Source organism: Beta vulgaris, chromosome 8 (genome assembly GCF_026745355.1).
Source record: "Beta vulgaris subsp. vulgaris cultivar EL10 chromosome 8, EL10.2, whole genome shotgun sequence".
NCBI classification, from domain to species: Eukaryota; Viridiplantae; Streptophyta; class Magnoliopsida; order Caryophyllales; family Amaranthaceae; genus Beta; species Beta vulgaris.
This window is the reverse complement of record NC_079209.1, coordinates 17,634,770-17,706,858: the sequence shown is the minus strand read 5'-3', so window position 1 is coordinate 17,706,858 and position 72,089 is coordinate 17,634,770. Positions and strand designations below refer to the sequence as shown.

Below are 72,089 nucleotides of genomic sequence, written 5' to 3'. Positions count from 1 at the left end.
GAGTACATTTCGATAGGAAAACAAAAACAATCGACCTTCATATTTGAAGCTTTTTTCGTCCATCTCAGAGTTTATCTTTATCGAGGATGAATCTCTGTGAGTTCATCGTTATTTTTGGAAAATTTCAGAGACGAATTTGGACCGTCTTGGTAGGAACCATAGTGGCTAGTAGTTGGTGGACCAGATTGAGGTGGTTTTGGTTCCGGGAGAACCACTTGATGGCCACTGAGAGCTGAGACAATTGGAACCATGGTTGGCCTTTTATTTGCGTCTTCTTGGATGCAAAGCAAAGCAATATGTACGCATCTTGTCACTTCGTCCCTTAAGAAGTTTCCATCAAGTCTTGGATCCACCAAGTCTAAAATTGCACCGTCTCTCCATAGCCTCCAGGCCTGCATCATTGACGACATCCCAATAAGTACTTGTGTTGTAAATGTTCTTCATCCTTAATATTTTTTATTCAAGATCAAAAATATAAATTTGAAAATTTGACTTCTAAAATAGCATATATATACTACATGATTATCTATAAATAGAGAATACTTGCTTCGAAACATTGACTTACTCGTAAGCATAGACTTTCATCCTCATAGGGGAAAGTAGTCGAGCTACACATATGGCCACTTACAATCTCGAGAGCAATTACTCCAAAACTATAGACGTCAGACATAATCGAGAATCGCCCCGTCAACGCATACTCAGGAGCCATATATCCGCTGTCGTAGGCAAAGTCATTTGTAAGAAACTCTAGTTCTACGACATGAGTTGATTAGTTTCATAGAAACCAATATAAAGAAGGCAGCTAAAGACTAAAGTAGTTGTAGGTTCTATCTTATGGACTTCATATATATAAGAGGGTTTGCATAACAAACAACCCTATCTTGTTATCTTTACTTGATAGCATAGAACTTTTACTTGTTCATCAAAAAAGTAATTTTTTCGTTCTATAATAATTACAACATATCCTATTGGCATAGTTTTAAAAAAAAAATCCATATGAAGAGGAGAGACATATAAATAGATAAAAGTTCCATGTGATATGGGAGAGAAGATATTACCAAAGAAGAAAATATTCTAATTAATATGAAACTTACAAATTAAGAAAACATTATAATTAAATAGGACCGGATGAAGTATTAGAGATAAAATAAGTGATTAAACTTTATATATAATATTCTTCAAAGAGTGTAAGAAATAAAAATTACAACATATAATAGACGAAAGAGAGTTTGAAAATTATAATAGAGTATAAATGTAGGAGCAAAAAGGGACACATTACCCTACTCGTGCATTACATACATACTAAGCCGCCAGTGGTGGCGTGCAAGGTTTTCCATCTCTAGCATAATGCTCCATAGTGGTAGCACTTCAAAGAAATCATGGAGTGCTCACTGTTAAATATGGGCCTGGGCCGCACCCATCACAAGGAGAGAGAGTCCACTTCACAACACAAAGGAGGTTCCACCTTAAAACCATATGGCAATAAGGGGAGTAACCCCTTTGCATTATAAAGTGAACTCATCTCTCTTATTTAATCAATGTGGGACACTCACATGTGGTGTGCACTATACATCATAGCTTCAACACTCCCCCTCACATGTGAGGTCCCTTTTTCAATTGGCCCAGAATAAATTAACGGACCCTCTGTGGGCCTGGCTCTGATACCATGACAAATCTCGGTGGGCTCAGCACAAGAGAAGAGTATGACCACACACAAGCTCAATGGGGTTCCATCCTAAAACCATATGGTGATAGGTGGAGTAACCCATAGCTTATATACTAGTCATATACTTTCAATTCTTTCAATGTGGGACACATGTGGATTACACTCTCAACATTCCCCCTCACATGTGTGCCACCTTTAAACTTGCAATTGGATAGGTCACATACACCTCGTTGGCCCTACTTGGGCTTCCAACATGAGGTCAACAACAAGCCCCTACTTGGGACACAATTCTGTTGGGCAACGTGCTCCAAACAGATCAAACCTTCCATCTTGCATTCAATTGGCCAAATACCCTGGGCCGAGATCGTCGGCTCTGATACCATGTTAAATATGGGTCTGGGCCGCACCCATCACAAGGAGAGAGAGTCCACTTCACAACACAAAGGAGGTTCCACCTTAAAACCATATGGCAATAAGGGGAGTAACCCCTTTGCATTATAAAGTGAACTCATCTCTCTTATTTAATCAATATGGGACACTCACATGTGGTGTGCGCTATACATCATAGCTTCAACACTCACACTAATGAACGAAGTCAAATTACTTGTATTCTTTCAACGAGGGAGATTTGACTTTTCACTTCGCACATGAGTAAAAGAGACTAAAGAGTACGACGCATATGTATCCTTCATTTAAACAGTCTCCTTTACATTAATCCAACAAGAAGTCAAGCAGTCCCATAAGATGAAAAAATTATACTTACTATGTGCCAGCAATCTTACTGGTGTCCGCCTGGATCTGATCCCTTGCAACTAGTCGTGCCAATCCAAAATCTGCTATCTTCGGATTCATATATTCATCTAACAATATGTTGCTCAATTTCAAATCTCGGTGGATAATTTTCAATCTTGAATCTTCATGAAAATATAAGAGTCCCCTTGCGGTTCCTAGTAATATCTTGTATCGAGTCTCCCAATCTAGTGTTGGTTTTCTATATCGATCTGCAATTTGTATTTCATATATATGTAAAATAATATTGCGCTAACTTGCAATTTTGTAACTAGGTACCTATGTATGTATTTATTACTTTTGTGATGCAAAAGAAGAAAGTATAACAATGGTATCATAAAACTATACCTATCAGGACTTTGTCAAGGCTTGCATTAGCCAAGAGTTCATAGACAAGTAACTTCTCTTCTCCATGTAAGCAAAATCCTAAGAGTTTGACTAAATTATTGTGTTGGAGCTTTTCAACAAATAGAACCTCTGTCTTGAACTCTTCAATTCCTTGCCTTGAGTTCGTTGACAGCCTTTTTACCGCTATTTCTTGTCCATTCTGAAGCTTTCCCTAAAGATGCATATGTTTCGTAGGTTAATATCAAATTATATTGTATATTAAAGGCAAAATTGGCCTCAGGAGCACAAACTACGGAGCAGGTACACCGAGCACCACCAACATTGACTAGTAGCAAAACACCCTAAACTTTGAGCTTGGATGTAGCAAGTGTCGTAAATGACGGCACATCTAACTTTTCTTGCCAGCGACAAGGAATCCGTGTTAATTCTTTTCCCCTTTTCCTCTTTTTCTTACATTTATTCTATTTTTTCATTAACTAGAAGCTTAACTCATGTGAACCTGTGTACAGAGAAGTTAGCTCTGGCGTCATGTATGACACTCTTTGCACCTAGGCCAATAGTTTAGGATGTTTTGACTACTAGTCAAAGTTGGTGGTGCTTTGCACCTGGTCCATAGTTGCTAGTGTTAAGGCCAATCTTGCCTGTATTAAATGAGCTAATTTTTTTATGAGCGCAACTACCATGTTCCACGTTCAAAGATAGATTATAAAACCAATTTTGAGCCTCCAACCATCAACTTAGCCTTTTGGTTACGTTGGTACTCTAACATGGTATCAAAATGGATTTAACATTGATTGCAAGATTGTACCTTGTAAACACCACCAAATCCACCTTGGCCTAGTTTGTTTCGTTGGGAGAAAGAGTCCGTTGCATTTCTTATTGTCTTGAAGTCAAACTTTAATGCTTCTACAGCAATGAATTCTTCGAGATCTATAATGATAGGCATATAATATAATAATTGAATTATGAAAGTAACTTGATATAATTCGTTTGGCTTACTGATGATAATAAAAATATACATCTTCAATATAAATTAAAAACTAGCTAAACTACCTGGGGAGCCTTTTGTGCCCTTGTGACGGTAGAGACAAAAACAGGCACCAACTATTAGGAGTAAGATTGCAATTATAATCGGAACACCTGTAACTAAAACTTGTGATGACTTTTTATCATTTTTGATATAATTCGTTTTGGAAAAGTATGTTAAGTTCTTCAATGGAATAAGAAGAGTTGTGGAAGGTTGGGTGTCAGAGGCCTGCGGAGACAATCCATTGGCTATGAGCGTTTGTCGAACATCGGCTCCATATTTATTTGCAATATCAGCAATTGTACTGTTGTCTTCTTGGACCACAACGGTCATAAGGTACAAAATGCCATCGTCAACTTGGATCCATGAAGGACACGCACACCTTAGAGGTATAGTAAGGCTTTCATTGATGGTTAAATTGATAACCGATTTCTGATCTCGGATAGCATTGCAGGTAGTCAAACCTTGAAATATGTCGTTCACTATCAAGTAGTAATTTTCAGTAGCTTGAACAACATGAGTAGTGTTGGCTTGGTAGAACATACCTGTACAAGAGCACATCACAGGGACGATCACCTCGTGGTTTGTTTCCAAGGTCATGTTCCCTGAGGTATTGTTGTTGATTGCCGATATCTGAGATGCGTTGGCGGATAAAAGGGAAGCAATCAGAGAGATGGTGTTGTAGTAAGGTTGTGTTCTGTAAATTAGAAAAGATTGACAACTTCTATTCAGGCCGTTGCAATTGTACCCAAGAGTAGAAGGGGCATCGTCCATTGGAGGGTGAGAATTAAGCAATCTCAATACTCATTATAGAGAGAGAAAGAGGAGAAATGTTTATTTCGGTAGAAAAGAAATAAACTCATCAAGTCATTACAAAGCTAAGCAATGACTATTTATAGTAGAGTTAGTTAGAGTTGGTTATAACAACTATAACAGAAAAGTAAGACATCAGCTTATTACTAATTACAGAAGGATAATCTTCATATCCTCCCTTCAAGCTGGACTTGTGAACAATCAACAAGACCAAGCTTGGAAGCTAACAAAACATGCTGAGGACCAGAGAGAGGCTTTTTAAGCAGATATGCCAATTGTAAGGAACTAGGGACATGAGCTGTTTGTATAAAACCAGATGCAACTTGTTCTCTCACATAATGACAGTCTCTTTTGAGGTGCTTTGTTCTTTCATGGAAGACTGGATTCTGCGCAATATGTTGAGCAGTTGTGTTATCACAATGCATAATAATAGGAAGAGGAACATTAACATTTAAATCCTGAAGTAGACCTTCCACCCAAACAAGTTCAGAAGCAGTGCTAGACATGCTTCTGTACCCAGCCTCAGCAGATAACTTGCTGACTGTTTTCTGTTTCTTGGTTTTCCATGATACCAAGTGTGATCCAAGAAAAACACAATAAGCACTTAATGATCTACTGCTGAACAAACAGGAACTCCAATCTGCATCACTATATGCTGTTAATCTCAAATCACTAACAGTAGGATAGAATAAACCCATGTTTATTGTACTCTTCAAATATCTAACAACATATAAGGCAGCTTGAAGGTGAGGCTTCCTTGGACAACTCAAAAACTGGCTTAGATGTTGTGTAGCGTAGGACAAATCAGGCCTTGTTATATTTAAATATAACAATCTGCCTGTGAGCTTTCTGTAAACTTCTGGTTCTTCTAACACTTCACCAATATCAGTAGATAAACCAAGACCCTTAGGAAGAGGAGAAGAAACAACTCTTGTGTTTTCAAGGTTAAAATCCTTGATAATATCTGTGATGTATTTCCTTTGACTTAACAAAAGACCAGACTCATTCCTGATGATTTCTATACCCAAGAAATATGTCAAATTACCCAGGTCTTTGATGGTGAATGCTTTGTACAAAGCAAGTTTAATGGCACTAATCTGAGAAGAGCTAGTTCCAGTCAAGACCATGTCATCAACATAGACTAAAATCGCAATAAATTCTCCATCAAGACTTCTTGTGAACAAAGAATAATCTTGCTTAGAATGTACAAAACCAAGATTAAACAGAAACTTACTTAACTCCTTATTCCACTGCCTTGAGGCTTTCTTTAAGCCATATAAAGATCTTTTCAATCTACAAACTTCACCATGTTTAGCCTTAGAATATCCAAGAGGTGGTTTCATAAACACTTCCTCATCTAAGTAGCCATGTAAGAAAGCATTATTTATGTCTAATTGACATAAAGGCCACTGTTTAGTTACTGCAAGAGAAATGATTATTCTCACAGTAGCCAGCTTGGCTACAGGAGAAAAAGTGTGAGTAAAGTCCTCACCAGCAACCTGTTGATAACCAGTAGCCACCAACCCACTTTGATCCAATTGCTTTCTTACCCTTAGGTAAAGCTTGTAATTCCCATGTGTCATTAGCTTCAAGTGCATCAAGTTCTCTTTTCATAGCTTGTTGCCATTCAGGATATTTACTAGCTTGATGATAAGTAGTAGGTTCAACAACTTGAGAATGATTTGTGACATTAAAGGACATAGAGGAAGAAGAGACTGGAATAGTGGGACAAATGAAATCTTGAAGCTTTGTGGGAGGTTTAACAATCCTAGCAGAATGTCTGATAGGTAGGTGAAGGTTAGGAGGAATAACTGAAATCTCAGAAGATTGATTAATAGGTATGGTAGAAACAGGAGCTGAAACATCAGCTATAGAAGCATCAGTAGGTAATGAGATAGTGTCAGTATTTTGATTAATAGGAGAAGATAAAGAACTATCATCAGCAACATGTGGACTAGAACCATGAGAAGTAGTATGATGTATAAGGTGAGGAGAAGAGTGGTTATCAGGAAGATTAATAGAAGAAGATTGATTATTAGAAGCTTCAGAATTGTGAGTAGAAACAGAATGAGTAGGACTATGATGAGAAGCTGAAGGAATAGGACTATGTGGATGGAAATGAATAGGAGAATCATTGAAAGAAACAGTAGGCATGTCTATGCGAGTATTTGGATTAGAATCAGATTGAGATGTATGAAAAGGAAACACATCTTCCCTAAAGATGACATCTCTAGACACAAAAACTTTGTGAGTATCAAGATTATACAATTTGTATCCCTTTTGACCAAATGAATATCCAATAAACACACAATTAACAACCCTAGGTTGAAATTTATCTTTAGTATTAGTATGTGCAAAGCATAAACATCCAAAGACTTTGAGTAATGAATAGTCAGGAGGCTTGTTATGTAATATTTCAAAGGGTGTTTTCCAAGATAAGACAGATGAAGGAAGATGATTAATGAGATATGTAGATGTTAAGATACATTCTCCCCAGAATTTATTGGGCATAGAAGCATGGAATTCAAGAGCTCTAGCAACTTCTAAAAGATGTTTGTGTTTGCGTTCCACCCTACCATTTTGCTGTGCAACACCTGCTAGACTTCTTTGATGAATGACACCTTGAGAAAGGAAGAAATTAGCACATTGTTCTTGAATTATTTCTGTGCCATTATCAGATCTAATGGATTTAATTTTAGTGTTGAATTGAGTAAGAATTTGAGAGAAGAAAGATTCAATGGTCTTGAATACTTGCATTTTATTTTGCAACAAAAATGTCCAAGTACACCTACTGTGGTCATCTAATATAGTGAGAAAATATGATGCTCCAAGAAGAGTTTTAACTTTATAGGGTCCCCAAAGATCAAGATGAATAAGATCAAAACATTGGAGAGCTCTACTCATACTTCTAGGAAAGGGAGATTTATGATGTTTAGCATATACACATACTTCACAAAAATATTCACTGAGATGTGAACATTGACATTCTGGAATATGTTTCATTTTAGAGAGAGAGACATGACCAAGTCGAGCATGCATGATATGAAGGTTAGAAGTAGAAATATGAGAAGCAAAAGAGTTGTGAAAAGAAGGTTTTACAGAAGAACTAAGGGCAGTAGAGATCAAGAAATATAAACCTCTAAGTTTCTGTCCTTTATCAAGAATTTGATGAGAGTTAGGATGAGAGAAAAGGCATTCTGTAGGTGTGAATTCTACATGAACTTTACCATCAACAAGTAACTGTCCTATGGAAAGCAAGTTATATGTAAAAGTAGGAAAAGTAACACATTTGTAAGCATAATACCACATTTAAGCATCACATCCCCAACTTCATGAACATAACTACAATTACCATCAGGTAAACCAACCTCAAGAACCTTATTAAGTCTTCTTTTTCTATAAAATATACTAGCATCATGTGTCATGTGATCAGTAGCCCCTGAATCTATAATCCAACTACTAGAATCAGGTATGGGAGTAGAAATTTTACCTGCATTATGAGCATAAGAACTGTGATTATTGGAAGATTCTCCAATAATCATCTGATCACATCTATTAACCCTGGCAGAGTGAGCATAGGCAGATGCAGATGAATCTCCAGAACTTTGTTGCTTGCCTTTCAGACTTCTCATTACCTCTTACATAATGGTGCTCACCATTCCAGAATCCATAGCAGCACCAGAATTACCAGCATAAGATTCACCAGGGCCAGCAGACATAAACTCCAAAGGAGTATCTTCATACTCACAATCTGTAACAGCAGTGACATTTGCAGCTACTTTCCCACCAACTTTGTTGTTTTTCTTAGGATTATACCAATCAGGATATCCTATTATCTTGAAACACTGATCTTTTGTGTGTCCTTTACCCTTATAGAAGTCACACTTATGTTCATATTTGTCCTTCTTCCAGTCTTTCTTAACATAATTCTGTGATCTTTGAACAGCAAGAGCATTAATCTCATGATTAACATGATTAAAACCACTGATCTCCTTTTGTTTTTCATTCTGTTGGACAATATAATAAGCTCTATTGATGGAAGGTAATGGATCTGTAGCAAGAATGTTGCTAATGACATTCTCAAAACTACTATTGAGACCTAATAGAAACTGCATTAACTTTTCCTCAGCATCAAAATCATTCAATTTCTTCATAAAATTGCAGCTACATTTAACAAGTATTCCACAAGAACATGTAGGAAAATTGCGTAAGTTCTGTAATTCATTCCAACATTTCTTCATTTTTCCAAAATACACAACAATAGACATATTCTCTTGTCGCAAATTATCAAGTTCCTTTTTCAGTTGATATATTTGCGGTCCATTTGTCTGACCAAATCTTTCACAAACTTCAGACCACAATTGTTCAGAATTATCAACATATGTGAAATTATCTGCTATATCAGCGTCCATAGAATTCATCAACCAACAAGTAACTAGATAATCACTCCTCATCCACCGTGAAATATCTTTATCAGTAACATCAGGTTTCTTGATTGAACCATCAAGAAATCCTAATTTATTTTTCGCCATTAAAGCTCTTCTAACATTTCGCTTCCAACTTAAGAAATTATTTCCATTCAAATTTATAGGAACAATTTTACTAACAGTGTTGTCTGAACTAGAAATGTAATAAGGATCATTATAGAACAAACTCACATTGTTATTTGACTGAGAATTATTGTTGTTCGAAGATTCTTCATTTGCTGCCATTATCAACTCTTCAATTTCAAACTAGAATTGCGGAAACAAGTCAAGAAACAAGAAGAATTTTGACAGAATTCAAATGAATTTTATGAAATCTTGAAGAATTTTTCTTCAGATTGATAATATTGAAGAAACAGATTCGAAATGGAACGTAATCTGCTCTGATACCATGAGAATTAAGCAATCTCAATACTCATTATAGAGAGAGAAAGAGGAGAAATGTTTATTTCAGTAGAACGCAAGTAGAATTCTCATTTACATTCAAAGGGATACCAAATCTAGAATGAGCTGTTCTTCCACGTGGAAGGAGGAGAGAAGCAATTCCACTCGAAGCTACTGGCAATACAATTTCGCCCTTCTTTCTTATTGCAGCACATAATGTTTTCCAAACATATTTTTACCCGTCCTCCATAGCCGTAAACGAAAAATAGACCTCCTTCTTCACTCGAGACAGCATCCAATACTTCTCGATAAATCATCGACTGCTCATCAGTTAAACCTTTATACAATTTGTCGTGTTCCACGGTCATTTCCTCAATGTCATATGAAAGCTCATCTGCTATAAGCTTGTTTTGTCCTTCAAACATGATTAGTTCATCAGGAAACGGCATTTCACTGAATCTACGCAAGCTGCTACCATTACTTTGGAGCATGGTTTCAATCTCAGCCAATGCAAAAGATTCGATTTGATCATCGGTTAAATGCAGGTCTGTGAAACATATAAACAAAACAGTAACCTATATTAAGAATGCAAATTGCTAAAAGTATATATTTTTTACTAAAAAATATTTTCGTAGTTATTTACCTTTATTTTTTTGAAGACAACGCTGTTGTAAAGTATGTCATCAGATAATAACTGCCATGTCTTATGCCAAACTTCCTCCGGCTTCGACATGCTACCAGATAATAGTAACATAGAGAACAAATGTCTTAGATAATACCCTGATTCTCTAAAACTTGCTTCTGTTATTGCATCGACATATTCCTTGTCATCATCAAGTAAACCCCTTGCATAGCAAGCTTCCTTGAATGTAGGAACACTACACCATCAACCGTTCTAATGTCTTCGTAGCATGTCGCGCCTTTTACAAAATTTAATAAAGTTCTAAGGTAGAACTTCTCTCCAGATCCAGGTGAGACATGGTAGATTCGTCCTATTGTGACACCTCTAGATCTTGGGTCCATCTCTCTGTGCCTGTTTCCAAACAAATTTTGTAGGGAACTCCACATAAGTAAGCTCCCTAGCTTCTTCATATTTTTGGTTACATTGCATCCAAGTAGGAATTTCGTATTGTCAATATGAGGTCTGTCTAGTACGATTCCACATCCGCATGGTCGTTAAACAAAACGGTTTGTTCTCCCGGTAGATGAAAACTTAATCTTTCAACAGCAGGGGTTCGATAATGTATGTTGAATCCAAAAATCCTCCAAATTGCTTCACACGCCAAATATATCGGCAATCATAGTACATCTTTATTTCATCTATTTCTTTACTTCACCTTCTTTCTGTTTATCTTGATAAGCCGCAGCCGTAACCCTATCATATCCCTTGTTTATATATTTGAACAAATATTTAATTGATCTAGATTGATTACACCATTCAACGTTTATGTGTCCTTGATATTTACGAAGCAATTCAGCATTATACAAAACAACATACCGATTATCAAGGTGAACCCCACTCTTCTCAACTGTAGATCCATTATCTCTTCGTCTGTACACTGGATATCCTTCATCATCTACCTTAGTTGCCTCAATAAACCTCTTGGGAAAATGCTTACTGCATTGCTTGTCAATCATACACGGAGCATTTGTATTTGCTGAGCCACATGGACCGTGCATCATGTACTCGCTTACTGCTTGATATAGTTCTGGATCTTCAGATTTATCAGGCAACTCAGCACAAATAATCTTATCAATATCTGAAGCAACAGGGTATTTGTCTCCCTGATGCATGAACAACAAAATATGAGCGTGCGGCAAACCACGCTTTTGGAATTCAACTGTATAGACCACTGAAAATAAGCAGACAACAAAATAGTTTTGATATTCAAGTTAAATAGATATAAACGATAGCAATCCAATTAAAAATAACATATAATAAAATAATAATAAAATAAGGACGATGTCTAACATACCAGCCCTAACCCTGCCAAATATTTTGCCATCTTTCAGATCTTTCACCAACTGGTCTAGTTTCATCTTAAAAACTCGACATATGATGTCTGGCCTATCCTCTGGCCTTAGGCCTCTTTTTTTTACAAATCTAGTAATCTCAGGCCACTTAGGATTACACGTAAATGTTATGAATAAATCTGGATAACCATACCATCTGCAAATAGCCATCGCATCTTGATAGTTTTCTCTCATATAACTATGTCCTCCTGTGAAGGAAGATGGCAATACTATACGACTTCCAGTCGAAGATCCCTCGTTTCACCTCTTCGACAGCACCTCTTAAATTCTTGACATTGCAGCTCTCAAGCTTTGTTGGTTGTGTCTAAGAAAAGACAACCTTTCAGCTTCAATCATTGTGTAAGCATCTCTATGAATTGTTGTAACAACCTTCGAGATAATAGTATTGTTGCCGCCTCCAGAGCTCGGTCTTGTATTCTGTATGCAAAAAACTCACGCATTGTGAGTTTAAACCTCTTTCCTGTTGAACCGTCTGATGGAGTCTTATCCCTGTGCATAATATCTGTTCTAAATCCATCTTCTCCGTATGGAAATAATAGTGGATATTGCATAGCGAGGTAAGAAGGATGAAGTTCGGAAATTTGTTGTAGCTTTCCACCCTTCCTTCGATAATTATATCTCTTTTGTCGGCACTATCAATATCTCCTACGATAAGTGCAGCTACTTCTGTTGTTGGCAAATTGTAAGTTCTTCATCAGACTCTCTTTTGCCGATAAGTTTTAATTTCAAATTCTCACACGTGTTAGATGCAAACCTATCCCTAGCCATTCTAAAATTATGAGCTAAAGGTATTATGTATCTAACATATCTTTAATTGTGCGACTAAGCGATCTTCAAACTTGTCTGGGTTTGACGTACTGGTAAGACATAATGAAAATAAGTTAGAATTTGAAACGGAATATGTAAATAAAACAATTAAAGTTACAATGATACTTAAATCCATTTACTATGTTGTACCTTGCAGCTGTTTTCCTGTTCTTTATTTCATCCTCAGTATCATATATGTAAAGTTGAGAAAACTTTGGTCGTGCACCATCAGCAGAATAAAGTACCTATTAAGTGATGATTTTGACCACCAATTTTGTAATTTTATGCACCTCGATCTTTAGTTGTAGGGCAATAATCCTTCCACCCATTGATGTAAACAGATACATCATATTATATCCTCTTTATTCAAGAAAGTGGTTGCTTCTATTATGTTTCTTCTTCAATAGATCATAAATAATTTGAGGTGGATGTTTTAGCAGAGGTAACTGAACCTTCCCTTGCATGCAACACAACGAAAACTTTGACTTGATTTATTTGATTTTCTTGTTGACTCTCTCATCAAACCACATTTTCGCGCCACAAAACTCACAGACATATGTTGGGTCTCCTAAATCAGAGTAGCTCTCTGTGAAAAAACAAAATCAATAATAAATATGCGATATAAACATAAATAATAAGAAATACAACAAATTATAATAATAAGTACGACGTTTCGCATGATTTGCAATAGTTATTAAAAATTATATGCCAACCTGTAACGATATCCATATAATTGACGTCGTTGTCACTATCGTATTCTGTAACACACTCATCTTGAACGGTAGTATTGATTGTCATGAGAACTTGATTCAATATTTTCATCTTTATATAACAGTCATAAAAAAATAATACATTTTAGATATGATGTGAAAAGTACTTCAAATATTACATACTTATATTAAATAAGTAAATAATAAATTAATACCATTTATAGTTCTCCGTGTAACTGATTTAAGGATATTTGAACTTCGAACCACATGTCTCTTAGATCGAACATTACTATGAGATTGTGCCAATTCCAACATGTCTCCAGAAACCATAGAGCTACCTATTAATTATTGCATTTTAGTTAATATAAATAAACAAATCGATGTAATTATCGAATACAATCAGTTCATTGAAAAGTAGAGAATGCATACCTCGAGCTCTTTTTTCTAACATAATCAGCTTTATGTTACTTCTGGCAATATCAGAAGGAGATTGTGTGGCTAAAGTAAATGTCAAATAAATAAGAAAAATTGATAAAAACAGTCCCAACTATTGGACATCTTCTTTAATCAGTCCCAACTTTTGATTATTTTTAGTTGGACCTAACTATTGCATGACTTTGCCAAAAATGGTTCTGGTGACCTGATAACCTAGTATATCAGGTTAAACCCATTACACACGTGACTTGCACATGACTTTTACAACTTTTATTTTTGTTTTCCCTTTATTTTTTTGATTTTTTTGCTTTCCCAAATCCACCCCGTCCTCTCCCCAACCCAGAACATAAAAAAAAATCAGATTTCTTTGGTTCGAAATATGTACGGAAGACCATAATATGGAAATGCTACATATTTCCATTTTTTGGAAGTTTCAATTCGGAAATTTAGTAAATGTTGATTAGTTATGGAGGAATTACTTGGAAAATATAGTTGCATGTCATCATCTCAACATATTCAAGATGGAAATTAAAGATTTTTGGTAAGTTTTAACATTCTTTTTTTTTCGTTTATGTTTATATAGTTTGTGTTATATGGATATGTAGTTTTATAGTTTTTTTTGCTTTTGCTTATAAAAATATGAATGAATACAATAATGAATATTCGAAATTTGATTTGCATGTAAAAATTTTGATGAATAATGGGTGAATTTAAGCTACATAAGTTTAATAGGAAGTGACAAAAAATATTTCGTTTACAATTTTTTTCTTCCGATAATATTATACATGATGAATCTATAATTACAAATTTTCTTTCATTATAATTATTCATATTATTGGTTATTAATACAAACATGATTGAGTATTTTGATTGCATGTTAATATTTTTTGAAAATTAAATTTTTATCTTCAATATAATGAAAGTAAGAAACAAATATTTTTGGTATATATGCAGTTTTTTATATTTCTGGATATTACTTAAAAAGATATGAATAACTACAATAAATTATATTGGTATATTGATTTGCATGTAAAAATTTTGTGAATTATGGGTCAATTTAAGCTACATAAGTTTAATAGGAAGTGAAAAAAATATTCTTTTAACAATTTTTTTCGTCCGATCTTATTATACATGATGAATTTATAATTACAAAAAATTTTCGTTATAATTATTAATATTATTGGTTATTATTACAAATGTGATTGAGTATTTAGATTGCATGTTAATATTTCTTTAAAATCAAAATTTTATCTTCAACATAATGAAAATAAGAAATAAAGTCCTAATATTTTTTAATTATAATTTAAATTTAAAACAGTGTACTATTGAATAATAATATGATTTTATTGGTTTTAAAATTATAGATCTTGGTGGAATATCAACAATAAGTTGGTATATTTTATATTCGGTTCACTTGAATTGAATTTCAGGTAAAATTTTATATTTAATGTTTTTTATTTCTGTCCATAAATATATATTTAACCAAGGTTGATTATAATATTTATTTATACGAATTTTGCAATTATGTAGTTAAAATTAAAAACTGGGTTGCATGTCAGTATGTTGCAAAGGAGATTTAGTAGACTTCAAGAAAATACATGTAAGGTATTAATTTTTTATTTTTGTATTTTTATGCACAATATGTATACTTTCTTGAGTAAATAAAATTGGAAAAACTTAAATATGCACAATAAATCAACATAAACATATTTTAATTTGAAGAAACAGATATTAGTGCAATACAAATAAAATCTAGATTTTTATGAACGTTTCAAATTTCTGTGCTGTTTTTTGTAATTAGATTAACTTTAATTTTCCAATGCAAGTTTAAATTATTTGAATCAATTGTTAAGGATATGTATTATAATGTGATTCCATATGACTAAACGAATATATGAAGAAAAATTAATTTTTTTATTTACAATAAATGGATAAAAATGTTGTTTTTATTAGTTTTCAAACTAACGATAGATAAAACAGAATAAATATGACATCTATTATTACTATAACATATTGTATGTCATGTATAATTACAAATAGAGTAGTATAAAAAAAATAACATAATTCATGAGCTTTTAACTATTTTAACATTATAATGGGAATATTATGCAATAGAAATACCATTAGATATGTCGCATAAAGGACTTCTTCGAGCAATACAACTTATGTGACTTCTTTGAGAATGAAAATGTAGTTCTTGTTCTTGACTAACATTATCTGCAAAAAATCAAAAAAATGTTATATTTCACATAACCACAAATATTAAATGATATATTAAAAGCAAATATGTATAGACAAATACAATGAACAATACATACCATGTAACATGTTATGATTTTGTTACTTGTGTTTTTTATATATATATATATCCTGTTTTCCCTTGCTAATTTGTACCTCTCTCTTTGCCTATTGCCCCTTGCATATATAATTGGTGAATATGGATTTCATTTGATTGCACTTGTGTTTCAAAGCTTGTCACAACTATATATTTTAAAATTATCAAATATGTCACAACTATACACATATTCGAAAATGATGAAATTTAATTATAAAATAATGATAAATATATTACCATTTGAAATATTGCTTAAATGAGAGCTTGACTTGTAAAATCCTCTTCTATTCTTGGCGACAAAGTATGGGATTGGATTTCGAGTAAGTCTGCTAATCAAACATATATTTAGTAGAAGAATACTTGTATAAATAATAAAGTACATATTGCCATGGAATAAAATACATATACATTAGATAGTGTTGCTATTTCCTGAAATTAAACTTCATCAATTGTAATTAATAGTCTTAAATATAATTTTTATTGAAATAATTTTTATTTTTTTGTTATTTTCATGTAGATATGCATTCGAATAACATGAGTATAATCAACCACTTTATAACACATTGCACAAGATATATGAAGAATTTAGGTGAGAATCCTATATATATATTATTTTTCTTTGCTTTAAAAAATAATTACTAAATTGTTTATAATTAGTTTTTATAAGAAATATTTGATATTCCATCAATATCGTGAAATGTTAAATGTAATAATTAGTTTTAATTATTATAGTTTAATTAGTATTTAATAATTAGTTATATTGTATTTATTGGGAAGAAGATGGAATATCATATATTCATATATAAAACCTAACTATAAACGGTTAGATGAATACATACCTGTATGATATGCATGTCGTTTTGAACCCCTTCCCTTCTTAACATGACGATATTGTTTTGATGCACTTGGATCATCATTTTCATTATTCATTTCAAATTGGTGAATGAATTTAAATATTAAAAATGAATAATCATACGCTATCTTAATATATTATTTGAATGAATATTATAACCTATGAGAATTGATAGACATACATAATATTTATTATGTAATAGGAATACATATTTATTTATAGTTGGCAAATATTTCAATCCTGATTTTAGCCTTAATTTTAGTTATCAAATATTACCTAGCTACAATTAGGTTAAATTATCATGTAATATATATAGAAGGTTAATTTCGAAAAAAAAAAATTTATTTGTCAACATCAGAATCATAATGGATATAATAAGATAATATTACCTTAAATTTGACATACTTCCTATTAATACACACCAATTATAATTTTAAAATTTATTAAATAGATAATACTACTAACGAATATATATATTAAGGTTGAAATAAATGAAATTAGTCCTCAATATATTATATTAGTCGACTTTAAACATTATTTTATGATTAGTTCAAAGTTATATTGAAATAAGGGGTGAGAGGATAAAACGTAAACTATGTAAAAATGTTTAAAATAACAAGCATACTTCCGGTATAATACATTTTGGAGACACAAATTATTAATGTATTAAATCATTATATTAGAACTAAGAACATATAATTATACTTAATACATAATTGATAAGAAGAACATAAGTTCTCGATTACAATTGCAAGAATCACATACTATTCTATGATCATCTGAAACTTCGTAGTAGCATTAATGATCTTCAAAAAGATTTCTATCCAGATTACATGCTTCTTCTCTATCACATAAATAAAATCCTGATTCAATAGACATCTTATTTTCTATCCATACTCCCGAAAAATTAGAACGAATTTTCTTCCTACATTCTACAATCTCTTTCAAATCCATTTTCATTAACGTACTTGGTATCATTTTGAAACCAAGTTCTTTGTAACTCGCTTCTTGACTACAAAGATATATAAGTCCCAACAAATAAGTTGCCACTAAATATCCTTTATTTGATGCTTTCTCGAAAAATGCAATACCATCTTCTATCCTCGATTCAGTAAAAAAGTATGCCTATAAAAAAAAACATGTAGATATATGAATAAACCAATATAAAATATACTTGCAAAAACATCAATTAACATCTATTTGATAATGTGAATGTGAAGGCCTATCAACTTATAAATATTATGAAAAAATTATTGTAAAAAAATTACCATTCCAACTCGAACAATAGCCTCAATGTTGTTGCACTCTAAACATCGTGTAAATAAAAAATCCATCTTATCAATGTAATCCCAAGATACGCTTAGCAAGCTTTCTATTGATAACTTTTGTAGAACTTTGTCATCTTCACAAATAATATTGAATGTCTTGCAACTATATCAAAAGAATGATTATCTGTAGACATTATTTATAAATAATTTAAAAACGTATGAATAATTTGTTGAACATGGTTCGTACCTTACTTTGCACCTAAATAAATCTCTGATAGAATTAGCTCCAACACGTGAAATAATATCAAAAACAATTTCTGTGGGAAGGCGAACTATTATAAATATATTTTCAGACTTCATACTAAGAAATAGTTTATACTATTTGGCTTTATAAAATTTTAAATCATATAAGTTGTATAAATAACTTATTTTTAAGTACAATACATTTAGGCATCGAGAACACATTATATATATGTTGCTTTTTACGAATCTTAATAAACGTATATTACACGATATTTTCTGCAATAAATACATTGTCATAAGATTTGATTTTGTGAATCTTGATTTTTCCTATATAAAATATATCCTAACATTGTGAAATTATAAAAATGTGCAATTATACTTATGTTAACTAAATATATGACTTATTCAAAATCAATTTGAAAAAGGAAATTTGTAATTGACAGATGTTTTTTACATTTACTTACTTGTTTTGGACATGGAAAAAATCGGATACTAATCAAATCAAATATTAAACAATTTTAATACTTTTTTACTAACTAATAAATTTAATTGAAAGTTACGTTATTATTAATGACACAATATGGAGACAATACGTAAACAATATAATAATAAACTTTATTAAAAAATAAATATCTAAATATTATTATGACATACTCCCTTCCGTTTCCTAAAGATCTTCCCTTTTTCCGTTTAAGGGTGTTTCCAAAAGATCTTCCCTCTTTTGCTTTATTTCTTATTTGGCAAAACAAATTTCCCTATTTACCCTCTCATGTCACTATCATATGGTCCACCATTACATTATTAATTCAATTTTACTCCCTTTCTCTCTCCTACTTTAACCCCTTTTTATTTGTTTATTTATCTTAACCTCTTTCTCTCTCCTACTTTACTCACACCATGCCCCACACAACTTGATTTTCCTTGGTATCTGTAGGAACAGTAAGTGGGAAGATCTTTAGGAAACGGAGGGAGTAAATGATAGGAAGAAGATAAGTTCTCGATCACATTTGCAAGCATTACATAGTATGATAGGTTCATATGAAACTTCATAGTTGTAATTATCACCTTCCCAAAGGTTCCTTTTCACCTCATATTTTATATTGTTATAGCATACAAATGAATCTGACTGAATAGTAATTTTATTTTCTGTCCATATTGTAGAAAAATGATAGCGAATTTTCTGCCGACACTGGACAATCCTTTCCACTCCCATCTTAATTAGTGTATCTGGTATCATTTTAAAACCAACTTCCTTAAAATTCACATCTTCACTGCATAGATTTATTAGGCCCAGTAATTAGGTTGCAACTAAATAGCCTTCATTTGATGCTTTTTTAAAACTTGCAATACCCTCTTTTATCTTCATTTGAGTAAAATATTGTACCTGGAAGAATTAATAAAAAAAATTAATTATCAACATAATGTATACAAATCATTTAACTGATGTATATAATTAATTTACCAAAAAACAGTTACCATTCCAACTCGTACAATAGCCTCAAGATTTTTACACTCCAAACATCGTGTAAACAAATAATCAATCTTATCGATGTAATCCCATGATAAGTTTAGCAAGCTTTCAATAGATACTTTTTGTAGAACTTTTTCATCGTCACAAATATCATTAAGTGTCTTGCAACTACATTTAGAAATAAAGAATAATAATTATATAGATGTTATATATATGTAATTTAACAAAATCTCAATCAATCGTTGAACATATAACATACCTTATCTTGCACCTAAACAAATCAGCAATAGAAATAGCTGTAAGACGTGAAATTATGTCTATAAGAATTTCTTGGGGAAGACATTTTAGTAGACATTTTTTTTCTAACTTACGCTTCATAATAATAATAATGAGTTTATTGTACACCTAAAGTGATGAGGTAATTTTGAATCTATTAAATTGTTTAATGAACTGATTTATATACTCCCTCCGTTTCCTAAAGATCTTCCCTCTTTCCGTTTAAGTGCGTTTCCAAAAGATTTTCCCTCTTTTACTTTATTCCTTATTTGGAAAATATTTTCTCCTTTTTACCCTCTCATGTTCCTATCATATGGTCCACCATTACATTATTAATTCAATTTTACTCTCTTTCTCTCTCCTACTTTAACCCCTTTATATTTGTTTATTTATCTTAACCCCTTTCTCTCTCCTACTTTACCCACCCACACCCCACACAAATGGATTCTCCTTGGTATCTGTAGGAACAGTAACAAGGAAGATCTTTAGGAAACGGAGGGAGTATAACTCAAAGTATATTGGTCATGATTTTAGTGTAGAAATTTTCGGAATAATGAATATTCGAAAAAATATACTTTCCTAACAATATTTGATAATAATATATGATCTAATACAATATATATATATATATATATATATATATATATATATATAATATATATATATATATATATATATATATATATATATATGTAATTATAGTTATTTACTTAAGGCCTAAAGTTAAACGTATACTTTTTTTTACCAAAATTAAACTTATTCTAATAACTATTATAAGGAAAGTATTATCTATATATTATTTAAAATGAAATTCGGATAACCAATAATATTTTTGTTAGTTATATGTTCCTCTATAGTATATATTGATTCATATTTTCCCCATATATATGATTTATTACAAATCAGAAAAACATATCTCACATAATCATTTATTTAAATACACTTATTCAATTAATAGTAATCATGTCCTACAATTCTATAAGAAACCTATCAAAGTTGTAAAAATTATATATTAAAATTATTATTTTAATTATATATCTAAATTGATTATGTTTTCGTATACATAATTTATTATCAGACGATTATATAAGAAGACTAATGAGTATGTATGTATTTTTACTGAAAATATTTAAAATAGTTAGTTAGACAATCAATGAATACAAAAAAAAAAATATGAATATAGCATCCAAGTAAACCATAATATGAAATATTATAAATTATTTTTTAACCAACCACAATAATATAGTTCTTTATGAACGGAGCAGTTATTGAAAAAAGATTTGAAATAAATAATCCACAATCGGAATTTTTCTTTAAATACTACGAAATAGTCTCATCCACTACTCTTGAATGGCCTTAAGCTTCTTTGTAGTAGATTCTTGCATATCAAGTGGAGACTTGTCATTATCATTCTCTCCATTTTTTTCCAACTTGATAAGTCGTTTTTGTGGTGTTATTTGAGAAGCCGATGATTCACCTTCAGAATTTATAAATTCCTGTAAGTTCGAAATTAATATGTTAGTAAAATTTACATATTACAATATGAAACGTTCATTGGTTAATTAGAGAAGGAGATGTAAAAAAAAAAGTAACCAAACTTATTTAAATATTATAATTAAAACTATATTCATTAAAATTTACAAATTTGAATTTCAAAATACCTTCTCTTCTCCACCATCTTTGACACTTTCGGCCTCATTTTGCTTCTTCATATAAAGTCATGCTATGAAAAAGAAAATACGTAAACAACAAAAATTAATATAAGAATATACCTTATTAAATTCATTCAATTTAATTCTTCTAATAATTTGTTCATGTTGTAATTACCTCAATCTTTATGTAAAGTCCATCACTTGTCAATCACACTTATATCATCAGTTGTGCTTACAACGGTGTAGGTAGAATTCTCATCTATGGCATTGTTATGTGGAACCTTAACTTTAAACAAAAATCTTTTACCAAGCAAAAACTTGAAATCCTCGGAAAATGTTGTTTCTCAGCATCCTTAAGATAAATAATGTAATATATATATAAGTAAATTTAATAATTAATTGAATTAAATAAATATAAAAAACTGTTAATGAATTAAAGTAATTCATAATAACCTTGTCTTGCAAGTCTAGTATCTCTTTGGCCGTCTTACCAACCAATTGCATACTTCTTTATCAAACATTAAGAAAGAAGCGTCGGCAGTCTTGTCTGATACGATGAACTTGATCTTGAACCTATTATATTAAATATTCGTGGAAAATATATAACAACCAAACGAAATTTTATATTATTATTTTCGTTTATTATAAAACTAATATAAAATATTTATTAAATTATGTAATACATACTACCTTGGGACGGTTGATTTCAACATGATTTCCTTCCTACATCGAGTTACATCTCCTTCTCTAACCAATCCACTATTACATCTTTTGCAAGCATCATAGTACCAACTATATTGAATATCAATATCTTCAATAGTTGCCAAGCTAACACATATTCCAGCCTATAATAAACAAATATAAGGATACATTTTTATGAGTTCATAAATAATACTAAATAAACTTATTTAAAAGATAAGAAAAGTACACATTCAATAACCTTATTATCTCAAGTAGATCAGATATATCCTTGATTGATTACTCCTTTAGAAAGTATTTGTGTCATTAGATAATTGTGTCAATTGTCCACTCTTTTGTTCACCACTTGAAGGAAAGCTACAGAATTTTTATTATATATATTAACATAGCAATATAAATATAAAATTAATATATATATATATATATATATATATATATATATAATATATATATATATATATATATTGACAATTGAATATTAAAAATATATATATATATAATCGAAATCCAACCAATTCTTGAAGTTGCTAATTTCAGGAATATCGTCATTAATGAACAATCTTGAAGCATAGCGGGAAGTGCAAACACGTAGCACTCCTAAAAAATTCAATATATTTACAAGAAACATAATATAATCAATTTAATACATATTAATATATAGAGAAATGAATTATAAAATAAATGGATAAAATTTAAACAAACCATGAAAGTTAGCTATTTTTCCGAACTGTATGATGGCAATAATAACGCCATCACTTCCTTCGATTTTGAGAAATTGAGTCATCTCGTCAGCATGGGTTGTCAAAGCACACAAGTCAAACTTGTATTACTAAACATAACATCCATACAAATAACAATATATATTAATACACATATGTACAAAATATTCTTTAAAATATTATTATTTAAATAACAATTAAAATGTTTACCATATAACTTACTATGTATCAACCAACTCAATAGTCATCATTCGGGATTCAGTAGTTTCAGTTATTCCACTGTACCTCGTCAGTTGTCCAATGATATCTATTAAATCATATATTAAGCTTTACATATGACTCAATTTCCTTAAAAAAATACGGTGAACATAAAAAATTATAACCTATAACCTATGTTGTTTTGAAAGTGTTGCATATGTTCTATGAAGTGAAGTATTTTCCCTTAAAAAATTAAGTATGTTTCTATAAAAAAAACAGTTACATATGTTCTAAGAAAACATTACATATGTTTTAAACATAAATCTATTCTCGTATATATCTAATAGATGTTCTCAAATAATGACTCATTGTCACATAATTTCACCCCTATGTCTGTAGCTTTTGTTATCAAATTATCATCATTCGCATATTAAAGCGGCTACATTTATTATAAGATGGAGTAGTACTATTACACAAATTTTAAACATTTTATCTAAAGATACTTCTTTAAACAAAATTTAAATACTTCATCTTGCATCAGTAGAAAAAAAGGATAGTAACTTATATTTATACAAAAACTCACTCATTCACATTTTATAAGTATTAGATTGTTTTTTATGTTCAATCCTAAACCTAGTTTTTCTCTTTAACCATCCCTTTTTTCCCCTTTCCATTCATTAGTTAGGGGCTAAAAAGGATAGTAACTTATATTTAAACTAAAACTCACTCATTCACATTTTATAAGTCCATTTTCCTCTCTTAGCTTGTTTTCTCTTTCTAGTTTGTCCTTTTATTTTGTTGATAAGTTAGTCTCTTTTTATGAGAGTTCTTGTAACCTTCTATAGGAAGTCGAGTCTTCTATGTTGTGGCGATCTCCTTCTCCTCTGTGCGAGTTGTGAGTCCAGTTTGTTTATTTGTAAGTATAGAAAATTGTTCTCATTGGTAGAAGTTCAAGACTATCAACATGAATATATTGGAAGCTCAGATGTGGTCAATATGGGTAGATCAATAATATTCTTCTCCAAACTATGTCAACGTGATAGACGGTTCCATTAATAGTTGCTTCAGACAACAAATACAAGGGACTTGCGCCACAATATTGGATATGGTCCATTGTAGTTTCATCGAAGACAAATGTGATTTGATTTTGTTTGATTGTATCTTGTTTTTCTTTAATACCTATTGTAGATGTCGTTTGGCCTCCAATTAATGAAATTTATCTTTCAAAAAAACTAAAACTAACTCATTAGTTTGAAGTCATATGTCACCTACAATAATAGTCAACAAGTACATATTTTCTCCATTTCTAAATAAGTGTTACATTCAGTTTTCATGTAACCCAATGCATTTCTTAGAGCATTAATATCTTGAATTGCTCGAAATTTAAAATTACAAAAATTTTATAATTTGAAAGTATGCATTAAGACGAATTATTTGACTATGCTTTTCTTTATATAATACAGAAAAAAATAAGTCAAACTTGGTTGATAAATGGTGTCAATTTACTCAGCATAAGACTTAGTTGGGAACGAAGGAAACATTAAGTTAGATCAAACAAAATTTACTATGAAAATAGCAATATGAAAGAACGTGAGAACGTATGTTGATATATGCCTTGAATGATCTGGCACTAGGATTAACCAAGTTAAATACTTGTGTCAATTGTTCGGTATAGGTCCATTTTTTTTAGGTCAATTAGGTACTATATAAATCGTATAATTAAATTTTGTCTCTATATAATTATGTAATTTGTATTCACTCTTCTAAACCTAATAAAATCAGTTTCCCTATTTTATGGACGTAACTAACACATTATTAGTGAACCATGTTAAATCTTTGTCTCAATTGTTCTTTAATTTTTTGCAGCTTTATTGCGTTCGTTGCAACACATACAACAAAGACCAAGAGAAAAGATGAGGAAGCAAGGAAAAGAAAAGTGTGTAGTATATGTAAGACAACCGTAAATGATACATGTCATCTGGAATCGTAATTTTTTTTACTGGTTTGCTAAACGCCGCCCTATTATTTTTTACTAACGCCCTGTATTTATACTATTTTACTTTCTCTCACCCTCCCACTCCCATACCTCACCCCCTCTCTCTCTCATCACTCCCATACCTCACCCCCTCTCTCTCTCATCACTCCCATACCTCACCCCCTCTCTCTCCTTCTTCCAGCGACACTCATTTCCGGCAACACTCATTTCCGACAGCAAATGATTTCTCCATAACCCCTTTTTTCTGAATTTTTTTTAAAATGAAAGGAAGGCGTCCACCAAGGACGCCCCACCACCGGTGGAGGCGTCCTTGGCAGACGCCTCACCATGTGGTGGAGCGCCTGCCAAGGACGCCTCCACTGGTGGTGGGGCGTCCTTGGTGGACGCCTCCCTTTTTTCTTAAAAAAAAAATCAGATAAATGCAGAAAAAACAGAGAGAAGAAACCCATAAATTGAATTTTTTTTTTAAAAAATATGGTAGGCGTCCATGGTGGACGCCCCATCATAGGCACAACCGTCCATGGTGGGCGCCTGTACTTGTGGTGGGGCGTCCACCATGGACGCTTACGGCTATGGTGGGGCGTCCACCATGGACGCTTACGCCTGTGGTGGGGCGTCCACCATGGACACTCACCATAAAAAAAATTTCAATTTTTGTTTCTCATAAATTCAGATCTTTTATTTTTTGTTTGTTGGATTCATGTTTGTGGATGTGAATTTTGTTTTGTGGGTTGTGGGCGCGGTGGACTAGTGGTGGTGAACAAAGTGGAAGAAAAATTTGGTGTGAGATTTACTTTGCAGATTAATTACTTTCATTTGGAAGTATTTGACAAGAAGAAAGGTAGAAGAAGAAAGTTGACAATGACAAGAAGAAAGTTGTTCAATTTCTGGGTGGGGCGTCCATGGTGGTATGAAAGTGGGTGAAAGGCATGAAAATGAAGGAAGAAGGAGAAGTATTAAAAAAGTATAAAATACAGTATAAAAATACATGTTTAGGGCATTAATAAGAAATTTTAGGGCTTCAAATAGCAAACCTCTTTTTTTAAAGACTAAGTAGATAAATATTTAGGTTCTAAAAAAATTGACTATGAATGAAGGAAAGCAGGGTATGTATTAAAAAAGTTAGGAGTCTATTCTTTTTTTGGCCCCCACTGGGATTTTATGGGAAAATAAAGGGCCTTGTCAGACTGTAACCTTTCGCAGGTTAACCCGACCTAGGTTTGTGGGCAAATACGTTGAGTGTGGGGGTGGTAAGAGGAAACACTCTCCCAAAATTTCCCTAGTGCACTCGCAGATTCAGAAGAGGATGTACTACATTACCCCCAAAGTGGAACAAAATGTGAATATTATATCAGAATAAGGTTGAGGAAGAAGGAAACAATAATGACAAAGCAATTAAAAATGAGGAGAGAGAAAAAGTATGAAACCTCGAAGAAATGAAACCAAGTAAAAGGAGTGTAATATTTAAGTATAGTATTTATTTGTACTCAAAAGTCATAAATCACACCAACAAACAAAAAATAGAAGAATAGGATTTAAATTGCTGAACATTTCTAAATAGACGCATATTTTTGGAAGAGAATGCAACTGTATATGGAATATTTATTTATTTTCATATTTTGGTATTTATGACCTTAAATTTTGAATAATATAATATTTGTAAATATGATCCTGCTAACGTGTGTCCCGGGGAGCTGGATAAGAATAATATATTAATATAAGTTTTTATCCACCGTCCTAGGAACACCCATAGCTAGCATTTGCCTTTAAAAAATCGTGACCAAGTTTATTTACACTACCCCTTATTTGAAAATTCTTGATCCGCTACTGCACTAGTGGGGATCGAACAACCAATTTTAAGGTTAGAAGATTATTTCCTTACTACTAGGTCAAGCTTAGCTTGATTAATTAGTAGTCGATTCGTGGCCTACACTTTTATAACATCTTGCAACTTTGTATGTGTCCATTTTTCTTCCAAAAAAAAAAACAATAGAAGAGGGTTGTCTATATCTTAGAGGATGTCCAATTGATGATCCCAAATTAGAGATCATCAATTATTTTATTACTTTCTTACTCTTCCAGATCATTCATGATCCACTATCGATTTTACCATCATTTGCTTACCCCAATGGATGATATATATTGTTGATCATCACATTCTATCTCCTATATTTTACCATACCCCATTATATATTTTCTATCCTTAATTTTATCTGTATAAGAAAATATATTTTTGTAAGATTGGATAAATGTTAAAAGGAAATAATATAATTTTCGGTAACAAAATTAACTGAATATAAGATTTGTGGAAGTACCTTAATATTGGTCTATATTTGTAGACAAAAAATATATAAACATTGATATATTTTTTATTTTTTAAAAAAGAAATTAACAGCTCAAAAAAGTTGTTGCAAAAATTTGCAACAATACAAAATTCTGAATATATGTGAATCGTGAGATTGGAGTTATATTAGCCTGGATGGATAAAGTGTGACAGCGGTGTGGAGCCAATAATATTTTTTTTACTCCCATTGTGGCATGTGTCATATACTTTGCTTTTCCTTTTTTTTTACCTCCAGCTTTTTTTTTGCTTTGATCTACCTTTGATCAGATCGTTACAAGTTACAACGATCTGACCATACCCTCCTCTCTCCTCTTTTTTATTATATTTTTCTTCCTTTTTCCTTATGATCTAGGCAGGCCCAGTCCTGATAATTTCTAGGCCCGGGACAGTTTGATAAATGTGGGCCCTTAATATATATTCTAGTATAACTCAGGGATCAACAATAGTAATCTAGTAGTTACAAAACTCAAAAAGATGTATAACAATTTCATGTAAAACACTTCATCCACTTTGAAGCTTTCATCCATAATTGATATAATCATGTCCAAGCCAAAATATAAGCACCTAAAACCTACACATTAAACCCACGCCAAATTGCCAAATTGCCAAAGTCTTCCGTAATAATAAGTCTTGAGTCTTATATATATATATGTTTATATGTATGCTCTGTATATTAAAATTGGTTAAAAAAAAATAAGATACCATAGACTTTTAAAAAAATTACTTCATAATTTAATGAATAAAAAATCAACGACATCAATCATACAATATAAGAATTAAGAATTTAAGGTGAACACATGTTACATTACTGACTTAATAATACAAGGAAGTAAGAGCACCATTACTCATGAGTGAAAAACTCAATCATCCCACTCTCTTTCTAACTTTCTCTCTCTAAAAAATAGCATCCTACAATCTTTCCCCACTCATCTCCTTAACCATGAACCATTTTTCAATCATCCCAACTACTTTTACCTACTCAACTACTTTTTTATCCCACCCAACTACTTTTTCTCTCTCATCACCCCATCACCATTATATAATATTTTTATTATTTACGTTTTAATAATATTAAATATTCATTACTAATTGATAAAAAAATTAATTTATAAATACATAAATAGCGTTTTTAGCATTAACTAAATCAAATGTACAAAAATATTATTTATTTTTTTTAAAGTGTAAAAGTGGGACATATTTCATATAAAATAAGCAAAATTATAGAAAATTAGTAAATAGCTAGAAAAAAATTTATCTAAAATATTACAAAATGGGTCTCTAATTGTAGATCTCTGAAAAATAGAGCCATTGGTATTTTTTTATTTTTTTCGCTTTGCATTTTTTAAGATATTGCATTTTTAATATTTATAATTGTATTATTTCTCTCACCTGTCAGAATTTGACAAGTGTCAAATACTGACGCGCGCGTCAGAAAATCTGATACACGCGTCAGAATTCTGACAAAGTCAAATTTATTTGGCTTTCCCCAAGCTAAAACGGCGCGTTTTGGCTAATTTTCAGCCAAAACGTGTCGTTTTGGCTGGGGGAAAGCCAAAAAAATTGATTTTCGTCAGATCAGGCAGTGGGTCCCACTCCCACTCCTGATCACCATTTCACTCACCCCATCCCATTTTTTTGCCCCAATCACTCCCATTCAACACATGATCTTTTTTTCAATCATGATTAAGACCCTTTTTTTCTCAATTATCTCATGATTCTTGTTTTTCGCTCATGGTTAATGATGCTCTAAGGAAGTAAGGAAATAGAAGTAAGAAACTCATCGTTAAGGAAGATTCAAGATTGGCAGATTGAAATTGAAAATTATCGACAAAGGACAATGATTCATCACAAAGTCCAAAGCCCCAAAATCAATTTCGACCATCCAATGGCTTGCGTAGACGTTGACTCATCTCCAAAATAAGAATAAAAATAAATTGACCTTGTAGCCTACACATTTCACTCCTACCAAGTTTCAAGCAGTAGCTTTATTTGAGAGTAGCACCCCAAAGAAGAAAAAAATTGTTGCAAAATCACCATATTCATTTTCTGTATGTATTAGTAAGAGAATTGTATTGAGCTTCCAAAATCCAAAATACTTTACAACCTTTTTATTTTTTGGCAACAAATATCAAGAGAATAGAGGAACTTTTTAGGTATCCCTACATCTCAAAAGGTTTCCGATCAAACTCTTGTTTATTCTACTGTACTTTTCCTCAAAAATAAGACCTAATCTAGTCTTCACTATAAACCAACATCTTCCTAGAAGGCTAAAAGAGTTTCGGTAAACAAGAATGTGGGAGGGGGGAATTGGAGAAATGAGGCAAGATACGGAGGACATCCTAGTCCAGGAAGGTGCACTTTCACATCAACTTGGATCTCTACCTCTACCGCTACCATCAACGGTCATTGGAGCTCCACCTCAATATATTTTACCTGAACCAGGTAAGCGCCTTTGCTTCTTTAACTTGTATGCTTTATAATTCATATTCTAGTAAAATTCACGTCATAACTTGTGTGGTATTATATCATAGCTTATATATATATAGTGTCATGACTATGTTGAAGATTCTTAAACTCAACCAAACAGGTCTCCCTCGTAATATTCCACTCAGAAAGGAGGGGTGGAGAAGATTCGAACCCGTGATCTTTTTGTCATGCTGGCTCTTGATACCATGTCAAAGGACCAACTGAACCAAAAGCTTAAGCTGATGGTTGAGGCCCCAAGAATAGATTTATACTCTATCAAAAAGCACATCAAACTTTTTTTTAAAAAAGTAAGGAGAAGGCGTCCTAATCGAACCAGAAAATTACCGAGGTTAACCCGACCCGCATTTGTAGGCAAGGTCCTTTAGGAGTAAGAGGAATGGTAAGGGGAAATCCCCACCCCCAAAGTGCTTCTAGTGAGATACAAACCAAACCACTAGACCAAGTACTATTTGGTAAAAGCATAGCAACGTAGATTGACAACTAAGTGATTAAGGATTATTTGATACTTCCTTCGTAACGAAATAGATGTTACCCTTTTCAAAAAACGGAATTCTAGGCAAAATTTCTTAGTGGGAGATTAATTGGACTAGAGGATATATAATTAAATTAATTATGAAAAATTTCACCAATATGGCCCCACATACCCACGACCACCACCACTAAAATAACCACCACTAGCATCAAACAATCACCGTCACCATCACAACGCGGACATACTCGCAGCAGCACCAAAACCCACTCCCAAATCATCGCCAAAACACCAACCACGCACCAAACCGTAAACCCACTCCTAAATCACCACCAAACACCAATCATCAAAAGGAGAAGAAGATCTGGTGAAGAAGTAGAAGAGGATCTGGCTGGAATTGGTGGAAGAGGAGATGGGTTGTTATTAGCGATTTAATTAATGATTAAGTATATATAGGTTAGTTTCATTAAGTATGTTTACATTTATATAGTAAGGGTGGTTTTGTAGTTTCATCACTTAAAACTTACCAAACTAATAAAGAAAAAAAATGTATCTATTTTGTTACTATCTAATATGAAAAGTGTAACATTTTTTTTATTACTGTCTAAAATCGAAAGTGTAACATTTATTATGGATAAAGTATCTATTTTCTACCTATTAGGATTTAAGAGTATTAATTAGACAAAGATACACCACCCTATCTGTGGAATCTAGGAGTCAACTCTCAAGTCTCACATTACCACAAGTTGGATTAGTTTGTTTACAAATTCTCTCTCCTCCCCATTCGGTAGTCGGTAAATCGCTGACCACATTTTTCAGAGGCCAAAATGAAGGAGAGAAGGAAAAAAAAGGCCGTCCATGAGCTTTGACTTATTGAAACATCGTAGATCTCATTCAACCTTTATTCATTTTTGAATTTTTTCGGGAAGTGACCAGCAAGGAAATGCTATTAAATAAATAAATAATTAAAACAAAAAACAAGGCAATTCATGCCGCCTATGGAAATTACAAAGAAAGAGCATCCAACTAGTAAAGGGAAGTCTTCTCAGGATCGTCTTGACTATTATGAGGAGCCTGTGTTGACTTAAAATTAAGCCCTTAAAATGAAAAAAAAGGTAGGAGTACGGGAAAACTACAATTGCATAATACATTATTATTATGATGAGATTTTTTGTTTATAATATGAGGAATAACAAATCTAAAAGTTAGTAAGATACAACAACTAGATCCATTATTACAGTTTTTCAATCCATTTAGTGACTATTTAACCCTTTTTGTAAGACTATCGAGTTAATTTTTAATATTGCATGCTCTAATTCGAAATTCAAAGCGAAACAAAGGAAAGAGAAGTGAAGGAAAGACTAGATTTGTGTGAGATGTCTAGGGATAGCGTTAGTTTAGAGTGAGATTGAATGGACTTGTTAGGAGAATGTATGCTTGAGTATGTCTAATTTTATGTTTAAATTAGACCGCCTGATCTACTATTTTTGTAAAAATCGATTATGTTCCATGTATTCAATAAAGAGTTTAGATAATTTAGATCTTAATTTATAAATGAGTTTGAACATCAATACAACAATAATAGTTTATTAGTATTTGAACAATCTCTTTTTTCCCCAAAGTAAAACTCAATTATCTTCAATATGATGTATGGATAGTTTTCGGAATTGTTAAACATCACCCAAAAATTACTTAATATTGCCCCGGGATCACTTTTATTTGACTATTTTACCTTTCTCTTTTTTTCACCACCCACTATCCGCGAGCACCTACCTCCTCCTGCCACTCGCCACCTCCACCACCACCCATCTCCTAATAAAATCAAAATTCTTTTGGGACCATGCATGGGGGCGAACGTCCCACCTAGACGTTCCACCCATAACCTGAAGGTCTAGCTTGGATGTTCGAGCCATGTGTGAAATGTCCAGGCGGGACGTTCGCCCCCATGGTCCCAATTTTTTTTGATTTTGTCCTGGAATCTCTCCGCAAAGAAGAGAAGAAGTTATAATCTGGCCATGGTGAGAGATGACAACTTCGAAGAAACGATCAACGATGGTGGTGAGAGAAAGGCCAGCGAATATAGTGATGGTGGGTAGCTTCGTTGAGTTGAGTTGGATTGGCAATGGTGCTAAGAGAAAGGCCGACGAACTCTGCAATTTGAGTTGAGAGAGGGGCTGCTGGTGGGGGTGGGGGCTGCTAGTTTGGGCAATGTGGGTGGTGGTGGCAGCCTGGCAAGAAGCGGATGGTGGTGGTGGCAACTTGGCAGGAGGTGGATGGTGGTGATGGTTTGGGGAAAAAAAGAAATGATTATAAATGTAATTTCTAACTTTTTGTAAAAGTGATTTTAAATAACTTTCGGACGATAAGTAGAAGTTCAATTAGTTTTCTCTTTACGATAATGAATAGTTCTTACATTAATTGATTATATAAACCACTTTAATTAATCTTATGTGTATTGATATATGTATATGAATTTAATTCTTTACACTTACCTTTTACCTTCTGACTAAATTATCTATGAAAGCACAACAAACTCGTTTATAAACAAAAGCATATTTATAAATTCGACTCAATTAATAAACGAGCCACACAAACCGAGCTTGTAATAGATAAATTTCTATTTTCGAAATGAATCAAGCTTAAACAAATTTGTGAGCTACACAAATAGATGGAGCTTAACTATAGTAAAGTACTAAACTATACTTCCTCTGTTTTTTTTTATATGTTAACATTTATTTTTCGAGTGAATGTATTAATAATCAAGTGTTACATCAAAAAAACAGAGAGGGTAAGAACGTGAACATAAACACAACCCACAGTGATATTGCAATTTGCAAATACTTGATGATGCATTTCCCTTTCAATATAATCAATAGATACAAGAAGCATGGAATTCTTGCTATATGGCGTAAGACTTTATCAGGCAGCCATGAGAGGTGATTGGTCGACTGTCAACATGATCAATGTTCAATCTCCTTCTTGGATTGACCAAAAGATCACAAAAGGCGGAGAAACAGCGCTACATATTGCAGCGGCAGCAAAACATGTTGAGTTTGTTACGAAGCTAGTTCACATTATGTCAACCAATTCTCTAGCTCTGACTAACAATGTCGGAAATACAGCACTTTGTTTCGCTGCCGTTTCTGGTGTTGTTGAGATTGCTAAAGTTATGGTGGAGAAAAACCAAGAATTGCCAAATATCAGAGGAACTCAAGGGATGACTCCACTTTACATGGCTGTATTGCTAGGCCACCGCCAAATGGTATGGTATCTACTTGATGTTACTGATGAACAGCAATTGACAGACCAAGATCGCGTTGGATTACTTACCAGTTCAATCAACACTGATATGTTTGGTAATTAAGCCAATTCCTTTACTTGCTCTTCTTCATCTCACTTGTGGCCCGTTTGGTTAGTGGTCATAAAGATGGATGTCCAAAGTATAGTGTTGTGGCGTTCAGATATAGACCATATGGTAGGCGGTAATAAGTCATAGTAATGATAATAATTTTGGAATAACTTGTAAACTTGGTAGAAAAATCTCATGTCAATGTTCATGGTAATGCTTGTTCACCCAAAACATCTATTTTGTTCATATACTTTAATCATCGGCCGTTAACACATACTCCCTCTGTTTCAAATTATAAGGCATTTAAGCTAAAAAAATTTGTTTCAAAATATAAGGCGTTTTACATTACCAATGTAAAATTAAATGCAACATTATACTATCAAGATAAGATTATAGGTTATTTTCTATTATAAATACAATATTTAATGTCAATTCTTATTACCTATGCAAATCTAACTAAAACTAACTAAATTCTTAATATGCGTAAAAGTGATTTACATGCCTTATAATTTGAAACGTGGGGAGTATATGATTAAGGAATATACTTAAATGTTGGGGATGGGATTCTTTATTATGTAATATCAACATGTGGTTTCCTTACCGAATTCATTGCCATTATTATTCAAGTTGTATAGTGTATATCTTCTCATATCGTTCATGATTGATGTTCCATTGAAACAGATGTGGCATTGTTTATTCTAAGCAAGGATTCCAAGCTAGCCTATTTACGAGATGCAAAGAAAGAGACTGCGTTGCATGCGTTGGCTCGTAAACCTCTTAAACCTGTGGCCGACCATCAACTGAGCATTTGGAAGAGCTTCTCTATGAAATGTACATTTGCTAAATGAGTAAATGATAATGTAACATTGATAGTCAAACTTGGTTAACTAAATGTCATATAAATTCATTATAGTCCATTCTTTTCAGGCGGTAGCATAAATGAAGAAAAAAGGTTGGAGCCACAACTTGCAATTCAACTCACACATTGCCTTTGGAACGAAGTCATCAAACTGAAAGAAGAGGATATATCTAACTTGATAGGCTATCCTTGGAGGTTGCTGTTTGTTGCAGCAAAATTGGGGAAGGTTGAATTCTTAACAACTTTGATCCGATCTTATCCTGATCTGATATGGAAGGTAGACGAAAACAGGCGTACTATATTCCACATTGCTATCATGCATCGTCATGAGGAAATTTTTCAACTCATATATGAGATTGGAGCAATCAAGGACTTAGTAGCTACTTTTAAAGATGATCATGGAAATAACATGCTACATTTGGCTAGCAAGTTAGCACCACCCCATCGGCTTAACTCTATTTCAGGAGCGGCTTTGCAAATGCAACGCGAAATATTATGGTTCAAGGTGAGGATAGCACTTTGCCAATCCATGTGATGTGAACCCTTCTTTTCTATTTTCAATATAAAAGCCACTGTTTGATTGACTTGGCAAATTGCCATGAGAAGATACTTCCCTATCCTAGGAAGTTGCCTAATCATATTCGGCTGACATGATTTGCACTTCCAAGGAATTGACATGAGAAGTGTAACTTATATACCAAAAGAGGAGGATTGGTCTAAGCCACTTCTCATGCTCCACGAGAATTTCGACTTCTCAAGGAAGTCTCACTTCCCCCATCTCATCCATTTGAAAAACAAGTGAATAATCCAATCCTAGGAAGTCTCACGTCCCCTTGAAGTGGTTGTAACCAAACAAGTAGTAATCACAAAGGAAGTTAATTTGCTTCTGACCGAAAATGAGAAGTTGCTTATTCTTCATGTGAAATTTAGAATTTTGAACCAAACAAATTTTAGCACTCCTTGGAAAGAGGAAGTTCCTAAGAAGTAAAACTTTGTACGCCAAACCAAAGGATTACTAATTTACAATGTATTACTTGCTTGGTTGTAGGCAGTGAGAAAGGTTGTGCGACCGGAGTATGCTGAAGCTGAAAATGAGAACCAAAAAACTCCTCATGCCTTATTCAGTGAAGAACATGAAGGATTAAGGGTCAAAGGAGAAGAATGGATGAAGAAGACTGCTGAATCATGTGCGTTAGTCGGTACCCTTATAGCTACAGTGGTATTTTCATCTGCCTTCCAACTACCTGGAGGTGTTAATGACAAAGGTAGTACTGTCTTACTAAGGGAACCATCGTTTGTAGTATTTGCCACATCGAATGCAGTATCGTTGTTCACCTCTACAGCTTCCGTACTGATGTTTCTGTCTATCCTCACCTCACGTTATGCAGAGAGTGACTTTGTCATCTCGCTTCCCACGAAGCTCGTACTGGGGCTCACCTTACTGTTTGTCTCCATAGCAACTATGATAATAGCTTTCACTGCTACGTTCTTCATAACATTCCGTGAAGGTATTATTTGGGCTCCTGTTCCTATTGCCTTGATCGCTTTTGTTCCGGTTGCCCTTTTTGTCCTCCAGCAATACCCGCTTTTGGTAGACATATATCGCTCAACCAACAAATCTCATCGGTTCCTAGTAGAGTCAAGCAAAACAAAGCTTTTCAATATCTCTACCCAGTATGATTTTTCTCCTCCTGAGCATTCTCCAGCTAAGATCCACCCAATACCCTCATTTAGCTTTTTCATCCCTCGACGCAACTCTTCACATCGTCCTACGCCTTCACAGATAGTAGCGCCTTGTGCAACAGAACAAAATACTCCTAGATTTTATCCCCTGGATGAATTGTCTTCAGAAACAGTCCCCTGAACTCTTGAAACATTGGCGGGCCATATAATGATATCAACTTGATGCACAATCAGAAAAGTTCTACTCATTTCGTTTAGTCATTCTTTATATTTATCAATTGAACTATTCTTAACCCTGAAAAATTAGTGTCATAACTCAATAAATATTGTATAATTCTGTTCTGATTAGGCAAACAGGTAATTGTGTTGCTATGCTAAAGATCTAGGATATTTGTCATTTGATTATGTATGCATCAAGTATCCATGTCACGTGATTAGAAATGTATGCTGCTAAATTCCTTTTACAGATAATCATCCTCTTCCCATTGCATGGCTGGACTGTCTTGGCTTGATACTTTACGATTGTCTATGAACTTGGGTTGGGTGTATCGGTATCTACCATTAAGGTTTACCTTGCCACCAATTGAGCCATAATAATGCTGCTTCGAAACATTTGCTCATTCATTTGGGAAAAATTCACTTACGCAAATTGGAAACAAGAAAACATGCTCATTTGGAAAATTAGAAGATGGAATTAACAATTAACTATGTTGCTCTACAACATATACAGTGAGTTTTGTACCTAAGGAATAATATTGAATTGAGAAAACAAAACACATATAGTTCAAGGCTTCAAGCGCAATCCTGATGAAGTTTTTCCATATGGATGTCCAATTAGTATTCAAGTTAAGTACAAAACTGGGTACTCAACTTTGCCTCTTGTTTCAGTTTGGATACTGAACTTTAAAAAGTTCCAGTTTGGATACTAAAAGCTAACATCTGTTAGTTTGGTATTGAGTTTGATAACTTCCTGTTATCAACACCCAAAAAAAAGGAAAAAGGTGACATGGCAAACTTTTTTCTCTCTCCTTTAATTCCTCTCCCCTCTATTCTCTCTCTTCCCCTGCTAAAACTCCGCTGCCATTTCTTTTTTTTTTTGTGATTTTTTGTTTGTTTCTAAAACACCATCTTATGTTTCTTCAATCTCTAAATTTCTGTGTGTAAATCACAATTTCTAAATTTTTGGGTTTGAAACCGAAAAATTACACTTCGGGGTTGGGCAATTTTATTTTACAACTTGTGTACTCTACAAGAGTTAGTATCAAGCAATGAATGGAGTCATATCCCATAGCAAGAAAGGATCTTTAATGAGAAAATCCCGTCAAAAGGAGATGGTCAATTGAAAAATTACAATTAAAATCAAACCATGAACAAAAGGTGAACAAAATGATCTTTAACTAATCGTCTAACTTTCTCTCTCTTCTTCAATTTCATTTTGAATGTTTCACTTTGACTCAAATCACAAGAAATCAAATTCTAAAATTCTTGTTTTTACTCTATTTGTATAATAAAATTGAGCTTTCTATCAATATCACCATCATTATCACCTTTTTCTTCTTTTTTTCGTTATTTTCTTCATACTCTTTGTTTGTTGTTGCTGATTGTTTTCATGAATTTTTTTATTCTTCTTCTTGTGACTATTGTAACATTTTGTTTGATTCTCTCTCTTTCTTCCAGAAAATTCGTCAAAATCGCATGATTCTCTCGTTTTTTTTTTCAATAATTTGATGACTAAAATTTCACTTGATTTTCACACTAATTTTCATGGTAAATTGAAGAATTTGTTTTTGTACTAGATTTATAATTCATGATGATGTCTGCTTCTCTGCCTTTGTTTACTCTACCAAAAGTGAGCAGAAGATGCTCATCCTCTGCTGTGTCTACTTCCAAGGTCGCGATTTCTTCAAAGAAATGTTCCAGTGATTTGATTTTTAGGTAATCACTTGAAAATCTCTCTTTTTTTTAGTTAACAAGTAAATTTTTTATTCTTTTTTTTCTAACTTAATTTATGTTGTTTACTTTGGAATTTAGATTTTAGATTTGCTGCTATATCGGTTACTATGTTCAATTTGATGCTTTTTTTTTATTAGGAAATTAAGTCAGCCCAAAGGCTAACCCCTACAAGGCTAGCCTGTAGGAAACACCAACACATTGGCTGGTAAGGCATGCATAGCATGCTAAGGAAATACCCCAACATAATGCTGGGAGAAAGGATCGAACCCCTGACCACAGGGGCCAAGGGGGAGCGCTCTATCCACTTGAGCTAACTCCTATCCTTGTTCAATTTGATGCTTATGTGTTTTCAAAATTCCAAGAAAGTTATTTTATAAAATTAAGCAAAGAATATGTAATTTAAGCCACGTCACCTTTTTCCTTTTTTCCGGTGCTAATAACAGTAAGATATCAAAGTTCAGTACCAACTACAAATGTTAGTTTTGGGTACCTAAACTAGAACTTTTTAAAGTTCAGTACCCAAACTTAAACAAAAGGCAAAATTCAATACCCTATTGTGTACTTAACTCATTAGCATTCACATTAAGATTTTACATAGGAAATAATAACCAAAACCCGTTGCTTTGAATTCTCATCTCCGTCTACAACAAAGTAAAAGCGTATACAAGTTCTTCGAATGTAAAACTTTCTTTTCCAATCTCCATATGGTTAAATGAGTGAAAGCAATTTGGGAAGAGAAAGAAAAAGCAAAGTTAAAAGAGACATTGCTTTTCAATCTACCAAAAAGAAAATGAAAAAAATGAGTTATTGTTTATGAAGTAATATAAGTGGACGATAAAAAGTCTAAAATCCAATCTACTCCAACCTAAACTTGTCGGATTGGTTTTAGACTCAAAAATATATGGACTAGACTCAAACTCAAATTTTTGAATCCAAATTTTTTCAGAGTGGATTTGAACTTACTTTTTTGAAGTCTAATAAGTACAATCTAGTCAAAATAAAATTTAACATACAATATATAATTTAGACTCATAAAATATTCTTTTGACATTTTCTGTTGAAAATTTGGGATTTTTACATTTACGCTCTAAATTTTTTACCTGGGCTAAAATTTGCACTCATCCTCAAAATGTCCAAAGTGAGAAGTGAAATTTGAAATGGCCAAATTTACTTTAACTATGTTACGTTTTGTATTCTACAATTTAGATTTTGTTAGACTTTTAAAATGTGTAACTAAAATTATGGAATAGATGTATAAGTCCAATTTTTCAAATTTCAATAATTCAATTATGAAAAAACATTGTAAATTTCAATAATTCAATAATTCGGACCGAAGTGGACTCAAAAAAATAGTTTGGATTGGATTTGGATCATTTTTTCTCGAGTCCAAAAAACAAGACCAAATTTGAATTTGACAAAATCGAACCCACTTACACCCCAAATATGAAGATATGTGCCTCTTTATGTTTTTAAAATAGCTTTTTACTCCAAAATAATAATACCAAATAACCCCTCAAAAAAAAAGAAAAAGAATACCAAATATCACTTAATTTATTAGTTAAGACTTTTTAACATATAAGTTTAAAGTTGGAGATTAAATCTTGCAGTGTAATTTCCAAAAAAAATAGTATATGTAAATTGCATACAATAAAACACACTAAGGAAAAACATCATGTCACATCGTTTCTTGTTTAAGAACATCTTTTAATATACTACCACTGATGATAGCCTAATAATGATGTGTTGTTTTGAAAATTGGAGAAAGAAAATTAATTAGAGCTAGACATGGGTTGAATAGGTGAAGCAGCTTAGCCAACTCAATGCACAAATAAATTATTTGTAAATGAAGAAAATAAAAAACTATCACTAATAGTGTATCTTACTAATCCATGAAATGTGTCTGGGAAGGGAAATATGGTAGTTCAATGGAATACCACTCTGAATTTTAGGATGTTGTCCGGAATTCGAATCCTCATCCCAACAATATGTTAAGGCATATACTTTTGGTTGTTTAGTCTTGTACCCAGGCTTTGAGCTGGTGTGTGCCCTAAAAGCTAATAGCTTAGTAAAGATTGATCTTCGAACCAATTATCTACTCTAATAAAAAAAAAATTAAATGTGTTTGGAAAAAATGTGAAACATAAATAAAATTAAAACGAAAATATAATTGGACGTCTTGTTTCCGATATGCTCCTCTTTCCCTTTAACTACCTACGCGTTTTTATCTAAGACAAAACTTTGGAGTCGAACCAATCCGCACAGCCTTAATAATTAATATTGACTTATATACTTCTGTAGTTTCCTAGAAGTGGTTAATTAGTTATACAAGTCAAGCCGACGTCGGAAATAGCGTTTTAACACTTAGCCACATAGTTATTATCCGCTTTGTACCATAAAGGCAATCGATTAGAAATGCCTTCTAGTCGAAGCAACTTAGTTTCTAAATCATAATACTAAGGCTATGTTCAGTTCACCTTATTTTTGCTTATTTCAGATCTAATCAGATCAGATCAGATCAGATCAGATCAGATCAGAAAAAATAAGTTCAGATCAGATCAGATCAGAAAAAATAAGTTCAGATCAGATCAGATCAGATCAGACCAGACCAGACCAGATCAGACCAGATCAGATCAGATCAGTTCAGATCATATCATGCTTATATTTAAAAACTTATTATTATTAAATATCTTTCACTACATATTAATAAAAATTATAATAATTGAATATTAATAAAGTACTCATTGAGACGAATCAAACAAGACCCCACATGACTATATTTTTTCTTATATATTGAGAAAAATCTAAAAGATTATCTCTTATTGTGAATAGTGTCAAGATTCTAAGTGACAAAGATAAAAAAAATACAAAGGGGTATTATTATTTACTAGTACATTTGTTCAAAAGAATTATTATTATTGTTGTTGTTGTACTTATTAATTATTAATATTGGTGTATTATTAATCTTTTGTTACCATTATACATGTCATTGTTATTATTATATTAAGTTATTTTGTTGTTATTAAATAATAGAAAATTAAAAGCCACGTGTTAAGAACATAAGATTGACGCAAAAATAAGAAATATAAAATATATGATATCTCAAGTTCATATAACGAAACTACTATGTTCGGATTACATTTCAAAATAAGCTAAGTGTGAGATACAAATTATAAATTTAGATTCGGTATACCTCTTCCTACCGAATTTCAAATCTCTCTAGCTATTTGAAGTTGCACGATATTTATTTATTTTTTGCTCAAGTCATAGTTGTTTGTATATCTTGTTCTATTTTATATGGAAAAAAAAGAGTTCAGTTTGCCGACTTCTCAAGTGTGAAACTTTTTTTTAAGGGAAAGTGTGAAACATTGTATAAGTGCTCTTATAAAATAATGACTTGAGTTATATAATTATTTTTAGTAATAATAATAATTATGATTATAATTATTATTGTTGTTCTTATAATAATGATAATAATAATAATTATTATTAATAATAAAAGTTGTATAAAAGTTGTAATAGAAATAAAATGATAATAATAGTAACACTATAAAGAATATCTTATAATGTATTGCATAATAATGATTTACAAAGTAATAATAATATAAATAATAATATATTTTATAAAAGATAAGATCTTGTTGAAAAATAAGTTCAGATCAGATCAGATCAGATCAGATCAGAAAAAATAAGTTCAGATCAGATCAGATCAAAAAAAATAAGTTCAGATCAGATCAGATCAGAAAAAATAAGTTCAGATCAGATCAGATCAGAGCAGATAAGTTCAGATCAGAAAATTTCAGGTGAACTGAACATAGCCTAAGTACTAAAACCATAAAGTTTTCTACAACTAGAGAGAAAAGTACGGCAAAACTAGAAGCCAATAAATGAATAATTCAGGGTTGGCAGAAGACGCACTTCCATTGCGTCCTCTTTCTCTAGCTCGACCATTACCACTCCCTCCACCTTCATCAACACCGGCGCCACCACATCCCACACCAATTCCAGTTGCTTCTCATACTAACCTCGAAACTGGTGAGTTCAACTGCTCTCTAACGAAACCATCTCACGTTATAGCAGTAGTATTACTTTCAAGTAGTTAAGCCTAGTAACATACGATGATACGAGTATTAAATATGGATAAACTTTCTCTTTTTCACACATGATCAGTTTCTTGCAGTCACTAAGGTATTGAGCTGCCAGATAAATTATTACTCTCAACACAGAAATCTCTGTGGGTATTAAAAAAATTAAGCAAAGAATATTTTGTAGATGTAATTATTTGGCTGCATTGTAGATGTATCAGGTGAGGAATTCTTGGCATATGGAGTGAGGTTGTACCGAGCAGCACTTAGAGGTGAATATTTAGCAATAGAACTTGTTGCTCGTATTTCTCCAAAATGGATTCGCTTAAAGATCACTAAAGGTGGGGAAACAGTTCTTCACATAGCAGCAGCAGCCAAGCATCTCCATCTTGTTAAGGAGCTGGTTCATATGATGGATGCAGAATCTCTTGCTTTAACCAACAAACTTGGAAACACAGCCCTCTGCTTTGCTGCTGTTTGTGGAGTAGTAGAAATTGCAAGAGTGATGGTGGAAAAAAACAAAGAGCTGCCAAACATTAGAGGTAGTCAAGGAATGACCCCACTACACATGGCCGTCTTGCTCGGGGATCGACATATGGTATGGTACCTTCTTGAAGTCACCAGTGACGAACAAATGACAGACCAAGATCGAATAGGGTTACTTACTAGCTCAATTGACACTGATATGTTCGGTAAGCCAAATTTCTATAGCAACAACAACAATAGACTATGTTTATAGGATTCTTTGTTTCACCTCAACTACTCATATAAAATACTGGATACACACTTGAACATGCAATTTTTTCATTAAAAGGACAATCTGACACCTTAACACATGCTTTTAGTCGAGTCTGAGTATAACAGGTAAAGCAGTATATTTTCAAATAACAAATACTAATTTCTTTACCTTCTCCTGTATGATGTTTCATAGCACAGATGTCGCATTGCATATTCTAAGCAAGCACCGGTACCTGGCCCTTCTTCGGGATACAAAGAAGGAGACTGCATTACATGCATTGGCTAGAAAGCCACTAAAGCCAGCCGATTGTCAACTGAGCATTTGGAAGAGGTTCTCATTGCAATGTAACTTCCAAGACACTCGCCTAGTCAACCTCGCGATAAATCACAAATGTATTAATGAGCATATTAAGTTAATGAAATATTTCTTTTCAGGGACCAATGTAAGTCACGATAAAAACATGGAGCCCCAAGTTGCACTTCAGCTACTAGAAAGCCTATGGAATGAAGTCATCAAAAGGAAGGAAGAGGAAATCTCTAAACTGATTGGCTACCCATGGCGGTTACTATTTGTGGCGGCTAAACTAGGAAAGGTTGAATTCTTAACAACGTTGATCCGATCTTATCCTGACCTTATATGGAAGGTAGATGAAAATAGGTATACTATTTTTCACATAGCCGTTACCCATCGTCAAGAGGAGATCTTTAAACTTATATATGAAATTGGAGCCATTAAAGATTTAATAGCTACTTACAAAGATGATGACGGAAATAACATGTTGCACTTGGCTGGCAAGTTGGCACCTTTACCTCGGCTTGCTTGCGTATCTGGGGCTACTTTGCAGATGCAACGGGAAATATTGTGGTTCAAGGTACTAGTTAAGTCGAAGGTATATTGATCTTCCATAAAGACTACCCGTCATTTGTCTGGTTTCCATAATAACAATTGTCTAGTTTGCAGGCAGTGAAGAAGATAGTCAGGCCTGAGTACATTGAAGCTGAAAACAATGATAGGAAAACACCTCATGCATTGTTTAGGGAAGAGCATGAAAGATTAAGGACAAAAGGGGAGGAGTGGATGAAGAAGACAGCAGAATCATGTGCTCTAGTTGCAACTCTAATAGCTACAGTCGTGTTCTCAGCAGCCTTCCAATTACCAGGAGGTATTAACGAAAAAGGATATCCAGTCCTACAAAAAAGGGCTTCTTTCGTGGTTTTTTCCATATCAAATGGGGTATCTTTGTTCACCTCAACTGCTTCAGTATTGATGTTCTTGTCAATCCTTACTTCAAGGTATGCAGAGCAAGACTTCCTTGTATCGTTGCCACTGAAGCTCATGAGCGGGCTTATCTTGCTACTCATTTCAATAGCAACCATGATAGTAGCCTTCACCGCAACATTCTTCATCACTTTCCGAGAAGGTGTGACATGGGCTCCAATTCCTATCGCCTTAATTGCCTCAATCCCTGTTACACTTTTCACCTTACAGCAGTACCCGCTTTTGATGGACATTTATCAATCAACCTACAAGTCTCATCAATATCTATTTAAATCTAGTAAATCAGAGCTTTTCGAGACTACTGCAGCAAAGACAACGAACTACCTCACTACTCCCCATGGGCCAGCCTTTTTACTCCATGAGAATGCTCCAACATCTAGATACCACTTTTCAAATGGTCAGACAGCCTCTTCTATTCCTAATAGATCTCGCTCCAGCTCTATAAATCATCCAACACCCTCACAAATAGTAGATCCCATTGCATCCGAACAGGGTACGTCTACATATGGGTCCCATGAAACCCCTACAGAAGCTGCTATCCCACCAACATTTTAGTAAGTCTTGTTCAAGTCCACAGGGGTTGTATATTTGTCAAATCGATGTAATGGAAGCTTTTTCTAATCATACTCAAGCTAGTACTTATGATTGCCAGTTTTTTCTCTCTCAATTGAGCAAACACTTTTCAATGAAATTATTGTATACATCATCAGCAAATATAGAATGTAAAGTAAATTGTTTTCCTGAATGTAAAGTATTCTTGTATACATCATCAGCAAACATTAATTGCAAATGCAAATTGTTTCCCTGAATATCTCATCCAAGTAACTGTTATTGCGCCATTCATCTGAGCCTGCCAAAACGATAGATAAATAATTCTGTCCAAAGAGTAAATCACGAGAAAATGCACACAATCTTTTCTAACCATAGACACCACATATTGCCATAACAGCAGTCTACTGAAGCATCTTCACTTGTCCACTCTCTTAGACTCCTATGCAGGCATCTCTTGGTATTTCTTCATATCGATTAGGAATCAAGTTTCAAAGATATGTGAAGCATAGATTCATTATCAAAAACAGCAGTTCTGTGAAGCATACTTCCTCCCCCAAAATTAAGAAGTTGCATGAAGCGTGCATTTTACAGTTTAGCATTGGACATGCGTCAGTGGTGGATATAGACAGAATGAGGCAGAATGAGTGCCTCATCGATATTTGAACTCCAAATCCAAGAGATGCTTGCATGGTCTCTGAAATTCTATTGAAGTGTACTCCATGCAGAGAGGAGGAGAGGGGGGGGGGGGGGGGATTTAATGGCAAATAATATGGCCAAGTTTCAATCTCTAGAGAGGCTATTGAAAGAAGAGATTCTGGTAGGAAGATTGGCCAACCCTCGATTTAGATTCACCTTCATGGGATCTTTTTGGATATATTACTTGCCAATAAATCCCCTTGCTTGTTACATTACAAACAAAATAACAATGAAGATGAGAAATATATGCTCAACACTTATTACTGCAAAACACATAAGCCTTCTTTTTCTAAAACTGAAAGTAGAGAATAAGCTTGTTACATTGGCCAACCCTCGATTTAGATTCTCTACTTTCAGTAGTACTTTGTGTTAATAAAAAGAAACTGCTTCAAAGTGTTACTGTCACATTTAAAAGTCTTCACCCGTGAAAGATATATGCTCGTGAAATACAATATAAATAGTCTTCACTAGTGAAAGATCTATGCTAGCGAAATACTAGTAGTAAGTTATGTCTTCAACATGCACCTGTTTACTGTTCTTATTTCTTTTACCTCAATATCTTTGAATGACGGTGGTACCAGACATTATTGTCATCAACCACTAAGGAAAGCAAGAATGCAATCTCACTCCTCCCTCCCCCTTTCTTCGCCTTCCCTCCCCTACTCTTTCCTTCGTCATTGTTATCCAAAGAAAGTGCAAAGTAACTAAGAGAATTAAGCTAATGGAGCAGCAATTATAGTCAGAGATTAGAGAACCCACAGGCACCCTACTATATACACATTAAACGAGTACTAAGACAGAGAGGCAATGCACACCTTCAAGAATAATTATAGTTCACTACAGCAATAAATTCAGTGTCAGAGCACGCATAAATGCAGTTTCATGCCACCTTTGGAGTATTCGGTGCCGATATAGACTTTGCTTGGATAGCAACGTAGAAGATGGAGGCGTGGAGCTTCATTATCCTTCCAAATCTCTCAAATTTTGGAAGGATGATATTCATTAAATAGGGAGGGAAATTGGATCCATTTCTCTCCCTCCCATTCCTTCCCCAACCTCTTATCCAAACAAGGGCCCCTTTCCCTAAACCCTAAACCCTTCCCCAACGTCTTATCCAAACAAAGTATTAGTCACCTTGAGCAGAATAAAGCTTGACACGTCTGGGCCAAACTTGACCATAAACATCCTTTTGCATGTACTTACGGTCCCAAGACCATGGAACATCTGCATTTAAAGAAAAAAAAAATGAGACATGCCTAAAGGGAAGTTCACGAAGATCTAGGTATCACGAGGAGCCAGTCTAGACGCTTGATAAGAAATGACCTTCTAAAAACAACACAATACCAGTTTTTAAGAAAAAGAACTGACCTTCAGAGGAGTACAACTTTGGAGGAAGTTCATATGGCACAGGAAGACAGACTATTTCAGAATCAGAATCATCATCATTATCTCTTCCTTGCCAAGTCAGAGTAACCAATTTTATCTTTCGATTTCTACAATTACTCGTTGATCCCCTTGTATCCTGCCATTGTCACTACGAGATCAGACTATACACGCCTACACTGATACAATTTCCAACAGAATTGCATAGGCTAAACAATAAAAACAGGATGGAAAATACCTCTAAAGAGCTCTTGTTACCCGTGCAAGAAAATCCACAACCATTTTTGACAACAGAAGGCAAAAACAGCACGCCAAGCTGGTCATTCAGACAGATTAAACACAAAGCATGAAATTCATTATTAATGTAAGGCCCATGATGAGTTCCGATCACATCTTAGTGAGAAGAAATCATCAAATTCTTTTCAAGAAAATCAGCATGTAGCTGTAAACTCAAAATACTATGAAAGACAATAGAAACCCATGTATATAACAAGGAGGAGCTATACACATGCTAATACAAGCTCTATAATGACATGAATGCTATTTGAAAAATGGAAAGAGAATACAAGCACAATGCAAAAATGTGAAGGCAAACTCAAAAGTGCAATGATAAACATCATTATTACTGCTTTGGCAAAGATGGCCACATCACCAGCTCAAATGGCTTCATAGCTCTTGATATTGTTTGTTTAGGAAATGGCTTTATTCATTGCTTTTTAACCAAACATGCTTCACAAAGTTAATCTGGCACAATCCTTTTACCATGTTCTTATTTTCTAATTCTCTTAGGGAGTGTTTGGTTCATACGATTTTGGTATGAGGTATGAGTTTAGAATGAGCAAAACCAATACCTAGTGTTTGTTTAATAATTTGAGAGATTTAAAACCCATACCTCAAACCCATAAGGTATGGGGTTTAGAAACCCAAGGGGGGAGGTGGGTTTGGTTCATACCAATACCTCTAGGTATTAAATAGAAATAAAAATTTCATTCCCAAATAAAACCAAACACATGGTATTAAGTATCAAGTTCCAAACCTATACCACCTTAATTTCATTCCTGATTCCAAACTCATACCATTTTATGAACCAAACGCTCCCTTAGTCCTTCAAAATTAAGGTGACCAAATCTCATATGCCACCTCCAAGAAGGATCTTCAACACGTGTTTTCAAGCACATTAGTCCAACCGTTTTTAGGTTTATTAAGAACATTCTATTTTTCGTCATAAAAACGGCAATAAGGTTAGAGTTTCTATCACGAAGACATAACTTTCGTTCTTCCATTTTAATCTTGCACCCTTAATTTCCAAAAGTTGCCCATACTCAAGATGTTGCTTCTAATATTAGGAATATAATCAACATTTGAAATTAACTTATGACTAGGATCTTTCAATTTTTATCATGATTGTACCTTTTCCTTCAATTGATACCTTTGAACCATTGCTAAAGGTCACATTTTCTGCCATAGTTGTATCAAGATCAACAAATTTTGTTTTGTCTCCCGTCATGTGGTTGTTTGCTCCATCGTCTAGATATCATGTATAATTATCATTTCTTATATCCTCCACTTTGAGAGCTAATAACATGTTTGCTTCTTCTTCCTTATCTTCAATCAGATTTGTTTCTTCATGAACATTTTTTATTAAACAATCCCATGAATAATGTCCATATTTTCCACAATTTTAGCATTCAACATTAGCCTTATTAGTGTCCTTTTGAAAATGATTTACTCCTCCACCTAGTCCACGACCTTGGGTATAAGATTCGCCTCTATAAAAGTGATGTGAATTATGGTCATCTCGCCCTCTTCCTTGAAGAGCTTCACCACGACCATTTCGTCGCCTGCGTCCTTGATAGTTGCCTCTTCCACGTGATTGGAACCTTTGTCTATCACATGTATCTCCCTTAAAAGAGATTTTTGCTTGCAACACCTATTGATCACCGTCCTCTTTTGTTGTCTTCAATATTCTTTGTTCATGGACTTCAAGGGACCCACTTAACTCATCAATAGTCATAGATTTCGAATCCTTATTCGACTCTTTAATAGCAACCACTACATAGCTGAAATCCTAATTAAGAGAAAGCAGTATTTTCTCGACAACTTGACAATCTTGAATAGATTCACCAAGTCTCTTCATTTGGTTTACAACATTCAAAACTCTTCCAAAATAATCTGAGATGGATAATTTATCCAACATCTCGAGTTTTTCGAAGTCTCCTCTTAAAGTTTGGAGACGAACCTTTTTTCACTCTACTTCTTCAAAAGAATTTTGAAGAGTATTCCAAGCTTGTTTAGAACTTGTTGCATTTGCAACTTTCTCAAACATGTCATCATCCAATCCTTGATGAATGACCATAAGTGCATTTTTGTCCTTTTTTCCTCTCATTTTCAAAAGCATCCTTTTGGATTTCATTCAATACAACCGCAACATGATGTTTTGTATAAGCTTTCTCGAAAATTTCCCAAAATCCTTACTCCAAGAATTGTTTTCATTCTAACATAATTTCCCTTTGTAAGCCTTGGATATTGGAATGCTACGACGTTATTTTTTGTTGTCATTTTATTGTTCTATTAACGTGGCTCTCGTACCAATTTGTTGGAAGCGTAATGGAAACTCACTAATACTTAAAACAGTAAGTATGAGAGAAAATAAATGCACTATAAACTAATTCCTTAATTGTTTGTTTGTGAATGAGTTACATCTTACTCATATCTATATTACGTAACATCTTAAATTATGTAAAGTATGCCCTACTTATCTCTCCTAAGTTTCTTATGCTTATTTATCAACTTAGTATTATTCGATTTGTCAAATCCAATTGTTTTCAAGACTTCATTCCACAAGACAGCTACAATACCACCTCCTTTTGACAACACATCTTTACAGCCAAATCAAACAGTAAGCGGATTCCATTATGGCATACAAATTACAAAACCTACCGGAAGACACTGGAAATACAAGGAAGCTCGAGGTCAAAAGCCAAAATCTCAACCCCAACAGAAGTATGTGAACTCTCATAAACACAATTGACACCTAACTATTTTCATACCAGCTCCAAAATAACACTTCAGGAGAATTAGCAGCTCTTTTGGTGACCGGCAATATATGGTAGTAATGGTAACGAAATCATATGCAATTTTATAAGAAAAACACTCTCATGTTAATGCATATGGTAACAAAACTTCAATCCCGAACATGTTTTCCCTTCATAATTTTTCGATACACCTCAATAACACTTCCAAAGTAGTAATGTGTGGTAATAAAAATTTGTGAAGAAAAAAATGGTGGTTAGAGATGAATACTACCTATAATTACATTACCATTACCACTTTTTATTTACCTACCAAATGTGTCGTAACAGTATAAGGACTTGGTAAAAAAAAAATAGTGGTAGTGTCCTAATAGCAGCAGTGGGTTGGTAATGGTCATGGAATTCCCAAACTAACATCTAGCGGGGCTTCCATCGTACAAGGCCATTGTGGCATGAATTGACATGGTGGAAGAAAGCCTCTACGTCATTGTAAACACTAAACAGGAATTGATATAATTTATTTCATATCATACTTAAAAATATTTATTTTAACTTTCCAACACCTGACCTTAAATTCTGAGGAAAAGAAACACATTTGAAATTTCTACACGTTAATTAAGAATTGAAGTTTGCTTCATGTTCAAAATTATTCACGTAACAGCTTTATGAAAGTACTGCAACATCTAATGCAATGACATAGATGTCTATAAAAGATGTTGATACATGTTACAAGACAGCTTTCTATGATATTGCAAGTTGAAGATATTCACTTAATGGCCGTTAGGTGATGGAACAGCCTTTTTCAATTTCATACAAACAAGCATTAAATTATCCAAGAAATTTACATCCGCACCAATACAAAGAAATTATGACGTAGGAAAAACTATAAATTCAGAAGCTCACAACAGGAAAATAGTTGTTCTTCACAAAGGCATTAGGTTGGAAAGACTATAGAGTATAGAGTGTAAAGTTTCTCTCACCTAAGTCTCATCTACGTCCAAACTGTGATTTCCTTTGTAGAACACAAAGTACTATGTCAAATGAAAAAAGCAGGGCATAAAATAAAAGAAAGAAGGCATGAAGAGAACAAATTGACAATACTATTATATAGGGTGTCTTCCAGGATTTATCCTAAACACATATGCAGGTAACCACGTATCTTCAACATTACCACATGTCCACATCCAAAGAAGTATCTCCTTCATATTCATCAAAGTGTCAAATACCTCATAAGAACGAATCATCAATTGAGAATTATTCTTTTGGAGGGTTCCCCAAGCAGCTTTGCTGAGGTTCGCTGAAGTTAGCAAGAACCACCTGTTTTGTAATATATGAAACACGTCTCAGAACCCTATGGTGCATATTGTTGAAAACAATCACTATCAAAAAAAAAAGGGATCAAGCAAAGTGTTCTTACGCTAGATTCTGACCATTATAACGAACAAATGTCTTAATATGGGGCATCGAACGGCTGCAAAAGGGGAGAAAAACTATCATTATCAACCAGTAACACAATAGATAGTGTCTAAAACTATTAATAATAAAACCACTCAATCATCTAAAGGGGTGTAGAGGAGCCAAGCTAGGTCTATTTTCCCTTTTAAACCTAACAGACAGCTCTCCAACCTAAAATATGGAACTATGTTGGTTCCACTAAGCATGCACCCAAGTTTTACATGGCAGAGCTGCACAAGCATCTATCAAGAACCAATTAAAACATACCTGCCATGAATGAAGTTTGCAAGAAAGTGACAGATACACCAATTGGTAACATCAGGACTCGAGCATTGAGTCACATGGGAACTCAACACAAGCATACTGATTTGTTTTACAAGGTTTGTTGGTGTAGTTAAAATTATATGTCTCTGCATATCATTCATTTGTCAGGTTTCCTTTGGATAGCTTGAAGGCCCTTGCCTACTACAGTTCATTAAAAACATATGTCAACGCATTGCCTCTTCTATCACAATCTAGGGTGACAGCAGTGGGTAAAATTAATCAACATTAGGACCCCTATTGAGAGCAACTCCTAACACAAATGTACAAACAATCCTCCTATCCCAGTTCAAGTGTGGTAAACTGAATGCAACTAGATGACAATTTTCAATATAACTCCAGATGGTGTAAAACCAAAACTCTTACATCCTTGAAACAATGATAACAAATAAACAACAGATGCATTATTGGCGTTGCAACCGCATCAGATATAAATTCATCAAAAACAGAAACTGAAAACTTCATAACCCTTGATATCAGGGAAGCTCCCGTAGAAACCACCAGTCACTACAATTTAGACAACCTATGCTGATGATGTAGAGTTGGTCACCTAAAGAACAAAACAAGAGAAGCAAATTTCTGGTGCACATTACAACTAATGAACAGAATAAAAAGACAGTACCAGCGGCCTGTGTGGGTAGCCTTCCACTTAGCCCAGTACTTATTCAAAAATCCCTTCTCCACATTTTTAAGGGGACTCGGGATGGCATTTCCAGCTGCATATCCCTGAATCAAAAAGTGCAAAGTTTAATGATTGTTTAGTATTCATTTAATTTTTTGTCCATAACCTATGGAACGCTACTTTACAGAAGTTTACAAACTCCTAATTACTCACATATCATCTGCACATACCCAATTGACCAATAAGTAGTGCCTGAGGGGGAAACAGAGACGACAGTTGACACTAACCAAATTATGACACTAACTACATTATATCTTTTACCAGTCTATATTTTGTCAACGGAAGATTTCCCAGATGAAGCTCATTTTAAAAAAAAAAAAAAAATCTGCATTCTAACTTTTAAGAGGAGTAGAAAACCATGTACACTTTAGTAGGAAATGAAAATAACCCTAAACTCTACGTAGTTCTTTCAAAAGTGAAAACTAATAGGTATTGTTTCACAAAATTTCCTTAGTTTTAGTAAAACACTACCAAATAATAGAGAGTGTAGTATTTTTAGTAAAACAACTACTTGTTATCAAGTTTTTCTTTGATTGACACTACCAAATAATGGAACTGTTAATGAATTCCATTAGTACACCCCAAATGAAAAATTAAACCCTATTCCATTTTTTAGAACCCTGCATTGCAATACGAGCCGCACTTCCAAAATTTACCGCTGGCCTGATGAACAATTATCCCTAATTCATAACGATTACGCATAATTATGCCCAATTTCCCACACCCTAACTTGCACAAAAAAATTCAAAAACATAAAAACCCTAATTACAAATTTTGTAAAATTTTGAAGGCAGATGTAATTACTTGTCTGCTAAATGCACAATATGAACATTTTTGGTCTTCAGCATGATGCTATGTATCAGGGAGATGGCAGATTGAAGAGCATAACCTCCAAAATTGCGTGAGGAAGATTTGGGGCCCATTGATTGAATTCAGCAATGGAATCTGTCATTTGATAGTGCCACTCAAAGATATATTTGATAGTTGATAATAGGTAGTGTTTCGCAAATTTTCCCAAAAATAATGACATTTTGAGGACCAAAAAGCAACAAAAATAAAATGTAAGAACGAAGCTCCTAATTCGACAATGGTATTTAAGCATATTTTTCATAGCCAAAAAAAATCAACTAGATATTTTCAAGGATAAATCATTAAGGGAAAAAATGCTGTCAAGGTCAGATGCACGGTGCAATAACGCTTCATGTTTAGGAATCATTGACTCGCTTATTAAGATATTAGAATTGCGCACATTGGCCTCACAACATTTAATCTTCCTCCTAAATCTTTTTTGAATGTACTTCCCAATTATCCCAAACATTATCCAACACCACCAGCCCCTCAAGCCTCAGTATACTAAAGTTGGATGATTTGGATATCATATTATCATTCTTTTCTCACAACAATAAACTCAGATTAGGTCAGACTCAGGGAACTTGTCATTTAAGGGAGATAAGAAAGATAAATTAATGAAAACTAAAAACTAGATTTAAGATTTCGTCAACAATAAACCTCTTTTGTCTCTATGTTAGAGAGTTATTTACCCAATTATTGGGTTATTTGTCTACAATAGTGGGTGTTTAGATTTTGATCTGGTAATTCCTCTTGCGGGAGTTTAAAGTTTGGTTTATGTGGTTTGTTGTTTGTTGGAAAGATACAGTTCGTTGATAATTTAATACGAATTTGCAATCAATAATGGATTTTTTACCCAATTATTAGGTTATTTGTGTTTAGTTATTCTTTCTTATCGATGTAGATGTTGTATGGCTTTAAATTAATGAAATTCATCTTTCTCCTTCAAAAAAAAGAAAGAAGAAAGAGAAATAGATATAATATTGGGGACCCAAAATAAGGATTAAAGTGGTTTCCTTTAGTTGCTGGATTAAATTCATAACAGCACCACTGCATGTATAAATATGTCAATAACATACACAAGAAGGTTGAACAGAGACATCGTTTAGTTTTCCTTGTAAATCTCCTTTCTTAACCAGGTGCAAGTCTAATTGTACCAACTCCCTATACAATTCTTCTGGTACAGAAATGATTGAGTTTACTTCTCGCCTTGGTCGGCAACTTAACGCATCTGCCACTTTGTTCGCCTTTCCCGGGTGATACTGAATATCTATATCATAATCCTTGATGAACTCCAACCATCTCCGTTGTCTCATGTTCATTTCTTTCTGGGTGAAGATATACTTTAAACTCTTGTAATCTGTGTAGATCTTGCAGGTTACCCCATATAAATAATGCCGCCATAATTTCAAAGCAAAGACCATTGCTGCCAATTCCAAATCATGCACCGGATAATTTCTTTCATGGGGTTTCAACTGGCGTTAAGCGTAAGCTATCACACGTTGATTTTGCATTAATACACACCCTATAACTTCTTGTGAAGCATCACTATATACTTCAAATCCTTACTCCTGCTGGTAATGCTAATACAGGTGCACTAGTCAATCTTCTTTTTAACTCTTGGAACGCTTTTTCACACTTCTCCGTCCATTGAAACCTAGTGCTTTTCTTAATTAAGTTGGTGATGGGTAATGTAATCCGAGAGAAATCTTTAACAAATCGTCGGTAATACCCTGCTAATCCGAGGAAGCTGCGAACTTCGGTTACATTCCCTGGCCATTCAGTAATTGCTCTAATCTTCTCATGATCTACTGGTACACCGTCCTTTGAGACTACATGACCCAGGAACACTACTAACTCCAACCAGAAATCACACTTGCTGAGTTTTGCATATAACTTTTCCCGTCTCAATACATCTAACACCATTCGTAAATGTTTTGCATGCTCTTCACAATTCACTGAGTAGACCAAAATGTCATCAATAAATATCACCACAAACCGGTCTAAGAATGGCTTGAAATATCTCTGCATCAAATCCATAAATGCAGCAGGGGCATTAGTAAGGTCAAATGGCATTACTACGAATTCATAATGACCATATCTGGTCCTGAATGCAGTTTTAGAAATATCTTCATCTGCTACCCTCATCTGATGATATCCGGAACGTATATCTATTTTAGAAAAGATCCCTGCGCCTTTCAATTGATCGAATAAATCATCAATTCTGGGTAGTGGATACCTATTTCGCACTATAATCTTATTGATTTCTCGATAATCGATGCACAGTCTCATGGTTCCATCTTTTTTCTTCACAAATAACACGGGTGCTCCCCAAGGGGAAACACTTGGTCGAATATAACCTTTCTGCAATAGTTCCTCCAATTGTTTCTTCAATTCTACCATCTCCATGCCATTCGATATGGGGCTCGAGAAATAGGTGTGGCTTCCGGTATTAATTCAATATGGAAATCCACTACTCTCTTAGGCGGGAGCCCTGGCAGTTCCTCCGGAAACACGTCCGGATATTCTCTAACCACGGGAATATTCTTGGTCTTTCCTGTGACATCTTTTCCTTCATAACCAAAAATCTCATTTTCTGCATTCTCCCTCATACTGTTGACATTTATTTCTTTTATAACATTTAACAATTTACTGCCCCTAGAAACACACCTTTGATATTGTACTTTACTTTCCCATGGTGATTCTAACTTTATTTTATCTGGATAACATTCAATCACTGCTCTACGCCAATCCATTCCTAAAATAACATCATATGACTCTAAATTAAATGGTATTAGATTTGCGAGGAGTTCGGAATCTGCTATCTGAATCGTGCAATCCCGAAGGACCCACTTACAACTAACTGAATCCTCGTTTGGCATGGAAATCGACATACTTATGGGTTCCGCACAAGGTTTATTTTGCATTTCCCTAGCAAACTTATCAGATATAAAGGAATGAGACGCTCCAATATCAAATAACACATTCGCCAGGTTGTTACACACTAAAAAGTTTCCAGAGATAACGTTACCTTCCATCTCCAAGGTCTCTGGTGTATCAATCTTCTCCGATTTAATTGCGTATGCTTTTCCAGAAGATCTTCCTTGATTCCCATTAAAGCCTCCCTTATTTCCGCGGCTGGAAGTGGAAGCAGTTCAAGCATGAGTAGAAGATCTGTGTCAGTAGAGGATTGACCTGACACCTGGAAAGCTAATTGCTGGGAAGAGCCTATCATTCATATGATGGAAGTGAAGGAAGGACTAAGAGAATGGAATGAAAATTACAGTGAAGGAGATCATAACTCGTTCTCCCGCCCCGAAATTCAAGCTTATACCTTAATTAAGACCTTGCCATCTTATGAACCATGGACGACTTTCAAAATGACTTATTGGAGAATGTTGGTATTATTTATGGCCAAAGGGGCATATCAGGATGATGGCGTTAATATGGAAAATGTAAGCAAAAATTTAATTCGGGAGAGGGATTCCAGAAGAGGTAGAAAGGGAGGTGGAATTGACCAAAGAAGCATGGGCACTTGGAGAAACTCCTATGGGACCAAGAGTCTAGTATTGGAATGATATGTATGCGAGATTGGAGCAAAGAGAAATGAATAGAAATGTACCATATGTGCCACCCCCTTCACCACTATCTGAATCCAGTGGACCAAATCGCACAGCAAGTAGGTCACAATCCAGCACATCCAGGAGTACTGGCTATGGAGGTTCCAAGGGTACTATAAGTCGTTCAAGGGGTACTATAAGTAGTTCATCAGTAGGTGGATCTTCCCAAGGTATGATCCTGATTATGTCACAGAAACCCCAACTCCTAGTAGTAGTGATAGTGGATATTACTATGATCCTTACAAGTTAAACTAAGTAGAGGTTGGGGCAAGCGAGGGGTGAAAAACTGGTGGCTTTAAGAGAATGTAATGGTTGTTCTATGTTTTACCCTAATATTTCTTCGTAATATGTAATTCTGTTCATCTTCAATGGATAGAAGCTAAGTAAGATCTTAGAAGCATGTGATTTCTTTATGTAATATAAGAGTAATGAAGTATGGATATTAAATGAAAAATGGTGTTGTATGTGCTTATATTGATTGGTTGTTGTGACAATTCAAGGAAATCATGATGGAAGAAGTTATTGGATGATATTTGAATTGTTTAAATATTGACGTGTAGGAAATGGCCAGTGAAGGGAATATTACAAACACCGTTCGGGCAGGCGAAAAAGAATCATCAAAAGATGAACAAATTCAAATCCTCAAAGAAATAAATGCAAAATTTTTAACCTTATTAGAAGCTCAAGAAGCTAGTAAGGGAGATGAAGAGGAGAAATTTTACAAGAGATTAGCTTCCCATAAACCTCGTTCTTATGATGGGGAGGCTGACCTTGGTAAGTTCGAGGATTGGGTAAACCATATGACTAAAGTACTGGAAGTCGTGAGTTGTCTAGAGCACTTAAAGGTCAAAATGGCCTCCTTTTATTGGGAAGGACCTGACATTTGGTGGAATACTACCAAAGAAATTTCTAAGCAACCTGATTTCAGTTGGGCAAAGTTTACAGAAAAATTGAAAGATAAATTCTTTCCTCCGGCTTTGCGAAGGATGAAGGAGAATGAATATTTGTTTCTAAGGCAAGCTAAAATGTTCGTGTTGGAATATGCGGCAAAATTCTTAGAACTCTCGCGGTTTGCCCCAGACTTTGTGGCAAATGAAAGAATTAAGTCCATGCGGTTCTTCGAGGGATTGAATTTAAAATATCAAAAGCGGGTAGCGCCATACTCAACCTTTGAAGAATTATATGATCGGCCCTGGAACAAATTAAGATGGAAGATGAAGAGTTTCGTAAGAGGAAAAATGGGGGGAAAAGCAAGACAGAGAGCACAAAAAGAGTTAAAAAAAAAAGAGAGAGTTGGGCCACTCTTAAGCCTCAAGGGGGAGGTGAGAAGGTTAATAAGTCATTGTAGGTTATGTGGAATGAATCATTACGGAAGGAATTGCTCTATAAATATGTCAATAACTAATCTAGCTCAACCTGAGAAAAGCATGACTTGAAATATTTTTGGTTGTAAAATTCAAGAAAGAAAAAGTTTAAAGGGAGAAAAATACAAGAAATAATATTGGATACAAATCTGTTTATAGGAGTAAACGAAGCAAGTATACTTATTATACTTAGTCAAGGTACTATATTGCTATGAATTCACGCTTAAGTAACCGATAGTAATTATATGGATGAAAATATGATCAAAATCAACCAATACAACTCCTCACTAATTCGAGGGAATGAGGAACTCTCCCAATATTATTCATCCGCTCAGCTGCCTCTATAATGAGCTAAGAACATTATTTATATCACTAAAAGATTCCCTCCAAGAGTAGTAGGAGAACCAGTTAGTTAGAGCTAACTTGCAAAAAGAAAAAGCAAATTAAAACATATAAAGCATAAAGACAGTATTGCCCTTTTTCTGTTAAGAGATATTTCTCCCCCTTAGTTGCTCTTCCTTCTTCTGGCATAGGTAGTTGTGATGGGTGGCCTATCCCAATCCACTGCAAAGAAAGAGAACATAAGGATTTTTTTAAAAAAGAAAAGGAAAGAATCAGTGATTGGGTAGAATAAAAAAATAAAAAGAAAGGAATAGGGTGCAAGCTGGAAACGTGCAAAAGAAAAAGAAAAGGAAAGAATCAGTTATTGGTAGAATAAAAAAATCAAAAGAAAGGAATAGAGTGCAAGCTGTAAAAGTGCAAAAGAAATAAATGAGTTGTAACCATTAATGCTTGACCGTTCATTTACCCTTACCCAGAACACCAAAGTTTCTCTCTCTTCTCTCTTCTCTCTTCTCATTTACCAAAGTATTACCCTTACCCTTAACTAAAATCCTTATGTTCTCTTTCCTTGCTAGCCCTAAGAGCAAATTCTTACTTTGGATGGTGCTGCAGAATAGGGTGGCTACAGCAGATAGGCTGAGTAAATGGGGGATTCCATGCAAAATGTGCAATGGTGCAGATGAATCAGTTTAGCATCTGTACTTTCAATGTGATTATTCTATGACAATCTGGAAGGAGATCCATGATAAACTCAGGTATCAGAGTATTCCATTCCATGAAGAGGTTCAAAAAGCTACAAGGAGAGCTCATAATAGCAGCAACAGGCCAAAGTTTATGTCAAGTTACAGAGACAATCTATGGTATTTGGCTTCAAAGGAATAACAAGATTTTCAATAACAATCTTGTTCCTCCTTCTATCCTAGTAAAAGAAATTTTGTCTAAAACTGCCTGTAATTGGACTAAAGAGGAGAGAATGTTGCTAGTTTATTAGCTTGATAGGGGTGTGTCTCTTGCTGTAAGCCTCTTGGTTTGTGTAGCCTAGGCCTGGTTGCCTCTTGTAAACTTTTTTTTGGTTATCAATAACAATTTTGAATTGCCAAAAAAAAAAAAAAAGACTCCCTCTAAGAGTAGTGGGAGAACCAGTTAGTTAAAGCTAACTCGCAAAAAGAAAAAAGCAAATTAAAACATATAAAGCATAAAGACAGTATTGCCCTTTTTCTGTTAAGAGATATTCCTCCCCCTTAGTTGCTCTTCCTTCTTCTCGCATAGGTAGAAGTGATGGGTGGCCTATCCCAGTTCTTTGCATATATCTACTTTGTTGCAGAGACATACTTACTCCATTTCTTAATAGATGTATCATGTTGACTTTTTACACTATTTCAATATCCGACTTTGACCATCTTCATTTACTACTTCCTCTGTTTTTTATTACTTGCATCGCTGTCTTTTGCATAAGGACCAAGGTGAAGAGAGAGATAACGAGAGATAATTAAAAAAACCACATGCTAGGAGAGAGAAAAATAGAAAAATAGAAAAATAGAAATGATGCAAGTAATAGAGAATTGCCATAAATGGGAAATGATACAAGCAATAAAAAACGAAGTAAGTACTCTCCCGTGCGCGACTGCGCATCTTCCACTATGTAGCAAGCGTACTTCTTCTTGATCACATACTCGTATTCGTACCAGTGCCCAATTTATTTATCATATATGGATATGCGTACTCATTCCTAAAATTTCAAAATCTTGTCGTTGTACCCGAATCCGAACCTGTACCCAAATCCGCCTCTGTGCAACCTAGGTCTTCAAATGTACCTCTTTGAACTTAGATATCTTTCAATATATATTAGTGAAAATTATAACGATTAAATACTAATAAAGTACTAATTGAGACAAATTAAACAAGACCCGCACATGACTATATTTTTTCTTATAAATTGTGAAAAATTGAGAAGATATTCTGTAAGTATGAATAGTGTCAAGATTCTATGTTAGAAGGAGATGAATAGTGTCAAAATTCTAAGTTAGAAGGAGTAATTTATAAAGATAAATGTCATAATTTAATTATTGATGGGTTAAGTTAAATGTATACTTTCAAAATATATTTTCTAAGTTTTTAATAATATATGATTGAAGATATTGATAGTCGAAGATGTGCATCGGCAAGCGTACCCAATCAATATGATGCATCTATTAAGATATAGAGGAAATAATATACTAGAATCTACCACTGCAAAAAAAGGACCATGAAAACCAATTAAATGTTAAGGGGTTAATAACATCAGGTCGTCGGCAAGAGAGACTTCTACAATTAATGACTGACAAGCACAAAAGTTTTAAAAAAAAAGTATCCACAATAGAATAAAATTTTAAAAATGTATAAAGGGAAAAAAATATGATCCATGTATGTTACCTCCAATGAACATCTAACATCTTCCACAGAAGGCCATATTATCAGTGGTTCTCCCAAACCTAGAGGCGATTTATCAGCTAACACGCCAGATGACATTGATGTTCTTAACTCAGTCATCCACTTCTCATCCAGTGAACCAAGAGACGAGAACTGAACCAAATCATAACTTTGATGAGAGAGTGAAAGATGCATGGGAAGTAGCCATTGTTTCTAAAAGGCCATAAAGTATATGAGCATAGGGCAACCAGAAATTATAAAGACTACAAACATCGACAACAAACCAATGCATGTGATAATCGCATGGAGAAGGGGACGCAATATTTCTAGCCGACCCCTGTAATAACAAAGCCGTACAGTTCCAAAAAAAAGGCTATAAAATAATGTTCCAATTGGCCCTATATCTAATGCAAATTACAAAGTACCGTCTCAGAATTATAATTTGTACAAACAATAATTTAGTTTGTTTCCATTCAAAGATTAATGAACTATTGACTTCAAAATGGATATTGAATAGGTTGAATATCCCTTGTTAGGAAGAATTGGTTAAGAAATAAGTTTAACAGCAAACCACAAGCGCATGGGCCATCAAAAAAAAAAGAGTTGACAAAGATGCTCCTTGAATAAATCCTTGAGGATATGCTTAGCTATGTGTTCTTAGTTGTTAATTTCATTTGAAGGCCGAAATTTAGATGAAATAGATTGCATTCAATCAGTATTTTAAGATCTAAACTTTTTCACCCAACTCCTCAAAGTGATAACCAATTTTTCACAATGTCAAATACTCCCTCCGAAACAAAATAGATGTTACACTTTCTAAATATGGTTGTAAGAATATAGATCTTACACTTCCTTTTTAGGAAATAATCTCTCTCTATCTCTCTCCTATCACATAGGTCCCCTTTTTTCTTTCTCTCTATCTCTCTCATCTTCAAAAAATTGCCTTAAAAAGTGTGTTTTTGAAATTGTAACATCTATTATGTTTCGGAGGAAGTAATCAATTTAATAATGCCACTTCTGATAGTGTGGTTCCCTAATGATTCAATAATCTCAGAAGTCTTATATTCACTCTTAAAGTCTTAACTACCCCTTCGTGTGGTCCCTAATGATTCCACCTCCTCAATTTATGAGGCAAATATAGCCTTTTTTTGCTTACTAAAATAATCCATCAAACAAAAACTTAAGATAATTTAGGGTTTCAAATATTGGACGCAGTGCAAGATCACAATAATGGACATAGAACCACCTCCATCAGCAAATGTGAATGGTTTACTGCCATCACTTCCAAATATCTCGGTCACAATCAGCCCAAAGACCTTCTAAATGCAGCCGCGCTGCTGTGAGGGGCCAAGATTGAGTTCTAATGTGAGACTAAAAATCACTTTTTCTGAAAATACCAAAAATTTATCAAAAACTTAATATAACGATCAGCCTGAACAACTAATAGAGACAAATCATGGATGTTTCCCAAATTTTTTGGTGTGTTGTGAATTCCCCCCAAAAGAGAAAATCAAAGCCAACATCCTCTTTTCTATTTAAACCGACTTTTACACCAAGTCACTAAACTCGAAACGTAAAGTTGATTCTCTTACAACGTCTAAAAACCCAAAGCAGGATCCACTTTCTGAGGGTTCATTTAAAAAGTTCAGAACGCAAATACGCACTCAGCTGACAATTAGATGAAATCACAAAATTTTCATGCAAGCTTCCATTAGTAAATGCATAGCCGTCCCTCCCACCAATTAAACTAATTGCTAAGGCTCCATAATCATGTTCTAATAATTACAGCACAAGTCTGAGCAAATCTGAAGACCAAATGGAGAAAAAACATTCAATAGGATGGACTGAACTTCATGCCAAAGGACCTGCCCTTTGAACTTATCCAACTCTCCATTCAAACAATATAGAAGCAACAAACTGACAAAGAAGTGCTAAAGCAGTAAAGCTTCAAGAAGTCAGTTGAAATATAAAATACTCTCGTATACCTGATAAATCAGAGGTGATCTTTTAAATTCTTCATCGAAAGTGCATTGCTCCAGGATAGAGCGTAGCTTCATATGACCCCACTTCTTCAGATTAGAGCCCAAATGATATCCTGGAACAGATGCAATCAATCTGACCTAAAAGACACAAAGCAAAATCAGAACAATAAATACTGAGATGATCTTTACTATATCATATCATACCAAAAAACTGAAAAAGCTTTATTCCTAGAAAATTTGAGTAGGCTTGTGCATCTCCTTTGTGCTTACAAATGAGTACAAAGTCCTTTTTCTCTATGTTACTCCGACACCTTCATTTACCTCAAAAACCGAGTGTCGTGTCGTGTCCGACACGACACTTCATTTGGATACTACATTTTAAACTAAAACTTGTCTTTTTTCTACAAAAGAGCCGAGTCGGACACTTGGACACCTGTATCCAAGTAGACACTCGATCTTGTTTGTCCTCTAAATTGTTGAAAATAGGTATAGGTATCGTTCCGTATCAATGTCAATTTCTAGCTTTCTTGATTTTAAGATTTTAAACATCATGTGATATATGTTGCATATGTACTTAAAATTATTCATAATTACTCTAATCATGTTTTACTTTGAAAACTGACAACGAAAAATCAAAAACCACATTTCTGGTTTCCATTTCCTGTTTCTAGTTTTCAAAAAAAAAAAAAAAAAAACAAAAGCCAACCACGAATGGCCCTTGATTAATAACTCCCAAACTGAGAAACGTCATATACTATACTAGGAGTGTTAATGAGCCAAGTGTTCTGCTCGGTCAAAGCTTGACTCAAGAGGGCTCGACTCGAGTTCGGGATCGGCTCGATATCCTAACAAGTCGAGTCTGAGCTACCTTAAGCTCGGCTTGAAAGCTCGCGAACAGACTCGATAATTTTTAAATTACTAAAAATAATTCATTAATGTTTAATATAAGATAAAATATAATTAATGATTTGGTTAAAAGCTGTCATGTTAGTAGTCATAATATTTTCAAAGTCGTGATCTTTTATCTGAATAACAAAGTTGAGATAGCCGCTAAATTCCCACTTGTATACTTTTTCGCTTCATGGTTTGGGACAACTAGCAGTTGAGGCGGATCCAATATTTTAAGTTTGAGGGTGTTGAACAAACCATTTAATAAGAACATATTGAGTATAATGAGATATCAAACAATAATTTTATGACGCACATGTTGATAATGAGAACCAAGTTAAGCTCAAAGTTTATATTGTTCATGACAGCTATTTGAAAATGCTTTCATTATATTATTCTTTCATCACACACCATCTATCTTTTTTATATATGTAGCACTTTTACTTTATTCAAAAAAGGGGAAAATTTAACCTTAATACCTCAAACACACAATTTTACCCATTAATTTTATTTATTAACTAAAACAGTATACGGAGTTGATAATTAGATAGTATACAAAGAGATTAACAAGTAGTTCAACATACTACATAATAATTTATGTACTTAGTCAAATTTAGTACTTCCTCCGTTCCATTAGATGTTACACTTTCTATTTTCAGAAGTTTCAAATTAGATGTTACACTTTCATTTTGGGTAATAATTTCACTCTATCTCTCTCCTATCACATGGGACCCTTTTGTTTTCTTTATCTGTCTCTCTCCTCTCCAAAAATTGTCTAGGAGTCCGTGATTTTAAAAGTGTAACATCTAAAAAAACGGAGGAAGTATATAAAAAATGAATGTAGTCGAGTTATCGCATTTATTTGAGTGCAAATAAATTAATTGTTAGAACTGTATGCTTGAAAAATCGCTTGTTGAATACTTGGAGCACATAAAAAGAAATGAATCTGTAGTCTTTAATTTTGTTTTAAAAAAATAGATAAAAATCAGAAAGAAGAAAAAGGAAAGAAATATTAGAAATGAAAATAGAAAAAGAAAGAGTAAAGTTGCATAAGAAATAAAAAGAAAAAGCAAAGGTTCATCGTAAAAGAAGAATATGTGGCAGATGCATTATGCATTATGCATCCCACATCGGTCGCTTAGCGTGAGGAAAATGGTTTCATGCTCTATAAAAGCAAATCCTTCAGCTACTCTTTCCATACAGCATGCTAGCTATTTGCTTGGGCTTTGCTAATAACAATTGTTTAGAAAATGGGCCCTTGAATTATCAAAAGTTTGGGCTCATGATACTAACCTTGGTGGAAAGTGAATTTCGAGCTTCTCGAGCATGTCAAACTCGAGCCGAGCTGTAATTTTTGGGCTCGAACTCGAGCCGAGCCTGACATTTTAGGCCCGACAAGCTTCGAGCTCGAGCCGAGCCTAATAAATATGTTCTCGAGCTAAGCCCAGTCAGGTTCGGTCTCGGTTCGCCTCGTTAACACCCCTATACTATACCATTAGGTCCAATACCACTTCTTAGCAATCTAAAATGTTCACATAATAAGATCGCAATGACAAACTAAAGCAAAATCAAACCAAGAGCAGCTCCAATATGAAAAAACTTTCAACAGCAAGTAAGATTCTGCTTATAATCAGGAAACTTGAAGTCCACAATAGAAAGGAAATCAAATATTACCGATGCATTTCCATAGTTGAATTTCTTAAAGAAGAAAGGATCAATTGTTACTCTACCAAGGGCTGGCAAATTCGCAGTAAAAACGGGCAGCTGAAAAGACATGACACACAATATCAGAATAAAGATTACCCAGCAATTTGAAATGATTGAGAGAGAAAGGAGGAAGAGGAGAAAGAACATGATATGCTTTCAATTCATTGTTAAAATATATCCGTGAACAGTAGTTTTAACAGCAAAGTCAACATAACAAAGAAATCTCCAAATGATGGTACCTTAGAACATGACCATATTAGTAAATTAACTATTAGATGCAATAATGTAACCTTTCACACAGCACATGATAGAGAAAATATTGGTACCTTCAGAGCCTGCAGATAATCAATAAGGTCAGTTTCAAATGGACATCCCTTATTCGCCTCATTCTGGTCTTTCCAAGGAAAATCTTGCATCCACAAGCCTTGGCTTTTATTATTCCAATCAACATGAATCAAATTTGCTGTATGCACAATGACCCTCACTCCTCGAGGGTACAGAAGGAGCATAGCCTTTGAATGATGTGTCCCATATGATATAGGTAAGGGTGGTTTGTGTAAAATCCAATTGCTAGGCTTGTTCCTCTACAAAATAATGATAACTATCTGATGCTGAGTAAGTCCATCTACTAGACACTCATATTAAAGATCTGGAGCATAACTAAAATCATAGTCTCAAGTTTGTCTACACAACAAACCTTCATGTATTCAACGGTACCATCACTTTCTCCATGAACCACCAGCACCTGAGGAACTTTCTTAAGCATTGGACAAGCTGCAGCAGAACGAAACAATGGCGAAAATAAGTCAAATAAACAGGCTAGCCAAAACAAAGTGCTGTGGCAGGATAATAGGGAAAATCAACAGCTAAGGATCAGTAACAATACATAATATCCGTATTAAAACTCAACCAACAAGGAAAGATCCTAATTGACATTACAAGCAATTAGCCAATTGCGTTTTATGAAAGTTCATTACAGCTACTACTGAGAATATGTGATTAATCATCACCAGAACCGACAAGGCCACATGCAAAGAGAAAACTAGGGTCACAATCATGACTGTAACGGCTGCGGAGTCACGAAAACAGTACCTCATAGGTGTTACATTTGGCATCGAGGCTGTTGCGTTCTGAATGGATAAACTGAAAACTAAAACATACTAGATCAAGTGTTTCAAAATATCTTAAATTAATTACAATTATAACATTCTGTCCAAAACCTCATCTTGTTATTTGCTAAGAGATGGTGGAAAATGCACTTTTTATTGACTATAGTACGAGTCTAAAGCATGAACTTCAATAATGTTAACACCCATGTGGCATTAAGAATGGACTATAAAGCTAACGTGGTCATATAACAGCCTATACCTAACGTTGCAGTGTCATTATAAGACACGTCTTATGGAACAGATTTTCTGCATAAAGGCAAATTGAAAATCTGTTATAAAACAGCCTTTACGTAACAAAACAATCTTTACTTAGCTTCATACCCACAAGCACCCTGAAGAATATGTGTTTTTCTTCTAAACTAAAACCACAGACTGTAACGTGGCTACTGTAACTGGAAGGACAAGACAGTTGAACTATAGATTCAATCCTCCTCAAATCTTACATGAGAAAGCCGCCAAAAAGAACTAAATTTCCAGAGGAATAGATTTAATGATATATGCATAAATCATAAATACATATTACAACTTACTGTAGCATATAGGTAAACAGACAATAATGCACATACAGAAACAACTTTTTACACCACATCATAATCTCTATGCAACCTGATGCCACTATAACTGCAGAACATCTATATAAGCAAGCCATCTGCTAATATCTGGACCTCGAAAACACAACATCGGAGATAATACAAGGTCAGAGATGTAGACTTTGCAAGGTAATTACCAGATAACAACCAGTCTATGTCCACCATGTAATTTGAAAGTACGGCAACAAGGACATCCCCCTATAGACAAGAAGAGTAATTAATAAGTCAGATGACCTCAGGAAGCATATTGTCAATATAGATAAACAAAAAAGAAGGAAGTGTTCCTGTTCATTTTCCATGCTAAGACAGCTATAAGTGTCAATATGTAACTGACGAAGCTAAATGATTTTTCAAGTGATTCAATTGTGTTCCACCCTGCAGTTAATGATAGATACTTGAAAAGACTCAATACATCAAATAACATCCATCCAGGTTGTCAAAATCTTTTCAAGATAATCTCACTATTTAAAACACAGAAAGCAGAGCAGGACCTTTTCAAGAGATCAGTTGTTAATTCTTCAAACACAAGGCAATAATGAATGCTTACACCTAATTTTGAATTTTGATCAAGTATACGTATACTTTAGTGATGTCAAATCATAAATCCCTTTCAAGTTTCAGGATATCCATTAACAATGTCGCTTAATAAACTGAGGAGTCACAAGCGATAAGATCCGGTAGAATTTGAAATCACAATAGAATTTACCTCAATAACAGTGTCTATAGAAACACAAGAGGTATTCGCCCATTCCGGTAGCCCTCGCACTTTCATGAGGCGAAATGTTAAAGCTGATCTATCATCGGATACATGAAAGTGACGTAGTGCCTCCTCCTTGCTCCTAGAGATTGAAAGATTTTGTTTGTTTGATTCAAAATTAACATTATTTGGAGTTTCTTTTAGTTTTCTCCCACTTCCATGCTGAACCTGTACTAACAAAAAAGAGCATAAAGGCAGGTAAGATTGAAGAGGCAACCAACAAAAGTGCGCAAAACACTGCATTTTGCGGGTATTATTCTCTTAATAAATTTAAAAAGGAGAGGAGAAAAATAGAGTAGGAAGCACTAATATTAACTATTGTTCACTGCATCAGGTATGGCTATTAGCCTGTGCACTAGCACGCCCCAAAACTCGGAGGGGCCCAAGCTCCGTAAAACAAAGAAAACCAGTTTTAGATTGTGAACCGCATAAAACTTTTCTCCATTCCCATGATGGCAAATTCATACAATATATAATTTCCTAAAGAGCAGCCAAACTGTTATTCTTCTTCAACATTCTACTCCTGATTATTCATTCTTATCCCCAAGTACAACACCAATTCCCGGAAGTATACTCTTCCCTCAATTAAATGATCCCTCTCTGCTCTTACGCCTATTCTTTTGGGAAGGAAGGAGGGAAATCAGCAACGGAGGTAAGGTTATGATCTTGTAAGTAATGCATGATAGCAAGAGAAAAACAAGAACTAGAGAGCCTTTTGATAACTTGCAACAACCTAGAAGTCTGAGTCGCACCCTGATCTCTCAATTCTATCATGTTATTCTATCAATTCCAATTCTCCTTCTCATTGAATGACACCAAGATCAAAACAATTCAAAACAAAAACAGAGAATTGAGTCAAGAACACGAGCAAAATAAAGTAAACAAAATAAACATGATGCAAAAGAAAATGAAAAGAAAATTGTCATGGCTCAAATATTGTTACATGACACAAAATCACACTTTGCCTCTCTTGGTGCTTTATTATCCTCCCACCACTAAAGCCAAAAGGACAAAGATCAATCAAATTCCTCACCCCTATCTTGAACCGATCAACACTACATCCACACAAAGTGACAAACAGGATGGAAGCTGACAAATAAAGTGAGCAATATTTGTGAGAATTCGAATAGTAGAGTACCACCATGTGCTCCTCAGAAGATCCAGGGTTCAAATTTTCTCGTGCTCTTTTTCTAACAACTGCAAAATTTGTATGTACACTGCCACCTTCATTTACTTTGCTAAACACATCACAATCTCTCTGGTTATTTGTAGTTAGATACTTGAAATAGTGACTTCCTGGAATCAACTCCAAAATATCGCCGTTTTTTATGGAAGCTTTATCCCCAGAATTCAATATCTTCCGCTGATCACCAGAATTAATCACCACTGGATTCATTCCTTCCTGACATGTCATTATTCAAGATCCAAATTTAGAAAGAACAACAATGCTGTTTAGAGTTTGTACTAAAAAAATTCCAATTGTATACGCCATAGTATTGTCGTCTTACTTGTCTAATCCTTGGAATACATGGATATACCAAGAGAGTATGACATGCCTATTAGGATAAGCTATTGTACTTTACAACTTCTTGAAAAAAGCTTCGATAGACCCTTCACCATGCCTAATGGATAGTAAACAGCTCACCAGGTTTTAGTAACAAGTTGAGGACTCACAAAAACACTTTACAAAATTTAATCTTAAAGGCAAAAGCAGCATGCTTAAAAATGCACAAATTGTTGGCTTTATTATTTGACAAGTTCCCATTTTCTCCTTTTACTTTCTTACAAAAAAATTCCTCCATTTCGAAATACTTGCAACCAAGTTCCTTGACACACAACTCTAGGAAGATGATCATGAAGGTAAACATACAAAATAAAAAAAATTATACATTTAATATCCAAATAGCCTCTTACCGGTGTTTAGATTATTTAATTTAATACTCCACGTTTGTTTACCTTGTCTATTGTCCCCCTAAAATTACGTGTTTAATAAAGCTTGCACTCTCAGTGTGAGACTACGCCATGACATAGCCCATTGCATCTCTTCATACGGTTCCTCTGAGTCCCTCTCCAGAGAAGCAAGATTACACACCATGCAAAACAATTACAGCTATTTTTGTACTTGCAATGAAAACGCATCATGCAAAGCTATCTTTTTCAATTTACATGTAATATAAAAGGACAAGTTAAATTTTTTTAGCTATTAAATTATGCACGCAATGCTTGCAAGTTGAAAAGATGTACGATAGTCATATTTTATTAACATTAGATTATAAAATATTCTTTAAAAAAAATAAAGGATAGGTATTTCAAGTGAACACCCAACTCTTCAAGATTTGCCATATGTAATAGAGATTCCTCATTAAAAAAACAAAAAAAGCAAAGAAAGGTAAATTTTCCAACAGAAAAATTCTCAACTTCATCATAAAATCTATCATGAACATAAATTAATACTAACTTTAAAATGATCATATAGCAAAAAAAAACTCGCAAAATGCACAAAATGAACACACAAAAACTTCAAAAAAAAAAAGGAAATTGAAATTATTTTACCACACGCAGCGCAGCATAGCAATCAGAAGAAGAAGCAGACAAAATGAGGTGTTTTCGACTGAGTCTCTTATCAGTCACCGGAATATTATTACGTCCTATCACATTATCACCTTCAGAAACCGGAAATTCCGGCAACGATTTTTCCTTCTCCAAGCTCTTATTCAACGGAACCAAAATTCCTACCTTTTACACAAAATCAAACACACACAAAAAGTGTCAAAAACATCACAAATTAGGAAGAAATAGAGAGGAGGAGAAAGAAAATAAAAGAGACCTGAGAAGACGCCATTGAAGAAGTTCTGAAGGCATGCAAGTGGAGAGGAGAGAGAAAGTGAAACCCTAGGGGAGAGAAAGAAAGGGAGTGAAAACGGAGTGTCCGGCGAAAAGAAGTGGAGGTTTTGAAACAAAGTAGGCGGTGCGGTGGCAAGCTTTGTAATCGCATAGAGCGATTTTTTGTATATGATGGTCGGGCTGGGCTGTTGTTGGATACTGTTATTGAAGCTCCGCGCCTTTCCAGTTTAGGGAGGTTTATTTTGGTGCGTTCTAGACTTCCGGGTAGGAATAACAACGGGTCGGACTTGGACCAGATTATGCATAATCTGACTCTGAATCTACAAGAAGTCGGATTTAAAATCCCAGTCCGACTCCGACATCCGACATCTGACTCCGATAATTCGAGTCTGGCCCGACTTAAAATCCGAACATCCGACTCCGATCCGACTTAAAATCCGAACATCCGACTTAAAATCCGAACATCCGACTCTGAATCCGATCAGACTTATTTTTCTGCCCATTTTTTATAATAAAATAGTCTTCTATAATACAATAATTTAATCATTATAATTTATTCTTATAATCATACGGAAATCTTATATAGTACTAATTCAAATATTACCATTGTTTAAAACAATCATTTCTTCAATGGAAAAATCCTATATAATACAGTTGGCTGAAAGTCGAAGTCAGGTTATACATAAATTATACATTAACATAAATAAGAAAAAAAAGGTTTGATTGACTCAAAGTCGGAGTCGGATTCGGATGTCGAATTATTTTATGAGATCCGACTCTAACCCTCCTCCGACTCGGAGTCGGACTTTTTAAACGGAGTCGGAGTCGGATTACTTTTTTGTCAGAGTCAACTCGGATTTTTTCCTTCGGATCGGAGCGGAGTAGGGTCGGATTCGGACTGAATTGTCATCCCTACTTCCAGGCAACCGGTGGAAAGTTGTCGTCTTGGGTGGAGCCGTGGAGCAGCAAGAGCACACTCAATTGTTGCTCTATGATT

General features: G+C 34.0%; 5 protein-coding genes across 13 annotated transcripts; 2 read left to right on the top strand and 3 right to left on the bottom strand.

Moving 5' to 3' along the window:
• Nucleotides 1-77: 77 nt before the first annotated feature.
• Nucleotides 78-3,830, bottom strand: LOC104882967 (cysteine-rich receptor-like protein kinase 10). Its single transcript, XM_010667403.4, has 5 exons — nt 3,612-3,830; nt 2,804-3,014; nt 2,430-2,667; nt 566-716; nt 78-392 (listed from the first exon to the last, which is right to left on the bottom strand). Exons 1-5 carry the CDS (start codon nt 3,822-3,824, stop codon nt 78-80), a joined length of 1,128 nt encoding a protein of 375 aa, XP_010665705.2. The 5' UTR covers nt 3,825-3,830.
• Nucleotides 3,831-8,281: 4,451 nt separating this feature from the next.
• Nucleotides 8,282-9,355, bottom strand: LOC130589850 (uncharacterized). The gene has a single exon (XM_057391456.1). It carries the CDS (start codon nt 9,353-9,355, stop codon nt 8,282-8,284), a length of 1,074 nt encoding a protein of 357 aa, XP_057247439.1.
• Nucleotides 9,356-29,497: 20,142 nt separating this feature from the next.
• Nucleotides 29,498-36,892, top strand: LOC104882953 (ankyrin repeat-containing protein ITN1). Of its 2 annotated transcripts, none has more exons than XM_010667386.4 (5): nt 29,498-29,993; nt 33,384-33,863; nt 34,538-34,687; nt 34,784-35,220; nt 35,764-36,892. In XM_010667386.4, the coding sequence occupies exons 1-5, from the start codon at nt 29,843-29,845 to the stop codon at nt 36,577-36,579; spliced, it is 2,034 nt and encodes a 677-aa protein (XP_010665688.1). In that variant the 5' UTR covers nt 29,498-29,842; the 3' UTR covers nt 36,580-36,892. The 2 variants fall into 2 exon arrangements, with proteins under 2 accessions (XP_010665688.1, XP_010665689.1); XM_010667387.4 differs by having other exon boundaries at nt 29,853-29,993; nt 33,291-33,863.
• Nucleotides 36,893-42,011: 5,119 nt separating this feature from the next.
• On the top strand, nt 42,012-45,195 carry LOC104882955 (ankyrin repeat-containing protein NPR4). 2 transcript variants are annotated; one of them, XM_010667391.4, is made up of 5 exons: nt 42,012-42,383; nt 42,646-43,125; nt 43,370-43,516; nt 43,607-44,061; nt 44,133-45,195. In XM_010667391.4, the coding sequence occupies exons 1-5, from the start codon at nt 42,236-42,238 to the stop codon at nt 45,003-45,005; spliced, it is 2,103 nt and encodes a 700-aa protein (XP_010665693.1). In that variant the 5' UTR covers nt 42,012-42,235; the 3' UTR covers nt 45,006-45,195. The 2 variants fall into 2 exon arrangements, with proteins under 2 accessions (XP_010665693.1, XP_010665694.1); XM_010667392.4 differs by having other exon boundaries at nt 42,015-42,383; nt 43,607-44,043.
• On the bottom strand, nt 45,130-71,334 carry LOC104882954 (tyrosyl-DNA phosphodiesterase 1). Of its 7 annotated transcripts, XM_048634791.2 has the most exons (18): nt 71,076-71,332; nt 70,802-70,984; nt 69,757-69,870; nt 69,282-69,650; nt 68,198-68,416; nt 67,629-67,689; nt 66,430-66,506; nt 66,059-66,316; nt 65,700-65,789; nt 63,141-63,275; nt 61,159-61,308; nt 52,512-52,615; nt 51,531-51,584; nt 51,340-51,430; nt 47,320-47,397; nt 47,067-47,220; nt 46,833-46,922; nt 45,130-45,300 (listed from the first exon to the last, which is right to left on the bottom strand). In XM_048634791.2, the coding sequence occupies exons 4-18, from the start codon at nt 69,642-69,644 to the stop codon at nt 45,230-45,232; spliced, it is 1,995 nt and encodes a 664-aa protein (XP_048490748.1). In that variant the 5' UTR covers nt 69,645-69,650; nt 69,757-69,870; nt 70,802-70,984; nt 71,076-71,332; the 3' UTR covers nt 45,130-45,229. The 7 variants fall into 7 exon arrangements, 6 of the variants coding, with proteins under 6 accessions (XP_048490748.1, XP_048490746.1, XP_010665690.2 ...); XR_007268960.2 differs by lacking the exon at nt 69,757-69,870 and having other exon boundaries at nt 46,514-46,922; nt 71,076-71,328; XM_048634789.2 differs by lacking the exon at nt 69,757-69,870 and having other exon boundaries at nt 71,076-71,330.
• Between the last annotated feature and the right edge of the window lie 755 nt (nt 71,335-72,089).

What these genes read in the sequence shown, in the direction of transcription:
- LOC104882967 (XM_010667403.4), bottom strand. Translation starts at nt 3,824, where the DNA reads ATGTATATTTTTATTATCATCAGTAAGCCAAACGAATTATATCAAGTT. An exon ending in CCTTGACAAAGTCCTGATAG is followed by an intron (nt 2,668 to 2,803) that starts GTATAGTTTTAT and finishes TACAAATTGCAG; the next exon opens with ATCGATATAGAAAACCAACA. An exon ending in AGTAAGATTGCTGGCACATA is followed by an intron (nt 717 to 2,429) that starts GTAAGTATAATT and finishes TGCCTACGACAG; the next exon opens with CGGATATATGGCTCCTGAGT.
- LOC130589850 (XM_057391456.1), bottom strand. Translation starts at nt 9,355, where the DNA reads ATGGCAGCAAATGAAGAATCTTCGAACAACAATAATTCTCAGTCAAAT.
- LOC104882953 (XM_010667386.4), top strand. Translation starts at nt 29,843, where the DNA reads ATGTGGGAGGGGGGAATTGGAGAAATGAGGCAAGATACGGAGGACATC. An exon ending in ATATATTTTACCTGAACCAG is followed by an intron (nt 29,994 to 33,383) that starts GTAAGCGCCTTT and finishes TATAATCAATAG; the next exon opens with ATACAAGAAGCATGGAATTC. An exon ending in GAAGAGCTTCTCTATGAAAT is followed by an intron (nt 34,688 to 34,783) that starts GTACATTTGCTA and finishes CATTCTTTTCAG; the next exon opens with GCGGTAGCATAAATGAAGAA.
- LOC104882955 (XM_010667391.4), top strand. Translation starts at nt 42,236, where the DNA reads ATGAATAATTCAGGGTTGGCAGAAGACGCACTTCCATTGCGTCCTCTT. An exon ending in GAAGAGGTTCTCATTGCAAT is followed by an intron (nt 43,517 to 43,606) that starts GTAACTTCCAAG and finishes ATTTCTTTTCAG; the next exon opens with GGACCAATGTAAGTCACGAT. An exon ending in AGGTACTAGTTAAGTCGAAG is followed by an intron (nt 44,062 to 44,132) that starts GTATATTGATCT and finishes TCTAGTTTGCAG; the next exon opens with GCAGTGAAGAAGATAGTCAG.
- LOC104882954 (XM_048634789.2), bottom strand. Translation starts at nt 71,243, where the DNA reads ATGCGATTACAAAGCTTGCCACCGCACCGCCTACTTTGTTTCAAAACC. An exon ending in CATAGACTGGTTGTTATCTG is followed by an intron (nt 66,507 to 67,628) that starts GTAATTACCTTG and finishes GTTCTGCTGCAG; the next exon opens with CTTGTCCAATGCTTAAGAAA. An exon ending in GTACCGTTGAATACATGAAG is followed by an intron (nt 66,317 to 66,429) that starts GTTTGTTGTGTA and finishes ATTATTTTGTAG; the next exon opens with AGGAACAAGCCTAGCAATTG.